The sequence below is a fragment of the Solanum stenotomum genome, chromosome 8, assembly GCF_019186545.1.
Source record: "Solanum stenotomum isolate F172 chromosome 8, ASM1918654v1, whole genome shotgun sequence".
In the NCBI taxonomy this organism is placed as follows: Eukaryota; Viridiplantae; Streptophyta; class Magnoliopsida; order Solanales; family Solanaceae; genus Solanum; species Solanum stenotomum.
Window position 1 is genome coordinate 6,271,066 of NC_064289.1, and position 69,149 is coordinate 6,340,214.

General features: G+C 34.1%; 6 protein-coding genes, 1 non-coding gene and 1 pseudogene across 8 annotated transcripts; 2 read left to right on the forward strand and 6 right to left on the reverse strand.

Annotated features, from left to right (window-relative positions):
• Nucleotides 1–6,071: 6,071 nt before the first annotated feature.
• LOC125873113 (uncharacterized) lies at nucleotides 6,072–6,565 on the reverse strand. The gene has a single exon (XM_049553990.1). The coding sequence runs from the start codon at nucleotides 6,473–6,475 to the stop codon at nucleotides 6,266–6,268; it is 210 nt and encodes a 69-aa protein (XP_049409947.1). The 5' UTR covers nucleotides 6,476–6,565; the 3' UTR covers nucleotides 6,072–6,265.
• Nucleotides 6,566–12,390: 5,825 nt separating this feature from the next.
• LOC125873145 (CBS domain-containing protein CBSCBSPB1-like) lies at nucleotides 12,391–18,572 on the forward strand. 2 transcript variants are annotated; one of them, XM_049554027.1, is made up of 14 exons: nucleotides 12,391–12,805; nucleotides 13,843–14,011; nucleotides 14,170–14,302; nucleotides 14,381–14,551; nucleotides 14,700–14,781; nucleotides 14,872–14,985; nucleotides 15,097–15,163; nucleotides 15,382–15,487; nucleotides 15,581–15,639; nucleotides 16,540–16,646; nucleotides 16,723–16,856; nucleotides 17,654–17,762; nucleotides 17,846–17,935; nucleotides 18,089–18,572. In XM_049554027.1, the coding sequence occupies exons 1-14, from the start codon at nucleotides 12,654–12,656 to the stop codon at nucleotides 18,093–18,095; spliced, it is 1,500 nt and encodes a 499-aa protein (XP_049409984.1). In that variant the 5' UTR covers nucleotides 12,391–12,653; the 3' UTR covers nucleotides 18,096–18,572. The 2 variants fall into 2 exon arrangements, with proteins under 2 accessions (XP_049409984.1, XP_049409983.1); XM_049554026.1 differs by having other exon boundaries at nucleotides 12,393–12,805; nucleotides 17,654–17,739.
• Nucleotides 18,573–18,940: 368 nt separating this feature from the next.
• Nucleotides 18,941–19,022, reverse strand: TRNAS-UGA (transfer RNA serine (anticodon UGA)). Its single transcript has one exon. It is a non-coding gene; the product is annotated as a tRNA-Ser (tRNA).
• Nucleotides 19,023–21,621: 2,599 nt separating this feature from the next.
• Nucleotides 21,622–21,963, reverse strand: LOC125872508 (uncharacterized mitochondrial protein AtMg00810-like). Its single transcript, XM_049553246.1, has one exon. The coding sequence runs from the start codon at nucleotides 21,961–21,963 to the stop codon at nucleotides 21,622–21,624; it is 342 nt and encodes a 113-aa protein (XP_049409203.1).
• A 5,156-nt stretch (nucleotides 21,964–27,119) lies between these two features.
• LOC125873242 (nuclear transcription factor Y subunit C-1-like) lies at nucleotides 27,120–31,542 on the forward strand. Its single transcript, XM_049554142.1, has 2 exons — nucleotides 27,120–27,894; nucleotides 31,321–31,542. Exons 1-2 carry the CDS (start codon nucleotides 27,200–27,202, stop codon nucleotides 31,322–31,324), a joined length of 699 nt encoding a protein of 232 aa, XP_049410099.1. The 5' UTR covers nucleotides 27,120–27,199; the 3' UTR covers nucleotides 31,325–31,542.
• A 978-nt stretch (nucleotides 31,543–32,520) lies between these two features.
• Nucleotides 32,521–35,039, reverse strand: LOC125874992 (protein transport protein Sec61 subunit gamma-1-like). The gene is made up of 3 exons (XM_049556041.1): nucleotides 34,848–35,039; nucleotides 34,621–34,739; nucleotides 32,521–32,774 (listed from the first exon to the last, which is right to left on the reverse strand). Exons 1-2 carry the CDS (start codon nucleotides 34,939–34,941, stop codon nucleotides 34,624–34,626), a joined length of 210 nt encoding a protein of 69 aa, XP_049411998.1. The 5' UTR covers nucleotides 34,942–35,039; the 3' UTR covers nucleotides 32,521–32,774; nucleotides 34,621–34,623.
• A 5,117-nt stretch (nucleotides 35,040–40,156) lies between these two features.
• On the reverse strand, nucleotides 40,157–43,683 carry LOC125874264 (uncharacterized; annotated as a pseudogene).
• A 6,742-nt stretch (nucleotides 43,684–50,425) lies between these two features.
• LOC125874263 (peroxisome biosynthesis protein PAS1-like) lies at nucleotides 50,426–67,262 on the reverse strand. The gene is made up of 24 exons (XM_049555114.1): nucleotides 67,094–67,262; nucleotides 66,896–67,018; nucleotides 66,377–66,534; nucleotides 66,039–66,160; nucleotides 65,822–65,913; nucleotides 65,371–65,461; nucleotides 65,224–65,281; nucleotides 64,664–64,812; nucleotides 64,512–64,591; nucleotides 64,236–64,409; nucleotides 55,653–55,724; nucleotides 54,862–54,963; nucleotides 54,691–54,780; nucleotides 53,916–53,991; nucleotides 53,460–53,553; nucleotides 53,289–53,358; nucleotides 52,992–53,171; nucleotides 52,554–52,676; nucleotides 52,361–52,444; nucleotides 52,069–52,253; nucleotides 51,839–51,977; nucleotides 51,676–51,735; nucleotides 50,851–50,955; nucleotides 50,426–50,758 (listed from the first exon to the last, which is right to left on the reverse strand). The coding sequence occupies exons 3-24, from the start codon at nucleotides 66,532–66,534 to the stop codon at nucleotides 50,645–50,647; spliced, it is 2,418 nt and encodes an 805-aa protein (XP_049411071.1). The 5' UTR covers nucleotides 66,896–67,018; nucleotides 67,094–67,262; the 3' UTR covers nucleotides 50,426–50,644.
• Between the last annotated feature and the right edge of the window lie 1,887 nt (nucleotides 67,263–69,149).

Consider the following 69,149-nt stretch of genomic DNA (forward strand, 5'->3'; position numbering starts at 1 on the left):
AAAAAAAAAAACTCTAAGGATAAAATTAATATATTTATTAAAATGTGACTTCTTCTTGAGATAGATTTATCAAAAAGTTCAAAGATATGAGGCAATTTTTTAATTATCTAGCTACAACCTACACCATCAAAAAAGAAAATTAAAAAAAAAAAGAGAAGGAATTGCATCCTAGCTATTAGATGTTTATTTATTTATACTCTTTAAAGGATAGCAGAATCTGTTTTATTTATTTATTTAAAAAAAAAGGAAATCCATTCGAATATTAGCATCTGAAATGCTTTTTTTTTTTTTAAATAAAATATTTTTACAAAGTTCATATAGCTTAAATATTTTTCTCAAATTCTCATTTCAGTCTTCTTCCAATTATTAATCATGTCATTCTGTCTGGAATAAAAATATTCGATTCTATACATATGAATATACATAAAAAATTATTTATTCACCAAACTACTGACTTGGTACCATGAGAGATATGACATATTTGACAGTTTGATAGATACCTAATTAGGAATATAATCAATGACATTGAAGAAAAAACAAAAAAATATACCATCTTTATATATGATCCAAGAAGAACAAGTTGGCAAATTTGGCCAAAATCAAGACCCTAAAAAAAGGGAAAAAAAGATTCTTCCTTTCAAATATCTCATAAGCAGAAGTCTAGGAGGGATATACCTTGTTCCAAGCAGTGTCATGATGTTATATAGACAATGAAAAAAATGGAAATATTGAGTATAATGAGAAAAATGAAAATATTGGTATAAATATGAAAAATGGAATTGCTCATCATTATACTCCTAATACTTTATTCATTTGTTCACCTTTTCAAATATTAATATACGATTACAATACAAATTATGTAAACGCCACTAACAAAGAATTGGAAAAAAAATTGAAAGACATTAAGGGTGTGTTTGGTATTGAGAAAAATAATTTCTGATTTTCTCATGTTGTTTGGTCAAAATTTTGAAAAATGTTTTTTCTAGGAAAACAGGATCCTTAAAAATGAGGGTAACGTAAACATATTCTACAAGTAGCATTCCACCTTGATTATGTTCTCCCGTCAGCATGCCTTATCTTCACCCTACCCCCTACAGCCCTATGCCCCTATTCCCACCACCCCCACATCCCCCACCTTTCATATTGTTTGTCTAAATTATTTACAAATACTTTTAGAATAATATTTTTTTACGGAAAACACACACAAAAAAAAAAGTTAACTCACTTATTTTCCGAAAAATATTTTTTAAGAAAACATTTTCTGAACACACACTAAACTTTTGGAATATGAGTAAATCTGCAATCAAACTTTAACCTACAAGAATATTTCAAAACTTGGGCACTTTTTAAAAAGCATACATCAAGACTCTTGTACAAAGAAAATATGATATTGGCACGGCTCAATCAAATTAAAATAACCAAAAATGTTTGGAAACTTTTATTAGATTGAGCCATTCCAACATCACAATTCCATAACATCGCACCGAATTCTTCATAATTGTGAAGTCAAACATGAACAAGAATATAGGAGTTCACCTGATATATATTAGCAGCTTTATCGGAGAATTTCCTATCTTAATAGAAGCTTTTCAAAGAAATAACATACTAAGGTGGATGATCCCATGAGGAAGTACTCGTGTTGCATCCCTCTTTCGAATAAACGAAGAGACCAAGAATATACTATTGGCTGCCATGACCATGGTAGTTGTATAATGAGGAAACCCTAGTTTTGGAGGGAGAAAAAGATGGAGTAATATATATATGAAAGAAAAGTAGTTAAGTTGGTGGGATTATAGATAATAATTTAGGACATTTTGATATAAATTAGGTTTTGGGCTTTTGGCTAATGGTGTTCCACGACATATATAGGTAGTGGTTGATGATAAACATCTAAATAACACAAAAACAGCTAATTAAGGTCCCTTTCACTCAATTATGTTTCTTTCAGATTGCATTTTCTAAAGATTTCTTTTCAATCATTTGTTAACCTAATTTCCATTTTTATAAAAAAAAATGTGTTTTTCTTTAATAATCCTTGCCATATTCATCATCATTATGTCATATATATATATTGCATATCAAGCAGAAATTCCCCTCCTATGATCAAAGTGGCGTACAAACCAAAATAAAAACATCATGCTAAAAAAACACAGTTTGGATACAATATTACGACTCTACTTCACAAATTTTTCATTTTTTGAAATATTCCTGGAATTGCTTAAATATATTAATATTACTATTATGGTTAAAATAATAATATATTATTATTACCATTTGTAGTCCAAAATAAAGTTTTAACCAACTGTGACTTACGGCGGGTGAAATGAGATCTATTGGCCTCTAAAAGAAAAGAAACAAAAAGAGATTTCTTAACCATTTATAAATTGAATAGAAGAAAAGTAATTCTTTTTTAGATCTCTTATATGAAAAATTAAAAATTTCTTACTAAAAAACATAAAACTAAAAAGATATATATAATTGACATACAAAAACCAACTCTCGTTTTGTACATCACAATTCACGACCCATTAAGTAGTGCCGTAAAACTTCACAATTATTAGCTCGTGCGGCCTATAATAATGGCAAGTATATTGCATGGCCTGTTTTGAACACAATTATTGAAATTCATTTTCTGGTTGGTAGTATTCCTTTTGAATTCCCCAGCGGCAAAAGCGGAATCAGAATTTTTAAATTTATTATGTTTAAATTTTAAATTTTAATTTTTAAGTTATTTTTCACAACAAATATAAAATTTAAACTAAAATTATTGAGTTTAATAGAATCCATAACCAACTCGCTTCCTCTGCCCCCCTTCTTATTGGTTGGTCGAATTGGGGGCAATAAAAAGGACAGAAGCTAATGATTCTCGAGTCCTTTTACACAAAAAAAAAAGAGGCATATACATACACCTAACTCCATCAACGCTTTGGTGCACTCATATCCATGATCCAACTGAAAGAAAATTGGAAAATCTCACGAAAAGGATGGCATTTGAGACCATATTGAGTCTAATTCATTTTTGTATCGTATCATACACCTCATAGGCTCATAAACAAAAAAAAAATATTATCAATAGTGTTCAGATAAACTTTCACGTATCATGACTAATTTCACGAAATATTTATCACCTCACACCACCAACAAGTATAAGATAACTCTATCCACTAAGGTTGGGACAAAAGAAAAGAAATCGCCTAATATTTTTTGTCTCTACTGGAATTTGAGCATGAGATCTCATGATTCTCTTCCAAACGAAAATTGTACTACATCTTTTCGATTTTAAATCTTCTCTATTGAGTTTTATATGATGATATTTGAGTAGACACAAAATTTAAAATGATAATGGACCAATGCATTATATAGTGGTAGCGGAAAACAATGTTAAAGTAATGATAATTTTACAATGGAGAAAAATATGAGAAACAAATTTGAATTTGCAGTAGTTTTATTATATATCGAGAGGTTAAGGATCATTTTACTATACTTCCTTCTCGACATTTTCTGTACACATAATTGATAAACCAGCAGAACAAGGAACCTCATTAACTTGTTCCATTTCATAACAAGGGCAGAAGCTAGGTGGAAGCAAAGGGGTTCATCCGAACCCTACTTTTTCATATTTGAATCTCTTAGTAAAAATTCTGACTCCGCCACTATTTCATAATCCCGACACATCTGTATTGGAATTCCGAGTTGAACTCCAGAAGAAATCGAACGAATCAAAGATTAGGAGTTTCTTTTTTTTTCTTTGATAAGTGAGTGAATTTTAGTCGCCTCAAAATCAGCATCAACAAAAGGTTATGAAGACTTCCTTTGTCATTCAAGAACAAGAAGGCATGAGTTGTTTATGCCCAAATTATACTGCGATAAAGAACTAGCCAAGAGAACAACATTTGATCAGCAAAGATACATAAAACAGAGTAGACGCAGCACAATAAGCTCATTTCTGACACTACTCTTTTACTGGTTAATAGAAATATAGCTAACACTCCGATCACACCGGTCAAAACACCAAATAAAAAAGGTATGATTTTCCGTGTTAGCCAAATGCGTGAAGAGCTAACAGGAGTATGCCTGAAACGACGAACACTGAGTATGAGAAGAAAGTTTCAAAGGTCAAACCAGTTGGCTGGTAAAGCTTGTGTTCAAGGTCAATAATAAAGTCTACAAACTAGTATTGCTAACATGAAAGACTACATTTGGCACCACACAAGCTTTGATGCCACCTTTGGGGCCCACTGATCAAGAGCAGTGATCTACTTTGCTCTCTATCGTCCCACTTCACTCGATCCATAGATTTCCTTATTGCCTGAGCAATTATTTCCAGCAGCCCACAGATGAGCAACTGTTCCAGCAGCCCACAGAGGAGGTTCTGCTGATGATGGTGGTGGGTCTGAGAGGAGAGTGTAGTTTCTAAGGATCTTTTAGAAATTCGAGCGAGTATCACCATTTCAATTTTTAGAGTTGTCTGTGTGAGAGAGAAGGAAGGAGGGAGAGTGACGGAATTAGAAATGCTTTGCAATTAACTTATGTTTAAATTATAGGTAGTCAAAAATGCTATTGCAAGTGACTTATCATAACCTGATTCTGTATATTTGACCTCCTGGTCATTTGTAATATTTTGAGCAATTCAAATACTTCAATGTGAAAATAAAAGGCTTTGCATTTATCTATTATATTGAGGTTGGTGACCATACATAAAATTAACTCGAGAAGTGAGAGTAGTTCAACTTAAAAGGACATGATATATTAGTGAATGGTGCTAAAGGTACTGAGGCATATAGAATATTAGCATGCAGGTATCACACGGCAATCCCCATGAGAACGGACTCATGGGAGGCCTGCTGCTAGTATTCAGACAAACATGTTGTATGAGGAAGTAAAAGGGGAGTTAGTAGCTATTGCGGGTTTCATTACTTTTCTTCAACCTGTCCTCAGCTTTTCTTCATTTCACCTCGAAGAAAGAATGCAACATCAGGAAATGTCCCTGTTTTCTAGTACGACATGTGAACTTGAAACTACAAGCAGAGTCAGATGCGACTGATCCAACCTAACCTAAATATAGAACTCAAAATAGCCTGTCCGTTGGACGATAGAACATGGAAGGGTCATGCCCATTCTCTATTAGGCAAGAGTAGAATTCCAGATGTATATGATAAGATTGAAGATTCAAACAAGGGAGAAAAGGAAAAGTGAATAACAAGACGAGTCGAGATACCCAAATGGAATGGCTTGACCATTGAACAATGAAGTGTCAGTTAAAGGCAAACAATATTCAGCAGTGACAATCGATCAACTACTCTTCAATCTCAAATTAGTTGGACCAGCTATGTCAATCCTTTATTTCCAGTTGAGAAGATTTATCATAGCTATGCTTTGCATATCTCATATTGGCAGAGGTAACATCAAGCAGTGGCAAAATGAAAACAAATCTATAATTGACCACAAGTCATTCTCCTTCATGTATAGTCTAATGTTTCAAACTCAGGAACTATACAATATTCAGCAAAGCATACAATTCTTAAATACTTATGGATGAATGAGATTTAATACTTTCCACAATTCGGATTGTTGGATGGATACTAGAGGGGTGGATCTAGCCTAAGTATGGGTTCCTGGCAACCCAGTAACTTTATTTCATACTTATATTTGTATTACAAAATTCACAAAATATTTATAAATAATTGATTGTGAATCCAGTTATTACTTTACATTAACTTGAGCGCATTGTAAGAACTCATAAACTTCAAATCCTAGATCCGTTTCTAATACTAGTTCAATTTTTTTAAATCTTAGTACTTGAAGCAGGACCATTATTCCATACGAAGTCTTAAAAAAAATATATGCCAATTGTTTATTGTGTTTCAATGTTGCTATGTTTTCTATGATATTTTCTTCTTCTTTGTACTTGAATTTGTTGTACTTGAGACAGTGTCTTTTAAAATCAGCCTCTCTACCTCCCAAGAGGTAGTAGTAAGGTGTGTGTACAATCTACTCCACTTGTGGGATTTCACTGTGTCTCTTGTTGTAGTTGGAGAATCTAATAATCGTGTACAATGATGCACCAAGTTAAGGTAAATTTAGAGAAGCAGTGCATAATGCTTTTAAGTATTAACAGTTCACCCAATTGATACAATCTGGTAGTAGCAAATTAAGAAATCGAAAATGGAAGATCAATTGCTACTATTCTATAAGCAAGAGAGAGATTAATAAAGATCTGAGAGAGATTGTTACAAACTTACAAATAGTGAAGGTAAAAACTACATTAGCCGACATAGATATGGACGCCAATGGCAAGGAGTAAGATAGTGATGAGGCCAAAGTAAATTACGGCATGGACCAAAATGGAAACGCCGCTGGTTTGCATGTTCCCGAATTCAACCGTTTTTCCACGGCCGGGAAGCTGGAATAGTAGACCCGGAGTTAACAGCACGAACAGCACCACTGCTATCAAAACTGGGCCCCAGTCCTCCATTGTTAATCGGAAAATTAGCTCGTTGATTTGAACAGAGTAAAGAAATGGGGAAAGTGTGAGGATAAAAGCGAAAGATCCAGAAAAAGAAAAAAAAGTGGACTAAAAAGTCTAAAAGAAAAGAAAGGGACGGATCTGACTATACAAGAGTAGTTTAGCAGTCAATTCAAGTGGTATGTGAAAATCTAAGGCTGGGCACCGGAGCGGAATGGGACCACCGGACCGGAATGAACCGATACCGGACCGGAATGGGACGGTTTGACCGGGTTGTTGATCGGTACCGGGATGAACCGGATTGGAACTACCGGGATGGAGGCTCAGTTTCGTCCCATCCCACTATATACCGAGATAGAACCGGGACGGACCGAAATGGACCGGAACGGAATGGGATGGGATAAACGGGACGACACATGTAGCTATTTCAAAAAATAATTATTTTTTTTTGAGTTATTTTGAATTACGAAAATACGAATGTTTTTTTTATTTTTCTAAGTTATATTATATTATAGTATTTGAGTTTTAAAATTTATAATAATTTTACTTAAGTTTATTTTAAAGATATTTTTTTAAATTTTTACGTATATAAGTTTGTAAGTTAAGTTTAATAAAGTTTTTTTTTTAATGTTTTTGAGCTTATGTAGTTATGTTATAAGTTTTAAAGATTTGAATATTTTGAAGTTTATAAGTTATTAAGTTATACTTATAACTTGTAAGTTAAATAACTTAAGTTTGTAGTTTTAAAAAATTAAATAAACAAAAAAGAAATGCTAATAAAAGTAAATAATGACAAAAATATTATTTTTTATTTTAAGTAAAAATGATTTACCGGGACCGGAATGAACCGGGATGAATCGGTACCGATATACCGGTACCAAATCATGATACCGTTCCGTTCCGTGTACCGATTCAGTGTATCCCATCCCGTCCCGAATACTACCGGACCAAAACGAACCGGAACGGTACCGATACAACCCGTTTCGGTGCCCAGCCTTAATGTGAATCATAATTGTACAAGATTAGGGATGAGTGGTATTAGGAAACTCATTATCTTATATTTATGGAAAATGGTCAAAAATGCTCTTAAAATTTGCTAAATTGAACAAAAATATTTTCAGTTAATAGTTTGATTTTAAAATATTTGGTCCAAAAATTGTTCAAATTATTACTTAATAAGTTAATCAATACTTAAAGGTAAGTTTTATCGAATTGTGGTTAGATTGAATTTATTGAAGAAGTGGGAGTGTTGGCCAATCAAGAGCTCTCATGTCCAGAAAATGCAAGTGGCGGAAATGAAGATGTTGAAATGGATGGACTAGCATATTTGGAGCAATAAAGTTAGAAACAAGGGATATTTGGAACAAAGTAGGAGTGGCTTCGTGGTGGACAAATGAGGGAGGGAGACTGAGATGGCTTGTGCATGTGAAGAGTGAAGTGCGGATGCACTAGTGAGAAGTGTGGGAGGCAGGGCCGACTCAACAACATTGGGGGCCTAAAGCGAAACTCAACAACATTAAGGGCCCTAATATTATTTTTTTCATCATATATACTTTTAATTAAAATCTACTTTTCTAGCTAATTTAGATGCAAAGTCGGTAAATACTGTTAATAATTCCTTTTCAAATGATAATATAGCTAATTCATTTGGTCTCTCTTGAGACATTGTTGATTGTAAAGAGGATTTAATCAATTTTAATTTGAAAAAAAAATTATTTCGACCGAGGCATCAGTTACAACAATATGTGTATTTGGAAAAAAATTAAGTCTTTTTATTTGATTGAGTATTTTCATTAGATCATTATCGTCTACTTGCATTATTTCTCTCAACACTTTTAATTCAAAAAATAAATCAAAACCATCAATATCAGAATAACTATTATGTGTTAAAGAAAGTTCAAGGTTAAGACAATATTTATTTAAATTCTCATCATCTAGTGATCTCAATATTTTACCACTAAATAAGAAATCAAAAATATTTTCACATGCTTCAATTGGTTCAAAACTATTTGAAGTAATATTTAAAGTAATCAACTCTAAATGATTCTTCAAGGGACTTTCTGATTTCGTTATCCATATTTTCATCAAATTGTTTCTTACGAAATCCAGGTTTATATTCATCTCATATGCAATTTCCTTAGCAGAAATCATAACACTCATAGTACATATAATATTTTTTTAAAAAAATAACATACATAAGTAATTATATTTTTTTAAAATGGGCTCCCAAAAAATATGTGGCCCTAAGCAATGACTTTAATGGCCTAGGGGTTAAGACGGTCCTGATGGAAGGTTGAATATAGTGGATCGAGGAGAGGTAAAGGTAGGTCGAAAAATATTAGGGTGAAGTGATCAGACAAGAAATGACACATATTCAACTTACCACGGACCTTCAAAAAATGCTTTTAAAATCTATGATTACATTGTTTGAGATATGGTAAGTGTGGTGTACCTTCTATTTTTAATAGAAATTTTATGTATGACCTCTAAAATAAAGTAATTTTTGGAAGGAAATATTTTATTATATCGATTATAAAATTGAACCATTGATATCGTACTCCCATATTCAAACGAGCAATAAAGTACAGAGTATTTGATTTGCATTGTCCATTACTATAAGATATTACAATAAATCAACTTACTCCACACATCTATGGAAAATTAAACCAATAAAAAAAAAAAGTGTACCAGTACCACCTTAGATGCCCAAAACGTACCTCTTTTAGTAGACACCATTAATTAAAAAGTCACATTGATTAGAATGTCCATTGCATTTACAAAACATGAATAGATGGAAAAACAGAACTATAACATTACAAAAAGGTAAAAACCCAATAAATCCAAGAATAACTTTTATTCATCTTTTTTTTTTTAGAAAAAAAAAAACCTACGAAGAAGTCAAGATTTTTCACTGAAAATTTCAACTTCATATGTATAGTACTGTGCTTTTTGGTGAAAAGATGTTCGGATGAACCTTCCGCCCCTGGCTGCTAGCCAAAGCGAATACGAATGCGAAAGGCCAAAATGAGGATGGTAAAAAAGACGAAAAAGAGTAGTGTGTGAAGGAGAATGGCTTTGCCATTAGTATTGAAGCTGCCGAATTCAACGTGACGCTGACTCCCCGGCAGCTGAAATATGAGCCCAGGCGAAAGAAGCACGAATAGAAGGTAACCTATAATAATTGGTGCCCAATCTAACATTTTTTCTGAGTTGCAGGGAAATATGTATTGACGATTGCACAGTAGTATTTTTTTTCAATTTAACATTTGTTGCCAGAATTTATTATGGTCTTGAAAATTGATTCCATGCTTGTTCTTCAAGAGAAGTAGCTAGAAACATGCTAAAGCCTTAAGATGGAAGGCAAAGCATCTTCTTTTGTGTAACCCATCCGGGAGCGGCTCAGCATAGGCGAAGCCAAGATTAAGAGTTTGGGATTTTAAATTTCGATAATAACTGTCAATCAACTTTATTATGGGTTCATATATTAATATACATAAATATTTAATTAATTTTCTAATACAAATATAGGGTCTACAGAAAAACTACTGGGTTCGTTCGAACCCATGAACCCCACCTAGCTCCGCCTCTGAGCAGATGTACAAAAAGTCACAAATTCAACTGAATTCAGTAACTTGACTAAAATCCAATACATGTGTTAAGAAACCTATTAAATCTCGAATCCAATAACTCAAATGATCAATGAGTTCAGTAATATCACGAACCTATAAAACTCAAATCCTGAATCTAAGTTACCTTAGATTATATATGGCAGTATGATGATCTGGTCTATAATTATATATACTAGTTGTTAAAATTTCATTATACCTAGAGTTATTTCATCTAGAACAAGGTACTCGAACTTATACTCATAAAACGAGTTAATATCTCAAAAGGTCACTTAACTTTGAGAATTTATCTAGAAAAGTCATTGAATTTTGTTTTGTATCAATAAAATCACTCAACTTAGACTTTTGTATCAAAAAAATGATTCAACTAAATTTATCATTAACTAAATTTTAACATGATAAAATAAATTATTTAATCCTCAAATTAAATGTTCTTTTAAGATATTAACTTTTAAATAAATAAATAAATTTAATAGTTACTTCTCCTTGGCAGCTGTTGACTCTCTCTTTCCTTTCTCACTCCAAAATAAAGTATAGTACTCATTAATTAGGTTTATTAGCACACCTGTAACTAAAATATCTATACTAAATAACATAACATCTAGAAAACCTCAAGATAAGTTATCCTCATTTTTTAACAGGATTAAAATCGCCCAGTAGTTGGCAAAGGATTTATGTGAATCTTACCGCTATACAAATATTCAAAAGATATGAAGCTTTTAATTTGCGAAATTCAAATAAAATAGATTTTGAAATATTAGAGACAACTGAAAAATGAGAATAATTTCATATATGAACATTTAACTTAATCCGCAAAATAGATATTATTTTATTTATTTTAGGAGTTAATATTATTCAATTTTAGGAATAAAAAATAATTTATTTTGTCATGACAAATTTTATTTAATGAGAAATTCAGTTGAATGATTTTATGGATACAAGGATTTAAGTTGAGTGATTTTATTGATACAAAGACTTAAGTTGAGTGACTTTATTGATACAAAACAAAGTTTAATGACTTTTCTAAATAAATTTCCAAAATTGAGTGACCATTTGAGATATTAACTCCTCATAAAACTATTTAGATTGATGGTTTGAATTATTATCTTTAGCCTTTTGTTTTAATTAAATATCGTCATACAAAATAAAATAGAAAGTGTATAATACACTAGAATATACTTCATCCCACTAATGTGTTTAGTACTTTCTTCTCTTGTCCATTAATCCAAGAAATTTTTTTTTTTTTTTGAAACTTCTGTTTTTCAGAATTTATGCGATGGTGTCATCACGTTGTTTGTTTTGTCCTCTCTTTTTTTTTTCTTTTTCCAGCGCCCCTCTAACTTCTTATAACTGCATATTCTTCCTCTAACTTCAAAAATCACACTTGCCGCCCCCCATGCTTTGTCATATTGTACATGAACAATACCTTGACATCTCGAATTCTTGATTATATGAGAACTTTTATGAATGTCTTTGTTGGTTTCTCTTCGATGGAAGTCTAATTTTTTTTAAAATGTATTTTAATTAAATCTGTTTGAAATAAAAAGTCTTGATATTTTTTCATTAGTAAATAAATAAGTGATTGAGCCATTAAATTCGATTTATGGAGATATATTTGGACAGGTAACTAAGAATATTTATCTTGGAAGGAAAAACAAAATTGCCCTTCATAGGAAGAATAAGTTGAAAGGGGGTAATTACCATTGATGGATGTGGGAGAAGGAATTGATTCTAAACTAGCTTCTTACTAGTGGTGTAGTACTCTTACTTTATTTTCTATTTTTCGAAAAGTCATTTATGTAAATTTAATTTCTTTGCCTAATTAATCCGAAATAATGAAGATTTTATTGGATGATAATTGATATTTTTTTTTGTTTGAAAAGAATGAAAGGGTTTAGGATACGAATATCAAATCTTCTAATTTTTGCCTCATTTTAAAAATATATTTAACTTGATATTATAAGGCACATAAAAAGTTCTGAATTAGTATACTTTATTATTAAAAATAAGTAATTGAATTAATGAAAAAAATCATTTGGCTCTATAAGAATAATAATAGTTTTCACAAAATGAAATTGGGAGGATGTGAATTAAATTAAATACGAATGAAAAAGAAAAAAAAGAAAGAAAGAAAGTTGAGGACTCAAAATTGAATTTCACTTTCTTAATTCAACTCCTCATTTGCTCCAGTGAAATTGGAATCCTCGTCATTGGTTTACGTGGAAGGATCTTACTGGTTAAGGCCCCACAAGATCACGGCGTTTTCCCACAGATTATTCTATTCAATTCAATTCTCAGCTCAAACGCTAATCCTCTCCTTTCCTCTTCCATCCGTAGGGTTTCCTTCCATCTCCTTCCACTCCTCGCCGGAAAATCTTCTTCCGGCAGTTGACACTTGAATCCACAGCGTCATCAATATTGTTCATATTTTGCTCCTATTTTTTCTGCTGAGAGCCGTCTTTTCCATTATTCGACCGTTGACAATTTTATCCATTACGTGGTTCCGTTGAAATCTCAAGTTCAAGTTTTTTATTGAATAATTTGATTGCTGTAGAGTTCAGATGCCGACGAGTCAAGGAGGAGGATCATCATCGAGGAGAAGCATATCGTTGACGAACTCTTCTTCACTCGCTAAGAAGAAAGCAGCCGCGGAAAATGGTGGAGTACAACCGGATTCTGCTCACCGGAAGTCGATTTCTGTATCTCGTTCCATGTATGTTTAATTCCTTTATTGAAGTAACATTAATTTGGATATTGTATAAGTTTGTTTCCAGAAACTCTAAAGCAAAGATTTCTATAGTGTCCGGAATATACTTAGCTCTGTTTTATCAGGTAGGATTGAACTCAAAATAATCTTTTTAGTTGTGAAATATATTGGTTCCAATACTCAAGTTCGTAGAGATATGGATGTTTTCTCATTTAGGTACATCGTTGGACTTTGTGCTAGTAAATTTGGGGAAGTTGGTGGTGCCATACCATTGTGGCCATCATATATTATTAATAGTGTTGGATTTAGTTTTGCCACCCGCTTGAAATGTTTGTCATGTGAAATTAAGCTTTACTTGATTCTTCCCATGCGCTTCTTCCCCCAACTTGAACATTGGAGATGAATATGAGCTCTTAGTCAGGGATATCAATGATTTATTTGCTGCTTACTTATAGCTATATGAGGGAAAAGAAAAGAGTTTATACTCTATACTTAGAATGTTTGGCAGTATGGAAAAATATTTTATAGTTGGAACCTCAGCTCAGTGATTGTTATTCTCACAGCGAAGTCTTATCCGATGTTGAAAAACTGCATGATGGAAGTGCTTAATTGTATGCTGCAATCGTCTATGGATGACTTGTTCGCTTTACACCCATGTCCAATACTCAAATGCTCCCACCATTCATTTTGAGTGGTTCAATTGGCTATACTAAGCAGGTTCCTTGAGGTTCTTGTTTGATCAGATTTTTGGTTTGAATTCAGTCCCCTTTTAGGTGGTTGATTTTTTTTTTCTCTAATGCAACTTTTGGAGATTGCTTAGCAATTTAAGTATATGGTCCTTTGTTATGTACTTGCCACATGCAATGAAATTTTATTCAGGAACAAAGCATAGCTACGAGATTCTTTTGCTAGCGAGGATAACTAATATTTAAAAAACTTGTTTTGCTTTTGAGTTGGGATCAATAATAGTCACTTTGAGTTGTAATCATCATTTTGTGTGCTTATTTGAATTTTGATATTTGTTTCTCACAAATTTGGAACAGGGGACTGACTGGAGAACGCACAGTTAAAAGATTGAGGCTGTCAAAAGCCCTTACAATACCTGATACTACAAGTATTTATGAAGCCTGCCGCAAGATGGCTGCTCGCAGAGTTGATGCTTTGTTGTTGACTGATTCAAATGCATTACTATGTGGTATCCTGACAGATAAGGTTTGACTTTGATCATGCAAAAAGGCTGTAAAATTTTAGTAAATAGACCTCTGTAGAGCTGCCTATATTGCTGATGCTTTTTCTTTACCCATTAAGGTGATATCTTTAACTAATTCTTCATGCATCCTTTTCTTTTATTTCCTTTGGACAAATTGAAGGATATAGCAACAAGGGTTATTGCTCCAGAAGTTAATATACAGGAAACACCAGTTTCAAAGATAATGACGAAAAATCCAGTTTTTGTGCTTTCTGACACACTTGCCGTGGAAGCTTTGCAGAAAATGGTGCTAGGTTGGTGTATTTGAAATAACTCAAGCTGTTAACTTTCTTGAACACCTTTCCAACATCGTATGTTTGTTCTGACAACAGGAAAATTTAGACATTTGCCAGTTGTAGATAATGGAGAGGTCGTTGCTTTGCTTGATATTGCAAAGTGCCTTTATGATGCGATTGCTCGCCTCGAAAGGGCAGCTGAGAAAGGAAAGGCCATTGCAGCTGCCGTTGAGGGAGTTGAAAAACACTGGGGGGCAACTGGCTGTGGTTAGTTTAGTTTTGTGTTACTATTCTTCATTGGCATAGTGTAGGAGTGTCCATATACTGACTGTGTTTGTCAAGTTTATGTGATTGAATGATGATTTTGATTGGTCTTGAAATGCATTTATTAACTTTCCATATTTTTTGTTTTTAGCAAGTTCAAATACATTTATAGAAGCACTTCGGGAGAGAATGTTCAGGCCTTCACTGTCTACCATCATTTCTGAAAATTCAAAGTATGTACTACCTTCATTTTTAGATTAGTTTAACCTTTTAAGTAATCCGCAGGCGAGTCACTGTCTGTTGTTGATTTGTGGTGTTTTTAGGATTGTTACAGTTGAACCAAATGATACTGTTCTAGCCACAGCCAAAAAGATGCTCGAATGTCGAACAAGCTCTGCAATCATAACAGTTGACAACAAACCACGAGGGATTTTAACGTTAGTAGTGTTCCCCTTGTATTCACTCGTTTACATTTATCAATTCTGAGCTATAGTGTAATGGCATATATTAATCATCTAATGAGAAGATTTGCCTCATGTACTCTGCAGTTCAAAGGACTTATTGATGCGAGTCATAGCACAAGATCTTTCCCCTGAATCCACTCTCGTCGAAAGGGTAATCTCTCTCTCTCTCTCTCTCTCTCTCTCTCGATAATTGAGGGGGTATCTTTTTCGGGACAGCTTGCTGGTCATTATCGAAGTAAAAGGTTTAAACAATACTAGTTCTTTGAATTATTGTAACTTAGATTTTTTCAATCTTTTTTGTTTTCCTTCCGTTCTTGAGATTTAAGAGAAGTTCTAATAACTTCCATTTTGTTTGCATCTAACATCCAGGTAATGACCCCCAATCCAGAATGTGCTTCAATAGATATGCCTATTGTTGATGCTTTACATACAATGCATGACGGGAAATTTTTACACCTTCCTGTTGTTGATAAAGGTATTATTAGCCTCCAGTTACACTTTGAGTTAGAGTATCTTTTTTTTTTTTTCATATTTCTTTAAATAAATTTGTACTTCTTCTTTGTGGCAGAGGGAACTGTTGTTTCTGTTCTTGATGTGCTTCATATCACTCATGCAGCTGTAGCCACGGTAAGGCAGTACACATGAACATGTCAATTTTTCCCTTCTCAACTTGTCATTAGCAACTGTTATCATTTGGGCTATCATGTTGGTGGTCAATTCACTTTCTGAATACGGCCTTGTACAGTTGTATGTAATTACCTTATTCAAGTCTTGACTACTTTGATGAGTTTGCCATGTATCCATACATATTCAAAGACATAAACTCTTGTTTGGGATCTTTTAAGTTGAAATCCTGCTGACCACTTTGTTAAGACTGACTTTTATGGAAAGTAAACTAGGTTGTCAGTTTACCTAAGTAAAAGAAATTCTAACTTTGTTGAATGTGTGAACAGAATACCCAGGAGGTTTATTTTATATTTCGCTGCACTTCAAAATTAATTTAGGTTACAATCTGCAAAAGCAATCTGCTCGATGATGTTTCAAAGATTCTTGCATTTGATTATGAGCTCCACTGCTAGTATTAATATCTTTATGACCTCTACTGCTAGTATTGATATTTATTTTTTTTCTTTATTTTGGATCAGTGAATATTTCAACCAATCCTTTAGCCATTGTGGCTGCTGTTTGTGCTTTCTGTACAAATGTGTTTAATTGGTCGAGTTGTCCTATTCGCTTTTAGATGGAAGGTGCTCATTTTATTTACATATATGATTTTTTAAAACTCTTCTTGTTTCATTATTTGATTAAAAACTTAACATGAGGGTTAAATTTTGTGAGGCACCTTTTCAACTATTAATATCATGTCAAAATCAAGGTAATATAGGATGTCATTAAGTTAAAAGTAGCAAACAATCTGGTGGAATGTTGAATTTTTTTTATTTAATCTTAGGTTCTATATTTCATTTGTTAAGTTCGCTTTTTTCCCAAAGATTCTGGAAATTTATTTCAAGAACTGATACTAATCAGGTGGGAAATGCTGCTGGAGTAAATAATGAAGCTGCAAACTCTATGATGCAAAGATTTTGGGATTCAGCTATGGCATTGACTCCTGATGATGATGATGAGACGCGGAGGTTAATGCCTCTTATCTGTGAACTCATTTTCTTTTCCTTTTGTATTATCTCTCACATTTTTTATTTGACATTTCAGTGAGAATTCCTTGAAATTGGCTTCTGAAGGGACAGAAACAGGAAGATCTATTCCCTATCCTTCATCTAGCCAGCCAACTAGTTTTTCATTCAAGATTAAAGACAAAAAAGGGAGGATGCACAGATTCAACTGTGGTATGTTTAAATACTATGCTTTTAGTTAACCAAAAAAATTAGGCACTTGTGAATGTTATCATATGACCTTGTGTATCTTTTTATGTACACCTAATGAATAGCCTTTTATTCCTTATTTTCTTTTGGTGCATCCATGAGGTTTCGCTGTGGGTGTCGTTCATAGAAAATCATATCTTATTGTAAGATTCTACTTTTTGGTATACTTCTTGTATGCTGGTGTTTTATGCTCTTTGTTTATAAAATCTTATTGCTTGATTTAACAATCAGATATGACCTTGTGTATCTTGTACCTGGAAATTCTTGTTGCCATTGGCCCATTTGTTTATATATGCATTCATGATGCCGAATCATGCTGTACCGTTGACATGTGTGAACAAACCAAAAAATGTGTACCTCTATTTTCTCTCTTTTAGGCATCTTGAGACCTGCCTTCCAAACTGTCGTAATTTTCCCAGGGCTCTAGACTCCTATCAAATTTATGGAAGTTCTGTCCTTTCAATTGTTTCCATGTCACTTGTGTTTCTCGATTGTTCTTTGTGTTGGTGCTCTTGAATTTCACCATCAGGCATTTATATATTCAGCAGTGTCTGTTGCTTGCTCTTTTTTATTATTATTAGAGAGACCTTAAACTCTGTGGTTTACCCCTTATTGGGAAAAATTGGAACTTGTTTGTTATTGTCTCTTGAAACTAACTCTAGGAAATTGATATGATGTTTGTGCTTTGTTGTCTTTCATAATTGAACAATTATGATAATCTTGACTCCCATGATGACCCTATTATTTTTATGGTATTTCAGATATTCAGAACATGACAGATCTAATAGCTGCAATAATTCAGAGAGTGGGGGATGACATTGACCGGACCAATCTTCCTCAGATTCTGGTTGAATGCATTAATTTTTCCTCGTACATTTGAATGATTCTCCTCCTCTTGGTTTTCCCTGTTTGAGCAAGTTGATTATTATATTCAAGAAATTACTCTCTTGCAGTATGAAGATGAAGATCATGACAAGGTTGTACTGGCATCAGATGGTGATCTTACAGCAGCTATTGACCATGCAAGATCTTCAGGTTGGAAGGTATGATTGACTTTCCTCTGGCCTTAGTTAATGTGTATGAACATAAACCCTAGTAACAGGAAGGAAGATTGACTTATCATTAGATATTAAATTTGTTCAGTCTCTTTTCTTGATTACGAAATAAGGACTGATGACAAAAATCAACCTGAACAGGGGCTAAAATTGCACTTAGACTATTCAGGAACAACGGGTGGTAGTTTGGATTATGCTCATACTGAATCTGCATGGGCCTCAGCCTACAGCACCGTAGCAGCTGGTGCTGCATTAGTTGCGGGTTTAGGCGTATTAGCATTCTTAAAGAGATCCGGTAACTAATTACTTGAAAGAAGTTCAACTCTTGATAAACGAGGAATGGGAGTAGCATATTGATTCATATGAGCTCGATGGGCCAATCATATTTGACTGAATGTTGGTGTTATTAAATTGGACAGTTACACTGTATTGGAATCATTTTACCTTTTCCTCGTCTGCAATCCAGATTTGCAGGTTTTGATTTTGAGTGATGTAAATTGCACCATATAAATATAACCCTTACGTTGAAGGTTGTCTTCAATAATGAACTGGCAACGCCATGCAAATTTTAGTGCCAAGAGTTGTCAGGAATTTAAATGTGAAATACTATATTTATTACGTAAAACATATGTATTGCACTTCTACTTCCTGCTTGGTCTCTCTCTGAAATACCTTCTTTCATACTAACCGTAAGGCAAGGACTGATAGCAACTATGTGTTTTATCCTTTGCAAGCGATGGTAGACAAGGTCCCTTCACATCATTTGTACAACTGCACAACTATTGCTATCCTTAAACTCAAGGACAATTTCATAAGCTAAAGAGTATTCCATTGATTTCAACTCAAAGCAAAAATCACAATGATTGTCGATGGAAATGAAGTATGAAAATTCAGATCACGACAGATATGAATTGACATATAATTCAATGTTAGGAAGACAAATGCAACTTCCTGAATTCTGCCATGAAGCTCAAAATAAGAATTTGCAAAAAACGTCGACAGCAGGGTTCGAACCTGCGCGGGCGAAGCCCAACAGATTTCAAGTCTGTCTCCTTAACCACTCGGACATATCGACTTCACGTTAATGATGCTGCTAATCAGGATTAAACTACGATAATTCAATATTTCACTTTTAATGGCTATGTAATGTTGCTAAGAAAAGAAAACAACAAATAATAAATATAATAAGTAATCTAATTATTAGGACAAGCAATCTAATGTTGCCAATATTTTAAAATTATTTTGATCATTTGGATGCGAAGAGAGTTTCAAATGGTTGTGACATGGGCTGCAGTGACTATGAAATGTATGATATTTCATTTTAATTAAATATTTCAAATTTTAATCTTTGTGAATGAAAAAAGATTTTTTAATAGAAGCGCCAAGCAATCAATCATAGAGATGAGCCATGTTATATACTGAGTATAAATTAATTAAATTTTAATACATATATAAGACATCAAATAAAAAATTGGTGAAAAAAATTAAGCAAAAATATCTAACAAACTGAAATGACATGACTAGTTAGAGTACTTTTTTCATTCAAAAGTCATGAGGCTGTTGTCAGTGATGTGTATTTCATTTCCAAAATTTAAAAGTTTTATCTGCGTGTCACCTTATGAGTGGTCAGTGACACTTCTACGCAGCACGTGGACCCCAGCGTACCTTTTCCCTTCTAAAAGTTTGCTAAGTAGGAGTACTAAAATTGGGCAAATTATCATGTAGGCCCAAAAAAATACTCCATCCGTCAAAATTTATCACATTCTTTTATTTTAGTCAATTTTAAAAAATACTCCGTAATATATTTTTATATTGATATTTTCTTTCTTTGATTTATGTGATATGATTTAATTGAACATGAAGTTTAAAAAATATAAAAAGACTTTACAATATTGCATAACTATCCTTGATATAAATGATTTTTTAAATAGAAGAATACAACTTTATGAACCTTTTGCGAAATAAATGAAACCCAAACCAAGTAAAATGTTAATTATGTCATATGTTTGTCAATTAAAGAAATGTGTCACTCTTTTTGGAACGGACTAAAATAAGATTGTGTCATGTAAATTGTAAATTGGGATGGAGGGAGTTATAATTTAATTTTAAACTTTTTGATAATTTTAGGGATCGTTTGGTAGAATGTATGAGAAGAAATAATATATGTACTGGCTTTGTGTAATAGTAGTTCCTTGTTAGGTACACCTTTTCAACCTGTGTGTAACTAATGCAATATTAGTTATACACTCTATTTTGTATCGAGGAATGTATTATACATGAATATTTATTATTAGTAATGCAAGAAAATTTAATTGATGGATTGACATGGTTAAAAACTCAATTGCCTCTCAAATCCCTTTTTACAGTTTTTTTCACCATATTTGTGGAGGATGTCTTTGTATCTAACTATTTAAAAAAAAAATAAAAATCATGCAATCCATACTATTTTTAATACATCAAATTAAACAACGCATGAGAAATAATATAAACATAATTAATGCAAGCATTAATAATACACTTTATTTAACATTATTCTTATACATCATACCAAATGATCCCTTAATTAAATGATTATAATGTAGATAAATTTATCTTAAATCACAATTTCTAATTCTTTATATTTTTATTTTTTAATCAAACACTTTCACCTAAATTAAAATCAACAAGAAGAAACAATAATCAGGAACTAAGCACTCATTGTTATAGAGCAATCTCCTCTTTTTGTAAATACTCTTGTTGCGAAAATAGTCCATCACAACATCAAAGACGTGCAGTGAATATGCAATTCATTTCTTAATTAGAAATTTCGAATTTAAGTCATGAATATTATAATTTTTTTCTTCACAGGAAGCATTTCTCTTCAAATAAGGCCCTACACATTATAGATTCAAAATAATCAAGCTTCAAAATGAATATCAATCACTCGATAAAAATTCAAGAAAAGAAAATAGACTATCACTACTAGGCCCAAGGCATATCAAATGCTCCAATGCTTCTCGAAATATCTCATATTGTAACGACTCACTTATGAATTTCCTCACGTTAGACTTTGAAGTGCCACTATATATATTTTTCATCTGTTCTAATTGGTTTGATCTATTTTAAGTTGATTTGTAATTCAAGAAAATAAAGGATAAAATTTTATGATTTTTGAAGGTTTACAGAGTTGTTTGTAGAAAAACAGAAGATTAATCTTTCATAGATTTGAGAAGAAAAAGTTATCTTCAATAAAGTTGCATCACAACTATTTATACATGTACTTCTCATTCTATTCTTAGATCTAGAATGTAACTAACAACTTTATAACAAATTAACTAACTCCTAATTTTAAACTTGAAGAGTAGTTATAGACTTTTATTTCTGTCAACACTCCCCCTCAAGCTTGGAGGAGCAAATATGTTTAGAACTCCTAGCTTGGACAATAAGAGCTCATGTTGTACTCTATTTAGTCCTTTGGTTAGAACATCAGCTGGCTGACTTTGAGTTGGAATATAATTGATGTTGATTAACCCTTGTTGCAACTTCTCTCTAATGAAATGACAATCGATTTCAATATGTTTGGTACGTTCATGATAGACTGGATTGGCTGCTAACTGAATTGCAGATTTGTTATCAATGTATATGTTTATTGGAAGAGTTATTTCAGCATCCAAACTCCTTAGCAGCCCTACTAACTATACTAACTCAGCTACAGTAGATGCCAAACTTCTGTACTCAGCTTCAGCTGAACTCCTTGATGTTGTTGTTTGCTTCTTAGCCTTCCAAGACACCATAGACTCTCCTAGCTTGATCACAAATCCAGTCACAGACCTCCTTGTAGTAGGACATGCTGCCCAATCTGCATCACAGTAGGCTGTGATTTCAGTGCCTGAACTGCTGGATAACAACACACCCTGGCCTGTTTGTTTCTTGATGTACTTGACTACTCGTAGTGCAATATCCATGTGGGATTTTTTAGGTTGTTGTAAGAACTGACTTAATGTTTGCACACTAAATGAAATATCAGGTCTAGTCATGTTCAAATATAGAAGCTTTCCAATCAACTTTTAATAGGCACTTGGATCTATAAACTTGTCTCTTTGATTTTCCTTTGTTTGATCATCATATTGTTTTGATGTTTGCTTGACATTCACATCCATAGGAGTGCCTGATGGCTTAGCACCAGATAATCCAACTTCAGCAATCAGTTGGAGTGCATATTTCCTTTGATGCATAACCATTCTAGCCTCACACCTTACAAACTCTATTCCAAGAAAAAATCTTAATTGTCCCAAATCCTTCATCTTGAACACTTGTTGTAAGGCTTCTTTTGTTTCCTTAATCAGCTCAAGACTACTTCATGTAACCAAGATATCATCAACATATACTAAAATTATTGTAGTTCCTTCAGAGGTTTTTCTTGTAAACAGAGAATGATCATGCTGACTTTGATTGAAACTGAGTTTTTGTAATGCCTCTTTAAGCTTTTGATTCCATTGTCTAGGTGCTTGTTTAAGACCATATAGAGACTTTACCAGTCTACATACTTTTTTCTCCCCCTGACTGGTAAATCCTTGTGGCAAGGTCATGTATATTTCATCATGTAGATCACCATTTAGAAAGGCATTGTACACATCCATTTGATGAATGTGTCATTTCCTTGCCACAACTAAAGCTAGGATAGTTCTTACAGTCACCATCTTTACCACAGGTGAAAAAGTTTCTTTGTAATCTATCCCCTCTTTCTGACTGTATCCTTTTTGCCACTAACCTTGCCTTATACCTCTCTACTTCACCAGTAGACTTGTATTTTATTTTGTAGATCCACCTACAACCAATTACAGTCTTTTCTTTAGGCAATTCAGACAATTCCCAAGTATTGTTACTTTGCAAAGCATGTATTTCAGCCTTCATTGCTTTTATCCACTTTGGATCTTTACTAGTTTCTGCATATGTTGTTGGTTCTTGCAGCATAAATGTTGAAGCTATAAAGGTTTGATAAGGCTTAAACAAATGAGTGTAAGCCACACAATCAGAAATGGGAAACTGTACTTTCTTGTTAATGTTTAATGATACAAAATCCTCATCCATATAGGTGGATGAACTCCTCTTGTAGACCTTCTTGTAACCACTGGCTCTACATTTTCTTGACTCTCATTATCCTCAGGATCAGATCCTTCTATAATCTAATCTAGCACTGGATCATGCTTAGATTCTTCTGGCATATCTCTTTCTTCTTCATACACTTACCTTATGTTGACATCTCTTGTGACACTGTCACTCCAGTCTAAGTTCAACATTTTCAGACTCATATCATTTACAAAAGGACCAGCATCATCTGTTGACAATCTGGATATAAATGGAAACACAGACTCTTGAAACCTTACATCTCTACTTACAAAGAAACTCTTGGAAACCAAATCAAACAATATATACCCTTTTTGAGTCTCTGAATAACCCATAAGAACTGAGGCTTTGGACCTAGATGCTAATTTGCCACTTTCTGATAAGACCTTAGCATAGCACAAACATGCTAGTACCCTTAGATGTGTAAGCATTGGCTTATTTCCATAGAGCTTCTCATATGGAGATTGTCCTCCTAGTACCTTACTAGGCATCCTATTTGTCAAATATGTTGCTGCAAGCACACACTGCCCCCAATATATTAAAGGAATGTTGCCTTGAAACCTTACTGCCCTAGTAACCTCTAACACATGTCTATGTTTCCTTTCTGCCGCTCCATTATATTGTGAAGTGTAAGGACAAAACCTTTGATGTATTATTCCTCTATCTTTAAACATCTTTGTACACACAAAATTTACAAACTCTGACCCATTACTAGATCTTACCTTCTTTACTACTTTACCAAATTGAGTTCTAACAAACTGCAGAAAATATGACAAAGTAACACATATATCTGACTTATTTTTCAACAGAAACAACCAAGTCATTCTTGAGTAATCATCAATCACTGTAAGAAAGAATCTATTACCATCAAAAGTAGATTGTTTGTATGGACCCCATATGTCCAAATGAATCAAGTCAAAACAGTCAGTACTCTTAATACTACTACTTAGAAATACAGCTCTTGTTTGTTTTGCACAGTGACACACATTACATTTATTCAAAGCTTTGTTCACAACCTCTGGACTAACAGAAAATAACCTGCTCAATGCATGAGATGACATGTGTCCTAATCTTTTGTGTCATACATTCACTTCTTCTTCTGATAACTGCTTTGCTTCTTTTCCTTTTCCTTTTCCTTCTGCCAAACAGGACTGAAATTGCACCTGACACTGTGTAAGATTCTTCAACAGCAAATACAACCCAGCCTCTTCCTTACCAATCTCCCTCACTTTGCCAGTGTAGAGTTCCTGAAACACACAGAAATGTGGAAAGAAAGTGACTGAGCATCCTAACTCCTTTGTCATCTGACTAACTGACAACAAATTGTATTTGAACTCTGGAATGTGAAATACATTTGTGATTACACTTCTCGGGGAAATTGAGTAGGATCCAGTGTGAGTTACATAGGCTACTTCACCATTAGGCAAGTTTACAAGTTTTGGATCCTTGACATTCACTATAGACTCCTTATTTAACATACCAATATTAGAGCTCATATGGTTGGTGGCACCTGTGTTTATTATCCATATCTCACTATGTTCAAAAACTAATAGAGCTTTACCTACTGAATTAGCCTGAACTCCATGAGCTGCACTCTCTGATATGTTTCCACAATCTTGATTTTGGTTAAGCATCTTCAGAATTTGACTGTATTGGTCTTTGGTGAAAGTACAGCCTTGCAGATGATTCTCAATTTCACCCATTATACTAGTGTTTGCTTGTGATCTTTGACCCTTCTCATGAGTGGCATTCCCATAGTTGAATAAAGGATCATTTGACATCCCATCATATGCATCTTTTCTTGTAGTATTAAATTCATTTCCAGTCATGTAAGCATTATGACCTGCTCCATTATTCACTTTTCTCTTCAACTTAAAATCAGGAGGGTATCCTATCAACTTGTAGCATTGTTCTTTAGAATGCCTTTTGTATCTTCAGAATTCACATATCAACCCCAAGTTCTTCTTAAACCTGTTATATCCTTGGTTGTTAGACTGACCTCTAGTTCTTGAATACATTGCTAAGGGATCAACCCTAGTAGAACAGATGGAGTTCAGTCCTATATTAACACCACTGGAAGTCAATTTCTGACACTCATCATTCACCACCATATCATAGGCCTGATTGACTCCAGGAACTGGATTCATCAACAAAATTTGACTTCTTGCCTGTCCAAATGACTCATTCAATCCCATCAGGAATTGATAGAGCTTTTGTCTATTTAAATGTTCAATAAAACCTCTCGACCTCTCACAGTCACATCCAGGAGATGGCATCAAAGTTTCATATTCATCCCACAATCCTTTAAGCTTTGTAAAATAGACAGACACAAAATCTGTACCTTGCTGAAGTGTAGCAATTTCTTTATGCAAACTGAAAGTTCTTGACCCATCCAGCCGATCGAATCTTTCTTTCAAGTCACTCCAAACCTCTTGGGCAGATGTTGCAAATGCCACTCCTGTTAGTAGACTTTTGGACACAAAATTTAGAATCCAAGAGAGAACTATCGCATTTACTCTTTACCACTGACCTCCTAACTCTGCACTCACATCATTCTTCCTACAGGTTCCATCCCAAGCAATGCCAAACGAATAGATCGACTCTACACATCATAGTTTTCGATCCCAAGGAGTTGAAAAGAGATGAGATTAACCCCACTAACATCAGCAGGACTTAAGTACAGAGGATGATTATCATCCACTACTTGATTTGCAGGAATCATTGATGTGGTATTTCCATGACCAGGAACTCCACCATTACTGATCTCAGTATCTTGGCCACCATTGTTTGCCATTGATCTTGCCATTTTTCTTGATTTGTATCGCGGAAGCTTGATGATTCGTTTAGACTCTGATCTTCAGAAATCTGATCTTATGCACCTGATCTACTCAGACTTTGATCAAGGCTCTGATACCATGAAGGTTTACAGAGTTGTTTGTAGAAAAACAAAAGATTAATCTTTCATAGATTTGAGAAGAAAAAGTTATCTTCAATAAAGTTGTATCACAACTATTTATACATGTACTTCTCATTCTATTCTTAGATCTAGAATGTAACTAACTAACAACTTTATAACAAATTAACTAACTCCTAATTTTAAACTTGAAGAGTAGTTACAGACTTTTATTTCTGTCAACAATTTTAACTTAAAAGTATATAAAATATATTAAAAAATATTTTTTAATTATGTGATTTAAATATATTATATGAAAAATTAAAATTTAAAAGTTGCTAATAAGAAAAAAATCTTCTTTCAAAAATGGATAAATCAAATAAATTAAAATGAAGAGAGTAATAAAATACTCCTTCCATCTCATTTTATATGTCACCTTTTTACTTTACACTTGCATTAAGAAATGATGTAACTTTACATTCTACTCTTATTTAATTTTTTTTTGGAACTCAAGTTTTCAATCAATGAATATCAATTAATTTATTTTGATTAATTAATTTAACCAATGAACATGAATCATTTACTAAGCTTTTCTAACTTGATCAATATATATTTTCAAGGCTAATAACTCACAAGGGTAAAAAAGGAATAATATGGTAATTTATGCATTGATTTTATGAAATAATATATATTACATAATAACTATTTATAGAAAAGAATGACATAAAATGAGGCGGAGGGAGTAATACTGATTTAGGAATACTTCCATAATAGTACCACTAAAAATATCCTTTGCACTAAAGAGAAAAATGCTTATTTTAGAACCTTTCAAAAAGAAATTGTTAATGAGAATTCAATTTTCCACCACCTCGTAATCTGCTCCCATATTTCTCCTTTCCCATTCCCATTTTGAAAAAAAAAAAGAAAGAAGAACACTTCAGAAAACAAAAAAGTGGTCATACATAAAACATGATTAGAAAATGCAGTTGGTAGTAAAAATAAAATATATTAAAGTAATGTTTGGATTCTAGTTTGATATAAAACAAATACGGTTTTAGAATTAAATATTATAAGTCCATTTTTTATAATAGAAAATAAAAGCTGTTTAAAAAAATAACAAAAATAGAAGCTGTTTAAAAAAAAAAAAGAAAAAAAATGAAACTGTATAAATTAGTACAAAGCTAGAGCAGAGCACCATTACACCTTCACATTTTCTCTACACAGATAGTAGCTTCCATTTTCCGCAAACCGCCATGGACAACAACCCTCACCAATCTCCGACTGAGGCCGCGGCGGCGGCAGCAGCAGCGGCAGCGGCGGCTCAGTCAGCCACATATCCACCGCAGACTCCATACCACCATCTCCTTCAACAACAACAGCAGCAGCTTCAGATGTTTTGGACTTACCAGCGTCAAGAAATCGAGCAAGTCAATGATTTCAAAAACCACCAACTTCCCCTTGCTCGTATCAAAAAGATCATGAAAGCTGATGAAGATGTTCGTATGATCTCTGCTGAAGCTCCGGTTCTGTTCGCGAAAGCCTGTGAACTTTTCATTCTGGAGCTCACCATCCGTTCTTGGCTTCACGCTGAGGAAAACAAGCGCAGGACTCTACAGAAGAATGACATCGCTGCGGCGATTACTCGTACTGATATTTTTGATTTTCTGGTTGACATCGTTCCTAGGGATGAGATTAAGGATGAGGGTGTTGTGCTTGGACCCGGAATTGTGGGTTCTACTGCTAGTGGTGTGCCGTACTATTACCCTCCGATGGGCCAGCCGGCTCCGGGTGGGGTGATGCTTGGTAGGCCTGCTGTTCCTGGGGTTGATCCGTCAATGTATGTGCACCCTCCGCCGTCACAGGCGTGGCAATCTGTGTGGCAGACTGGAGACGATAATTCCTATGCTAGTGGAGGTAGCAGTGGACAGGGTAACCTTGATGGCCAAATGTAAGTTTGTCGTTTCTGTCTATGTTGTCTTGTTACCTTCCGATCTGGATAAGCTAGGGTTTGAAAATTAAGATTGGGAAATGAAAAATGTTTTATTCTTATCCTGAAAGTGGTGAATTTCTTCCTTTTCTTGCTTAATTTCGAGGATTGAATTCAGGTATAATAGTTTTTCTTGTTACAACTTGAAGTACTAAATATTGGTATGAAATTGGCCCAAATTGAACGAAATGGATATTGGTTAAGCTAGATGTTTGAGAAATACGACTGGGAAGTAAAGATGCTTTATTCTTTGTTCTTCTTTGTTCCTTTTGGTGATAATTTTCTTCCTTTTGATCTTCCTTTTGAGGATTTAAGGTCAAGAGTTTTTGCATTTTTGTGAAAGCTGGAGTCATGGAGTATTGGAATGAAATTGGCGCTTAAATGGAGCAGAATGTATATAGAGCTGACTCCAACTAGTTGTTTTGTTTAAAATGCTGAGCCCAATTAGTTTGGGATTGACTGGAGTAGTTGTTGTCTTCGTTTATTTTCAAAAAGAATAAATTTAGGCAATCAGTACCAAATTCAAGCAACTGCATGATTGATGTCATGCAATCTCTAGTTGATTGTGCTTGTGATGTGGTGCTAGATACATCAACAACATACCCTATGTAATCCCACTAGTGGGTTCTGGGGATGGTGGTGTGTACGCAACCTTAGCCCTACCTTGAGAAGGTTGAGAGGTTGTTTCCTATGATATGGTGGTAGATGTTTAAATTGAATGGTTACTTGCTTCCTTAGCATGTGTTTTTTTCTTATAGCTTCCTTAATCCTGTCTTGTTTCTTTTGCATATTGGGGGAAGTGATTTTCCATATTAATTGCATATAACTTACTAAAAAAAGACATTAATTGTAGTACTCTTACTTATATCAACAGATACTCTCTCACACATATCCTTTGATACTATTGGTCTTGGCTATGTAAAATGGTCATGATTGATTGTCATGATGTAGGCATGTGGTTTGCGGTAAATGTTAAGGGATATGTAGGTTAATTGTATTCTGCAACCAAATTGCATATGTCACAGACAGTTCTGGTTATTTTTTCTAAAGCCTCCTTAGATAATGCACATCTTGAAGCAATGCAGCTTCCCCTTCTCTGTAGTGCTTCATGAGTTGGACAAGCTCTTCTGACTACTAGCCAGGTGAAGCATTTCACCTCAGTTGGTGATTTGGTGCCACACTCTTCGGTACAGACTTGCAGCATCCTGTTGACCTCCCAATTACTTCAGTCAGCATCATATTGTACACCCTATTTACTGACAACAAACCATCCTGATGGTGTTTCCATACCATGTTATCAGGTTCCATACTAGTTCCCTAAAAACCACCAATTATTCTCAGCAGTTCTGCTACCTTTGCTATTCCCAATCATTTCACAACTTTCTGAAAGCTAAATTCCAGTCCTGAGGGAACCAGAGCTCCTCTACTTTGACTTCAGGATTGGTGCATTATGAGAATAGTCCAGGAAACAAAGCCAGCAATGCCCCCTGTTCACTCCCAGTTCGCCTTCCAAAATCCAGTTCTGATTTATGATTAAATCATTTATCCCTTGTTTACACAAAGAAAAGAGATTTTGTGTGCTCTAGTAAGTAATTAGGAAGTAAAGATGTGTGCCAAACACTTAACAGTGACTGAGTAGGGAAAAAAGTAATGACATGTAAGGTGTTAAGATTTGTAAGTAACTATCTAGTTTTTGTTATTGAGATATTTATTCTCTTTTAAAAAGATTCACCAGTGTATAAGCAAAAAAGATCACCATGGAGACTTGGGTATCTAGAGCTGGCGTTTCTTGTATATCCTCTTGTTTCAAGACAGTTGGGCCAGTGACTTGTAAGTTTTTACTTGCGACTCAATCAGTTTTCATTCCATGGATTTGACAGGTTCAGACACTTCCATTGGTTGGTAGAAAGTGTAGATTTCCTAAAATCTATTGTTGATTAAAATTAGATTTGATGAACTGGGGATCCAAGTTGTGTTTGTTTTTAGGCTTCTTTTCAGTTTACGACTGCAAGTATAGATTCTCATCCATCTTTTTTGACAGAAGAACCAAGTATTACCATGTTACCTTTCTAAATAAAAAGAATTAAATATTACTTCAGTGTAATTTTTCACTTGTAACTGATCTGTGTAGGAGTAATAAAAGAATAATGGAACATCTCGTATTGGAGCAAATAATCAGCCAGTAGTTTATCACGTTCTTGGGAATGCTTGTTTATAAATCATAGCACTAGTATGATTTCTTTTCTAGCCTTTTCCTCTCTTGGCCCATCCTTCTTTTGGGGTTTTAGTGATTTTAATGAAGAGGAGGGTGGAAACAGAAAGGAAAGTAAGAGTAAATGGGACTGGGGATAAAAAACTGTAATACCATGTGCAAGAAAAATAGGATAGTTTTCAAGGGAGCTGCTAACGGTTGCAAGTTTTGGCACGAGGAAGAGCACTCAATGGGCTAAGGAAACTCCATTTCATTTACCAACAAAAGGGATACTTCGTTGGAGGCCTTCATTATTTGCACATATTTTCTCTTTTTCATGTGTACTTCTTTTCTATTCCCGGAGCATTAGCACTATTCCTGTATTTTCTTAGTCTTTTTATTACTACATGTTGTTTCTGTTTGTTGTTACCACTTCTTTTTTCGCCTATCCTTGAGCCGAGGGTCTTCGGAAACAGGACCTTCACAAGGTAGGGGCAAGGTCTGTGTACATACTACACACTACCCTCCCATAACTTCACTTGTGGGATTGCACTTGGATTATTGTTGTTGTTTTGTTGTTATTTTCTCTTGATTCCTATCAGCCCAATCACACTAGTCTTCAATTAAAATACCTCCTCCTTCTTGATATATGATAGTTTTTATTCTTCTGTCTTTGGTAATCCCTGGTTGAATACAATTGTTTTTTACGAGGCATGTTATTTTCCATGTATTTATCCACACCTAGCCTCCAGTTTGATTAATGTATTTTTTGAAGTTTTTTTTGTGTAACTCTAATACATGAACCAGATATCATTGATGATGATGACTTCTCCTCTTTCCTTGCATGTCTTAAGGTATTTTTTTTCATATAAAAGGAAAAGTCATTTGTTTCATATCACAGTGGTATCTTGGTTTGAGAGTTGATATGTTGCCTACACTTTAGGCGTACCTGCAATGACATCAAGGTTGATGTGGTCACAGAATTGGCTTTTGGTTCTCACAATTTTATCTGTTTGTTGATTGTACTTTCTCAATTTATCTTATTTAATTGGCATTGGCAACAAATATAACGCTTTTTGTGTCTTCATGATTTATGGTTTTTTCGTATGATTATTCTTCAGGATCTAAAAATCCTATCCATTTTGTCCAACCGTTAAACCTTGGTACTAAATTTTCTCCCTTTTCCTTTGCTGCAGTTAAAAGATCTCGCTGCTGCCGGTTTGGAGGCTTAACAGCACATGTGAAACTAATGGTTATGATAGTGAAATGTAATTTCTTCTCTCAAATGTGAATCCACCTTTTATGGCTTCTGTCCATGGATACTGTTTAACTGTAACCGACTTGAATCTTTGTCTGTATAAAACTTGACTTTTGTGTATTCCTGGATTTTACTCTTTAAAATCCTTTTGGGGTTGCTAGCTGCCAGTGCTATATGCTGATATGGCTGTGTTCACATGTAGCTGTATTGGTTCCTCATTACTTTCTCTCTTTTGTTTTAAGTTCTTGGATAGTGTTTATAGTTTTCTTATTTTCGTGCAATCTTCGTGAAGATAACAAAAGCTGGTAATATGCCTGCAGATGTCGAATTTTTTGTTCTTTCTAATCAGTTGGTTTATATGACTTATTTGCCACAATGATGGGCACTCAAAATAACTGCACCAGACAAGTGCACTGATATTTTGGAAGAACACGGAATATAGAGGTATATGCATACCAATTTATATAGCTACTACAGTGATGGAACAAAATTGAGAATCCTTTAACACCTTTTATCTGTCAACTTTACTACTTAGCTGATGTTCTAAAGTCCAAAAATTGTTGCTTAAAGGAAACTATCTACAATAAAATTGAGGTGTAAAACACACTTCTTTTCTTTCATTGGGTAAATCGTTGAATTTGGATGCTCCAATATGATTATCTCAAGGAGTTCGTTATGAACTCCACATCCATGAAGGAATTTGGTTTCTGTTACAAAGTTGACCATGTCCCTAAAGGAAAGAGATAATCCGCAAAACCCATTTAACTAGAATCTTTATTTCAATCTTTTTCATCACCATTTTCCACTTGAAATTCAAGAGTTGTTATTGACAAAGTATTTTGCCACCTCGTTCCACACCTCACCATCTTTTTTTGAAAGTCTAATTAAGACCAAGACGGATAAGTTTGAAGAATTGAAATATATCATGCTTCAAATAAAGCGTTTCATTGACTATTAAACATAATTTTTCTTAGTTGTGCCACTCCACAAGAGCAGGATTTAGGAGACGGGAGGATCAATTTCTGATATACTAAAGGATATGCCCCTTCCTCAGCATCCATTTCAAACTCATTTAATAATTCCTTCCACCATCAGTGAAATCTCTATCAAGGAACGTTCAAAACTGTACCCACCAAGGTGAAAAAAGTATAATTAAAAAAAGGATGTCTTGACATCAACAGCAAAGTTTACAAAATCTGAAAACGGATTGGGTGAGGGGGGAATGCGAGCTGAGGGGGACAACTCAGATGACAAAGTCCACATTAACTAGGCGGTTCAGAAATAAGACTACATGGTATACCAACTGCTACGGATTACAATATGAAACTAAGAATTTGCACCACTTTTTATCTCTTGCTCTACATCTCCAGTTGTACTTCTACTTCATGATGCCTGCAGTTACACATATAGAGAGTTCAGTGTCTCATTGCGGAGGATCATTACATAAATCAACAAATATTAGTTGGTAGTCCCAGGTATTACCAGCAAGTGAATTGATAAAGCACTCTAGAAGAAACCAAGTATTGGAAATTCAACAAATTTCATACACCATTCGCGGTCAAAAAGAAAAGGATGAAGGATCAATATCGAAGATAACTTAGCGGAGGTTAAAGATGAATATCACCAAAGCATACATATGGTTCAATCGACTAATAGCTTGTTTGGCCAAAAGCTTCCAGGGAAGCCAAGAGTGCTTTTTTCTTTCTTTCAAAAAGTACTTATTCTAAAAGGTTGAGGTGTTTGGTCAACTGTTTTGAAAAAAGAATGTAAGTGTAAGTGCTTTGGAGTAGCTGAAGTAGCTTTGCAAAAGCTACTAAAATAGCTTTTCCCTAATATGAACATAAGAGTTTTTCAAATTGATAAGCAAAACACAGTGCTTCTCTCCGAAAGTACTTTCTCTAAAAGCATTTCTCAAAATAGGCAAAATTTGAAAGCTCGGCTAAACATGCTATAAATCTTAACCCCAAATTAGTGGGATCGGCTTTATAAATACATTTAGACGTAATCAATTTGAAAAGCATGACAACAGAGAAACTACAAAGACACCATGCCATAATCATTAGTATATTCACTTTTGCTGGTATTACTACTCAAGTTTTCCTTTCATTTCGTTTTGTTTATGTGATTATATCTCTTCTTTTCTTGATAGCACTAATATGAATAGCAATTCCTCATGATATCTGGGCAGATATCATGAAGAAGAGAAAGAGGGTAAGAGTGTGTTTACTCTTTCATTTCTTTCAGGAGCTGGAGTGTGGTGGAATTGGCACCCATGAGAATTAAGTGAAAACAAGAATGCCACAAAACAGAAGATTAAAAAAGAGAGAATGTCTAGTCACATAATGGTGTTATTACCAACCTGAACCCACCAGACATAACTACATATTGAATCTTAAGCTTTTTTAATAGGTAAAAGACAAATTATTATTCAACAATCAACTTCGAGATAATCATGTTTCTTCTCTCCTCATGATTTTATATGAGCTAAAATGATGTCTGTTCTAGCTAATGAAAATTAAGGAAAGAACATAGCAATATGAAATGATATACTACTGTTTTTACATGAATCCCACATAGTAATTTCAGTATTTTGTTGGATGAACCCTTAATATGAAGAGGCCACTGACTATATGTTGCTTATGATAAACTAGCTTGACCATTTTGCCTTTTCTGAAGTAACTTATTGGAGCACCAAATTGAAAAAAAACTATTAACATTGAGGAACCAATGTTCCAATCTCTATAGCAGAATCCTTGTAACGTAACATTATCAACTTAGATCTATCACACAGAACCCAAGCTCCAATTATATGTAGAAACTCCAACATTTCCCGTGTACAGCTAAGGGTAACACATGGATCACCGCTTTTCTAAAGGCAAAAAGTGCTCAATTTTAATCCCTTGACTCAACTAGTGCAACGACTTGAATATTAGTACATGCAAGCCTACTGTACGACATATCCTACCATAATTAAACCTGAGAGCAATTTGTAAATATGTTTCAATTTACCTGCACGTATATCGTATACCTAATAAGAGCCTTCTACATGCTAACAGTGTAAGATTATCCAGGCTATAATACAACATAGAACCAGCAACTAACTAAGCAAGTCTCGAGATCCCACAAAAAACGATATCTAACAACCAATCATCATATATAAACAACTAGAAATCAACGAACTTTCATCATGATTTAAAATACCGAGTCCCACTAGCAAGAGGTTAAGCAGAAAAATTACCACTTATGAAGCACCAACGATGATGTTGTTGATTGGAATGAATATCAACTTGACGAAAAATCCAACAAATCCCATCACAACAAAACCGATCGCCGTACGGGTTGCAACCTTGGTAAATTCTGTACCACAAACAATCAAATTTAAATGATACATAAACCATAGATCTCCATATAGATAAATACGAAAACTACATCCACAAAAACAACAAGAGTATATAGATGATGTACCTTTGCGATCAGGCTTGTGGCACCTTTTGACGAGCCTAACGCTGTCTTTGGCGAAATCTCTAAGAGGATCGAAAACAGTATCGAGAGCGTCCATTTTGGATCTGAAAACAAAATTAGGGTTTTTTCCTCTGGATCTCGATCTGAATTGGGGTGAAATTGAAATGAGCTCTTTGGATCGGTACAAATGAAATATCGCTGAGGGAAGTTGTTTCTTAACACGTAGAAAAGGGTAGCGATTGGTCCGTCAAAGCCGAGTGACGCTAGATGAAATGCCTAAACTACCCCTCACACTTGTCATGACCCTTTGACTTTACGATCTTTTATTTTTTCTTCGGAAAAGGGGCTAAAATACCCTCAAATTATTGGTAATGGTACAAAATTACCCTCCTTCCACCTATTGGGTCTCAAATACCCTTCATATCTACCTTTGGGCTCCATATTACCCTTATTTTTAACATTTCTCAATTTAAATGCAATTACTAAATTCATTAATGGCATGTCAATCATCTATTGGTCATTCTATAATTAACCTAAACTAATTTAAGAATCCACTAATTCCCAAATCAAATCGACCCGCCCCAATCTATTTGACTCATCATCCCCAAATTAACTGCTAACTTACGCCTTTTCCATATCTTTCTCCAAGTGCGGCTGACTGTGTTATCACTGCCTTTTTCTTCGGCGAAAATTCAACTATTGGTTCCATTCTTTATTTCTTTTGCTTTATCATTTCATCTCTTTCTATTTTCTATTCTCCAAAACCCTAGTTTCGTCTTCTTCTTTTTTCTTGTTTGTAATTTCATACTTTGAATATTGTAATTCTCTGTGCTTTTTGCTCACTGAGGAAAAAAAATTTCAGTTGGTTTTTTTGATTTCTTATTGCTTTTAATTATAGCTCAGAATTTTCAGATTGTGTACTTGACCAACTTTTAAGTATGAAATAGGAATGCATAAAGTCCACAAAGATGAGATTTTTATCATGGAATTTTGTGACTTTTCGGTTGTGAATCAAAGTTCTCGAGTTTACCATATCTGTCGATTATTCAAACAACTTATTTATATTTTATTCCAAAAACGACATATCTAAAATTCAATTTCTTATGAGAAAATTATGTTTCTTCCATCAATTTCTTGCAAATTTACGGATACTAATATAGTCAATAAGTCAAATTTTTTTTACTCAAAATGCATCGTACATTTATTCAGCATGTCTTCAATATCAGTTGAAGAATTCTTGAGTCACTTGCTGAAAAATAAAAATGTGTCTTGGTATGGAGAGAACTGATGCTTGATGTTTTGATGAAGTCTTAGAGAAATGTGATGTTGATGATCTCCAAATGGGTCTGAAATTCTTCATTTGAGTTGGTCTTCGGGGCGGGTTTATATTTGATTTGGGCAGGTTGATTGACTTGAATGGGTGGAGTATTTTTAAATTAGTTTAGGTTAATTATAGGGTGACCAATAGATGATTGACACGTCATTAATGAATTTAGTAATTAAATTTAAATTGAGGACTGTTAAAATAAGGGCAATATGGAGCCCAAAGGTAGATGTGAGGGGTATTTGAGGGCTAATAGGTGGAAGGAGGGTAATTTTAGACCATTTCTAATAGTTTGAGGGTACTTTAGGTCCTTTTCCATTTTTTCTTAATAGAGAAAGAGAAAGGAAAGTTCAATATACAATCATTTTTTAAAAAAAATATATTTTTGAATCTCCATATTGAAGTTTCGACTAAATTCGATAAATGCATAGTAGGTTCATTTGTAGGTGACACTTCCAACAAGATTTTGTCCATATCTAGAACTCATGGCGCTCCTAACAAGATTTTCTCTATATCCAGAGTTCGGACAAAAAAATCCTTAGTTCAGGGTAAAACAATCCCACCAATGTACCACAATCTATGTTGGTAAAATGAGGTTCAAAAAGTGTCGAAGAGTTTATTTCCAAAACACTCTCAGCTTAAACAAATAAATGATTATTTATCGACAGAAGAAATGATCTTTTAAATATTTTTTATAGTAAAAAAATGAAAGATAAAGTAAAAAATAATTTTGTAAAAAATTGCAAAATCAAATCGGTTATTTTTAACTGTGAATGAATGCAAGAAATATCTGAACCACCATTTTCAATGTTTAGACTTACCACTAAAACGCCATTCGAACCTTATCCATCACTCTACAATTAGTATAAGTTAAATGCCATGATTCCTAATTAATTATCTGTTCTTTTAATGATACTGAGAAATTCATCCAAAACTTATCTTTTAGGCCAACTATAGACAAAGCTAGAGAATGATGGATTTGCTACTCTGCCCTTCTCCACGTAAATAGCAGAATTAACTCATGAATTTGTGATTTAACTATCAAATCATATTGATGGAATCAAGATTTTTACTGATGGAGTTCAACATTTATTATATATACTAGATAGGTGATGCCCATGCCAGCACGGGCCCAACGATAATAGCTGATGTAATGATTATAGATACATGAAATGAATGTAAAGGAGCAAAGATGGAGGAAAATGAAGCTATATTGAAAGAATTTTAGTATACAACTAATGAAAAATACACGCACGTAAAAGTGAGATTAGGCTATTTGAGAGAAAAGAGCTCTGTGTTAAGTGTTAACTCCCATCTTCCTTTGTGTCTTTCTTCCTGTGTATTTATTTCTCTGCTTAGATGATAAGCCTTCGTGTCCAAAATATTGAATGAAAAGAGAAGAGATCACCAGCAGCATTTTCCTGTAGATTTAACTAAGTGTCATTCAAAAATAACAAAGAAAAAGCAAATATCATAGAGAGAACAATAATGCAGTGGAAGGGCAGCTTGTACAGGGAAGGGTTGGACCATAAGAGTCTATTGTATGCAACTTTATCCTGTTTCTACGGCTCAAACTTTTGACCTTCTAATCACATAGCAATAACTTTACATGTTATGCCAAGGCTTCCGTAATGTAGTAGAAAATATAATCTACATATGGCATTGGAAAGTTCTTGCACATGGCCTTTAGAAGCCAGGAATTTAAATCAAATTTCATGGTAGCAAGTCTTTGTTTTCTACCTTATGTTCAGAAAGTTAACCAAATAAAGCAACTAAGTAAGTTAATTGTGATGAAAATACCTGTTTGAACTCTACAACCAGCCAAATAACCTGCTATAATTTTCTTGACCTTTAAAACACACAGGAAAATAAAAATTCATAAGATAATCTCATAATACTGTTAACTAAGCACACAAATCAAAGATCAAGAGGCTATGTAAATCTATTAAAATAAAAAGTAGCTTCAGTTTTCCACAATCCCAAATTGATAATTCTTCCATCCATAGCCAAATTAGCAGGAATATGATGCTGCCAAAACAAACCCAAATAGATCACTGCTACTACTACCACTACAACATATATAGAAGAAAGAAAAAGCAAGCAAGAACTTGTAGATTCTTAAAATGTAACTATAACTACAACCAAATAAGACGATAATCGAAGTATAGGAAACATCAAATAGTAACAGAAAATCAAGTAATAAGAAATTACAAAGTAGTATTATGATTACAGGTTTGGAAGAATTAGGTGAAACAACATTCAACTACCTAACTAACCTTTTATCCTAATTCGAGTCCTCCATAACCTGTTATCTAAGTCCATATGCTTAGTTAGCTGAAAGTATGTCATGTCCTATTTAACCTGTCAAAAGCCAAAAAGAATACCCGCACTAGGCAAGCCTAGTGCGACGAGCTCGACCCAGAAGGAAAACTTCTTGCTTTCACTAGCAAGGGATTTCGAACTTGAGAACTCCAACATGGAAGTTCCAAGCCCAAACCCTTGGTCCACCCCGGTGGGTTCCATAACCAAATACTCTTTTTGCTTGATTATTCGAAAATGATTAACCAAATACTCTTTTTGCTTGCTACGTATTGTCGGTCCATATTTATATGGTTGGGTTAACTATTATGGGCACAATTACCATAAGCAACCAGAACAATCAAATATTATTTGATCATTCAATATGGTATTCAAGATAGAGTACTAATTATTTACCATATAAATCACAGTTACATGATCTTTTCCCTATCTTTTGTTGCATTTGGGCATTTTAAGAAACATAGTACTTGAATCTATTTATAGAAAAATTATTATGCCTCCTTTCAATTTATTCATCTCATTTTCCTTTTTAGTCCGTTTCAAGATAATGCATCTTTTCCTTTTTGACAACTTTTTAATTCTTACTTTTCACATGCATGTTTAAGAATACAAGATTAAAGGCATTTTGTTAAATTCTACATATCTTTAATTCAAAAGTTTTTTTTTTACTTCCTTAAACTCCGTATCAAAACAAAACCAGACAAACAAATTGAAACAGAGTGAGTATTATATATATATAAAAGATGTAGGACTCCACTCCCAGCCCCCATGACTGTGCATCTCGAGCATGGACAATATAAATGGGGACCTAACATTGATAAATAATGATTGGAATATGCCCGACTTTGATACCATGTTACATCATCTTAGGCCTAACTCAACCACAAAACTTAACTAATGAGGGAAGGATTGTCGAAAAAGAGACCTCATTTATGATTATGAAAGAATGTTGCACAAATGTTTGATTTCATAAATTATTTTCGCAGTTTTTTTCCTTTCTACTGTCGTTAATACCGAGTTTGACTTCAATTCAACATTAGAAATTTAGTACGCGTTTGGACATGCAACTTGGGATGTCTTTGACATGCGATTTGAGATCATGATTTCAAATCCTAAATTTTCCAAAAAGTAGGATTTGTGATTGACTATGATGTTATGATGGGATATGTTTGGATGGTTTGGCACTTCTTAGACAATGTCAAACACTATAAGAGAGTTGATGTTCAATTGGAAGGGCATGAGAAGGAGAAGACGAAGGGATTGGAATATGATTCCACTAGCGCTAATGTGGGTCGTTTGGAGAGATCGAGAGAAAGAAGAGAGCTTTTGAAGGTGTAGTAGGGTTTGTTCTCTTACTTTCTTTTGGTGCACTCAAAAAGTTTCTTGTTGTATATATGATTGGATGGGAGAATCATATTGTTTTGTAAATTCTCTACTTTTAGGTAGATCTCTTGTATACGGCCATTGTGGCCATGCTTATGAATGAAACTATATGTATATACAAAAGAAAGAGAGTGTGCTGTGTGTGTATGCCGCATCTGCGCACATGAATTTATATATATAGCAAGACTAATATCTCTTTTGTGCTTCGAAGATGATCTTTTAAACTTTTTGTTGTACTAGGAGTCACCTCTCATTCTCTTGATCAAGCCTCAGTCTAACAATGTTTTGGCACCAATAACTACTATAGCCAAGAAATTTAATCCATAATAAATTTTCATAACATGCCTCTTAATACACTGTATACACATTATAAAACAGGAAAAGATATAATCGCATGCATCTATTCGTGGGCAATATGATCTCAAATAGTACCTTCTCCTTATGATTATCTGTATGAGCGTGTGAACCAATAGTAATTACATTATCAGGAAGCTTCTCAAGCCGACTTTTAAATGTTGAATATAATTCTGAGTTTCCTGCCATTACTTTGTCAGCATCTTTCACGAACAAAATGAATGGCGACTTTCGGCTCTCATTGAAAACAACCTGAAAAAGTAGAATGAAATGTAAAGAGAAAAGTTTAACCCAAACAAGGAAGGAACAGAAATTCCACATAGCACTGTTCATATTCATAGATAGAATTCACACCTCAAACAATGTGTTCGCAAGTAATTTGTCCGGAGCATCCACAGCCGGGGCGTCTAAGCACAGGTCACTGACTGAGAGGAAGAAATAATAACAGGAATTGAAAGTAAAACTAAGACTGCGTACTTAAGAATGTATTTAACTTAATAAAGGAAAATAGTTAAATGACATTCCAAAAGTACCTTTGCAGTAGTATCCATGAGAATCTTTACAGAGACCACCTAAGCCAACGCCATATGGGAAGGATACATAAGCATATTTTCCCAATTGAGAAGGCCACTAGTATTCCACCCAAGGGCATTTCCATTGAACCGCACGGGTTCTCTGCTTCCTTTCCTCTCAATCAAAGCCACCGAGTTTTGGTACTGATCATTTCCACAAACAATGATTAATCATACTGTATATACAATGTCAAACAATCAAACAAATGCCAACTAATGTGGTCCTTCCATGTGCTACATGTTCATATTCAAATTGCTATGGTAACCTCTAAGGAAGAGCGCCAAAAGGTAGTTTGCTCATAATGCCTGAAGAGGTTCCAGGGAATATTTCAATGCCCAAAGAGAAATTTTGAGGATCCTACAGATATATCGGACCAAGAAAAGATCTGTGCTGATTAATTGGAAACAATACATTGTCCAAAAGAATCTTCAAACTAAAATATTCACTAGTAGATGGTGATGTCTATGAATTATGGCAGAGAGACTTTAGGGTCTATTTGGAAAGCCACATAATAGTTAGAAATGGTGTTATCACCAGGTAGTAATTATACACCCTACTAATTACAACATGTTTGTTTGTCAATGTAATTACAAGTATACTATTTGGTTGCACAGATTAAATTTTTAAAATAAAAAATAATATTAAACAAACATGTCTTTATAAATGATATTAAATTAGGTGTTTAAGGTATAATATTTCTAGAAAATATATTAATTAATAAACATATATCTATAACTAATATTGTAAAAAATAATTGACATATATTTCCATAATCAATAATTGTTTAATTTAATTAATTATAAAAGCTAAAAGTACACATTTTATAAGAACATCATGGACTCCATATATAGTTGACAAAAAATTAATATTATAAATATAATGCAATAAAATTATTCAAATGTTCAACAAAAGGAAAATCTATTAATTCTAACTAAAAGATGAATGGCATGCAATATGAGATAACAAGTCAATACTACTAGAGCAAATAAATTGGAATCGAAAATGTAACATACAAAAATTATGAGATAATAACGCAATTATGCAATATAAAATTCTACTTTAATTAAAAACTTAGAATAATAATGTAATTATGTTAAATGAGGAAAATGAAAAGAAAAAAATACAACAATTACATTAAATCCCAAGAAGTAAATGTTTGGAAATGAAAGATAAATAATATAAAATGAAAATATATATTTTTAAAAATTTAAAAACAATCTAAAAAAATTAAAAATAGAAATAAAAAAGAAATTAAAATTAAATAAAAAAGTTAAAAAGTGACCTTGAAATTACGTAATTATCCCTTCCAATTACACTCAATTTCCTACTATCAAACAAACACATCAAACTGTGTAATTACACCCAATTTGACTTCCTCCTATTAAACAAACATGTCAAACAATGTAATTACACCAAACTCGATTCTCGGGTGGTTTTCCAAATCGTTAAAGCAACATTAAATAGTGAGGAAAGTCAAGTTAATCCAAATTAGAGCACTACCTCTTCACGATTTATCACACAAATCATTGCATGTTCGGGAAGGTCTTTGCCCGCACCAGCCATGAAATGTTGCCCAGAAATCTCCACTGTTGGATTCTGCAATGTATTCACATTCTATTAGATATCAAACAAAAGTTCTGCAGTGTATTCACATTATATCAAAAAAATTCTACAGCAAAAATAGATAAAGACCAGTGTTGCAGTGGATGACATTGTTTCTGTTTTAACCAGAGATCTCGAGTTTGTGTTTGAGTCTTGAGTATGAAAAAATCTTTGATATACTTTCCGCTTAATAGGGCCCTAAACAGTGCGAATCTGAATTAATAAGGATCTAATCCAAAAACGGACACCCGGACAGAAACAAAAAGAAATAGTTTTAAAAAATAAATACAACTAATAGAAAACCTGCGGAAACTCAGATAAAAGTTGGCACCAAGGCTTCTTCGTTTCAGCACCTGGATGACACGTGCATTCAATATCATCAAAGATAGAGAAACAGTGAACTCCTCAAGAAAATGAAAAAAGATAAATAAACTACACGTATTCTCTACATTTTTTTCTTATTTCACTCTAATTTATCACTTATTTCCTAATTTTTTCCTATTATATTAAAAATAGACTTAAAAACATATTGAAAATAGATTTTAAGAACTTTTGAAGTGTTTGAATAAATTCAAAAAATAGTTATAAGCACTTCATTTTAAACTAAAATGATAAAAACAAGTCAAAAATCCTTATAAATTTTACTTATGATGTTTTGGCTTATAAGTTAGAGCATGTTTGAATTTGGATCATTTTAAGTACTTTTAAGTTAAAATATTGTTTAAAAATATTTGAAAAAATTTAAAATCATAAACACTTAATTTTATGTTTTAAGTCACAAAAATCAATCAAAAGGCACTAAAATACAATCAAAATCCAAAGAGACACTTATATACGGGAACGGGATACGTTAAAATGGATTGAGCTAGTAATGAAAAAAAACGCTTGCCTTCTGTGACAGCTTTTCTAACAGCTACGTCGTCAACTTTTTCATCAGCCGAGCAGTTGCCACAGAGTTTCGATTGATCAGTCGAGCATAACTCATTCGGTTGCTCAAAGATCGGCACCGATTTTCCAGATGAACCCACATTGTTATCATTTACCTAAAAAAATTATTTGATATCAATCCACAAGAAAAAAAAAAAAACAAAAATCAACTGACTCAGCAAACACTAAGAAAAAATAAAATAAAAAACTAATCTGTGTGAACCTTTAGACATCGCGAAAGAGGTTTATCATCGGACGATGATGATGACTTCTTTTTCCTTTTTTTTCTGGTGGGCGGTCTAAACCCAGTACATTTTTTTGGCGATACCATTTTTTTCTCTTAGAGAGGAAAAGAGTGAGAGAAGAATAGCTTGGGTGTTTGGTTTTGCTAAGTTTTGGTTAGCAGTATTTATTGGTTTTTTGAAAGGGGTAGTAGACAGGTAGGGGCTGATAGTTGTGAGGGAAATAAAGTTGGAAAAAAAAAACAAATTAGGACTTTCTAGAAAAATTAATCCATTTTATGGAGTTTTATTTTTTAAGAAAAAATTATTTAAAGTATTTAGGTAAATTAAAAAAAAATTATTTATAAGTACTTGATTTTAAATTAAAATGATAAAAAATAAGTCAAAAAGTAAATCATTTCAAACAAGCTTTTAATCTGGTTATTGTAAAAAAACGTTCATTTTAAAGAGTAGCACATTTGAAATTTTAAAAGTCAAACAAAGTTTTTTTGAGTAGAATTTCCTTATATGTTTCTTAAAGATTTAAGTTATTAATTATTGTAATTTATAGTACTTTTGCGTAATTTTTAAATATATAAATTGTATTTTCAAAATTTTGAAACTTTTATGTGTGGATTGACGATCAAAGTATAATTGAATAAATGTGTCAGCAATTGTTAATACATTTTTCCTAATATTGTACCGGAAAAACTGGTTTAAAACAACACAACCTAATCCAAATAGTTGTATAAGTAGTCCATAGAACAGAAAAAAATGCTAAGAATACACGGTACACGTGGAATATCATCCAATTACTAGTTGTCTCATGTGTAACTGCTTCCATCTACTTTTTTTGAAAGAAAAAAGAAATAAAACACTAATTGAGTTGAGTTTCTTTGTGTGGTTACTCCATTCAGATAAACTAATGAAGGTCTATTATTCATATTTCGAAAATGGAGTAGAATCATTTCTTCATAGATAGAAAAGAATCCCTTGAGATTAAAGAAGTTGTTTAGAAATAATATAATTAATTAGTCAATTAAGTTCCTGAAGCTTAGTTCAAGCAAATTAAAAGATTTCTGAATTAATAGATTTTGCTAGTGCCCCTAGTAAATAAAGTATAAATTACTATATTTAGGCGTTTGATACCTTAATATTTTATCTAAATATTGCTTTATCCTAAATTTATCGACTCTAGATAATTAAAATGCAATTTCCCTGCATAACAAGAATTTGATTTACAACTATTAGTTTCTTCATCCTTAATTGAAACTATCCAGTATAGCAAATGACTCTCTATTTTTTAAAATTCAAATCAGACTCAAATATTCACTAAATAAATATGTGTAAGCCTTTGGACTCCTAAGAAGGAGGTTTATCATCGAACGATGATGATGACCTCTTCTTTTCTGTGGGCAGTCAAGAGCCAGAACGTTTTTTTCGCAATACCATTTTCTTGTCCAAAGGAAAAAAGTGATAGAGAGGAATAGTTTGGGTTTTTGGTTCTTTGTTTTGTTTAGTTTCTTTCCTGTGGGTGACCGCCCAGAACATTTTTTTGGCTATACTATTTTCTTGTCCATTAGAGGAAAAAAGTGATAGAGAAGAATAGTTTGAGCTTGGTTCTTTGTTTTGTTTAGTTTCTTTTTTGTGGACGGTCAAGAGCAAGAACGTTTTTTTGGCGATACCATTTTCTTGTCCTTTAGAGGAAAAAAAGTGATAGAGACGAATAGTTTGGGTCTTTGGTTCTTTGTTTTGTTTAATTATTTTTCTGTGGACGGTCAAGAGCCAAAACATTTTTTTGGTGATACCATTTTCTTGTCCTTGAGAGGAAAAAAGTGATAGAGAGAAATGTCATCCAAAGTACTAGTTGTCTCATGTGTAACTGCTTCCACTATACAAGTGGAATATCATCCAAATACTAGTTGTCTCATGTGTAACTGCTTCCACTTATTGTTTACCAAAAAGAAAAAAATTGAGTTGCTTTGTTAGGTTACTCCATTCCAAATATGAATTAACTAAGTAATGTGAACTTATTTATGGTGAAGAGAAAAATAATCAAGGTTTATTATTCACATTTCAAAAATAGAGAAGATTACTTTCTTAATAGATAGAAAAAAACCATTTGAGATTAAAGAAATTGTTGAGACATAATATAATTAATTGGGACAAGGCGCAAGTATTCCTCTAGATTATGATCGAATTTTCAGAGACACACCTTAACTAACTAAGGTTCTATTATCCTCAAACTCATTCTTTTTGTAATTTTATACACCTTTTAGCTTAAGTGGCACACTTCGTGATTCCACGTAATTGAGGCGTGTGGGAGGTGTTTGGATGTCACGTAAGTCAAAAAGGTTAAGAAAATTAAAAAAAAAATGAGTTAGGGTAATAGAACCTTAGTTTAGTTTAGGTGTGTCTCTGAAATTTTGATCATGATCTAAAGGTACTTGTGCATTATCCCTAATTAATTAGTCAATTAAGTTTCTGCAGCTTAGTTAAAGTGGCAAATTAAAGGTTGAGGGACTTCTGACTTAGGTCATATATTTGAGTCTCATGCCATGCAAATTGAGCCTTGTATTGGTATTTAAATGAAGAAGGATATAGAGGTGAATCCACTATTCTCAATTTTCGAAGGTTGCGGTCGGTTCAATTCAATCATTTTCACTTACACTCTGTTTGGATCATTGTTATCCATTGTTTCATAATGTATTGTATTGTACTCTATTGTACTCTATTGTATGGTAGCTACAATGTTTGGCTAGACTGTATTGTTTGTTATTGTTTAATGACATTTTAATTGTTTGGTTTGATTGTATCGTATTGTATTGTAATTTAGAAATTTACTAAAATATCCTTAATTATTCTAGGGTAGGAGGTTTGACTAGAATTAAATAATATAAGGTAAAGGGTAAAATAGTATTTTGAAATATTATGTAAAGATATAATTGAAAAAAGAAATTAAGTAACAATGGGAACACACCGAATTGATTGTTCCATAAAATAGGGATTTTCATTGTTACGTAGCAACGAAATTTAACAATACAATACAATATATTTTAAGTAACAATCAAAACAAACATTGTAGGTATATTAGCGATACAATACAATACAATGGGTAACAATGATCCAAACAGAGTGTTAGTGTGAACACTTGTGAAAGACTAAATAACCATTGAATTCAAAAACTCTAACATAATAATATCCATCATTTTTAAAACTTAAATACTTTTTAAATTTTTTTTACTATTTAAATATATTCTTATTGACATTTAAATTTTTTATTACTAATTATTATAGAATACGCACACAACACGTGTATCAAAAAATTAATACTTAGTGAAAATGAAATTTAAAAAATTAAAAAAAAATCAATTTAAATTAGAGATAAGTGTCAAAAACACGCCTAAACTATCCCAATTTTTTTTAGTTTCATACCTAAACTATTAAAAGTGAATTTCATACCTAAACTATCACTTATTAGTTTAAGAAACACACGTCTCTCTTTTATTACGCTCTCTTCATGGTGTGTGTACTACACTCTCTCTTTTATTTAAAAAAATTATCACATCACACTCCACATAGACAAACCAATTCACCTTGACAAAATTAAATAAATTATTAATATTAGTTAAAATTAAGGATTAAAGAATTATTATCCCAAAAAAATAATATTTTTTAAAATAAAATGTAAAATAATTTTCTTACCCCACTCCATCATTTCCTCTTCACCGTACCCCCCCCCCCCCCCCCCCCCCCCCCCCCCCCCCCCCCCCCCCCCCCCCCCCCCCCCCCCCCCCCCCCCCCCCCCCCCCCCCCCCCCCCCCCCCCCCCCCCCCCCCCCCCCCCCCCCCCCCCCCCCCCCCCCCCCCCCCCCCCCCCCCCCCCCCCCCCCCCCCCCCCCCCCCCCCCCCCCCCCCCCCCCCCCCCCCCCCCCCCCCCCCCCTCTCCTTCAAATGATAATTTAGATATTATTTTATTTTCTTAAAAAAAATTATTTTACCCCACTCCACCTATCCCTCCGTTTTAATTTTTTTTCTCGTTTTGTATTAGATATATACATGTCTTTTTAGGAAAGTACTTTTTTATTTGCCACAAGACTTTTTAAATAAGTTTTTTTATTTATGTTAGGTTATATTTGGTACACAAGTAGAAAAAAAATCTTTAAAATATATGTACATATCTAACACAAAACGAAAAAAATATTTTAAAAAAAAATAGGAGCAAAGGATTAGATAAGGTGGGGTAGAATTTTTATTTTTTTCGGAATGAGTGGGTGGTTTGGGGGGGGTGGGGTGAAGTATGAATTTTTTAAAAATATTTTATAAAAGAAATTAACAAAAATAAAGGACGGGGATTGTCCGGGGGAGGTGATGGAGTGGGGTAAGAAAAAGAATTTATTTTAAAAATAATAATAGTGTTTTTGGAGATAATAATACTTTAATATTTAATTTTTCATTAATACTAATAGTTTATTATTTAATTTTTGTAAGGTGGAATATTTTATCTATGTGGAATGTCATGTGTCAAGGTTTTTTCAAATAATAGAGAGCGTATTACACACACCATTGAGGTGTGTTTCTCAAACTAAAAAGTGATAGTTTAGGTATGAAATCACACTCTCTAATAGTTTAGGTATGAAACTCAAAAAAATGAGATAGTTTAGATGTATTTTTGATATTTATTTCTTTAAACTAATAAAGAACAAACGTAAAGAATAATTGATGAAAAGGAAAAAAAAAAAAAAAAAGAGTTGAAGCTCTTCCCATCAAGTAAAAGATCAAGCCGGAAACAATTATGCTGCAATCGATTTCGAACCATTATTAAATGGGTGGATCGTCTCGCCAATTGCTACTGGCATCCTTCGCCATTTTATTATTTTGGGTGCCAAAATTAATATATATTCTAATTCTTCTACACATATATATATACATACACATACAAAATTTTAATGGAGGTGTTCGAATGTCGTGGCACCCCCAACCTCATATATGGATCCACCTATGTGAACTATAGGCGCCTTCAAATATGTTCTCTCGTGCGTCTTGAATAAGTGTACTATTGGCGCCTTCTAATAAAACAACTTTTTTGATATCAAATACAGACTTATTTTTTAAAAATATAACAAAATGTAAATTTAGTCAAAACTTCTCATAAACTCTCCATTATTAACTTATCCCACATGTCATTTCTTTTCAAGGAAATTTCAAAAAACAACTATGCTAGAAACATAATCAAGCTTCTTAGCTAATGTTTTTCTAATTACGATTTGGAGCTACATATTAAAAAGAGAAAAGCGAGTGAGATTGGGAAAAGGGGAGAGAGGCCAGAGAGATACAATTGATTTCTATAAAAAAAAATTGGCCACTAGAAGGAGGAGAGCGAAGCGAGTGGATTTGACAGAGAGAGGAGAAGAGATACAATTGATTTGTATATTTGATCGATAATTGTATATATGACTTATAATTGTATCACGAATACAATTGATTTGTATCAAAGACTATTGTGTTCAATTCGTTGTTGCAAAGATCAATTGGATCAAGTATATTAATGAATAAAAATTTTATCCACATGTAATTTGTATCAATGAATATCAACAAATACAATTGTATCGTTGTTAACTTGTTATAAATCGTAACAAATTGTATTTATATATTGCTTTGTGTATTGATTGATTGATTTGTATTAATGAATACATACTATTGTACTCAATTCGTTGATGCAAATCATTTGTATCAAATATATTAACTAATAAATTTTGTATTCAAATACAATCATATCGTTATTGTAATTCGTAACAAATTGTATTTGTATTTAAGTGCATCTGTTGCTTGTATTTATGTTGTACCATGTGTGTTTGTATTACTATTTGTAACATTGACGGTTACCATATGTATTTGTATTGCAAAGAAAGAGGGGGAGAGGACATAGAGAGGCGAGAGAGAGGACAAAGGCGAGGGAGGGAGAGAATAAAGAAATTTCCTAATTAGAGAGAGGCGAGGGAAGGAGAGAGGGAGAAATAATTAAAAGAACTTACTATAAAATCCTAATTATAGCTACGAATCATAATTTGCATATAGTAAATACATATCATATGTTGCATAAGTAGACTTACAGGTAATTCTGGAGAGATGGAAGGTCTTACGATAGGAGGAGCAACTCCTTGTGTTTCTTCTTCACTCCGTAGAATTTCTTCCAGAACAGCCTACCGCATCGCAACCACCATTTCATCTTCTTCTTTTTTTCACCAAATTAAGGCACATTAGAACTCGGATAATCCTACCCATTTGGTTGCAGAAATTTGATTTCAAAAAATAATGGACTAATTTTCGCCACCCACCTTTTCTTTTTTCTTCTTCTTATGAATGCTGCCCTACTAGAAATGTTGCGGTAAATTGACTGTAAAAAAAAGGGTTTAATTTTTTTAATTCTCCAAATGGGTATAGAGGATTTTGCATTGCAGGCCCACAACTGATTTGGGTGATTGCGGGCTTGTGGATTGATTGATGTTTTTTTTTTTTTGTTTTATTTGTGGATTTTGTGTTCAGGAAGAAGTGGAGCAGACTTGTATCATGATTAAGCCTGATGGTATTCAAAGAGGCCATGTCAGTACTTGCATCATGATTGATGGTATTCAAAGAGGCCATGTCAGTGTTTGTGAGCATTCTTTTGAAGGTAAGTGAACAACGAAACATAGGCATCAACTTGACAGTTGGAGATTTATACAAAACATTTTGGTTTTTCATAATTGATGAATTCATCATATGCTTGGATATTATTTTTGAATACAATAACCCCCAATGAATAATGGCAACAATTGCAATCAAACAATAAACCTAGACATCTAGTTGAATTTTTTGGTAAGGTAGACCATTTAAGCTAACCTTTATGACAGGAACTGAACACCCTCTGCAAGTTGTGAGCAAAACGAAGGCAGATAAACTAACTATTTTTATAAGTCTACTCCACCATTGTAACATGTCAAAACTCATTGTACAAAGGGCCAAGGTTCACAGGAACCCAAAAGGGCAGGCAACTGACCTGGCCCCAGAGGTAATCAAAATCGGAGGAAGATAAACATCTACACACACAGACAGTCTTTACATGATGTAACTAAAGGACTGCTTCTTTCGAGATCCCCCTTCTCCATACAGATCATTCCACTCAAGAAGCTTAGTCATATTATCGGATTCAGATGAAACACTTGTGCAAACCTATAGGAACAGTCAATCGCACTCCAAATCAGCATGCTAATGCAGTTAAATAATTTAGAAAGTTTAAAGACTGCCAGAAATTTTCAACTCACCTGCTGATGAGAATATCTCAAGTCGTCCATATTCAGTGGTCGTATGTCTGCACTGCTGTATGGTGCTGGAGGTGGTCGACCATCTGCACTAGCGGCAGCATGTTCCTATAATCAACTATAAGCATTAGATACCAGTTTTAGCAAGTTTATTAAGGAGGCACACACACACATATATACACACAAGGGCCTCCTAAATTTCCTTCTACATCATACTCGCAACTTGTAAGAATAACTCAAATCAGATGAACAGAATAGCAAAATTAACCAGTTTTGAAATCTATATTTTTCTCTTCCTTCTAGTCTGCCAGATAATTTTTAAACATTTTCTCAAGACATTAGGAGAGGGGGAAAGGAGAAATGGATGATATGCTACTTATGGGGTTTGAATGCTCCACCTCAACAGTGGAAGGCAGGGAGCTCACTTGACGCAAGGTGGCTACATGCCCTTCTCTGCACCCTGTGTGAAGGTGGATTTTTCGTGCACCAGACTGCCTTTTTTCTTTTAACAAATCCAAGTTGTTAAGAGTATTAACTCCAAGATTTTTGGAAGAAAGCAGGATAACCAAAAGCACCAAAGATTTAAACTTCAAAAAAAATCCCCCCCCACCCCCCCGGACCCTTATTCACAGAACCACATCAGATCTGTGATGATTGAATTAAGTTGCTTCAAAAGGATCCTCTAAAGACCATGAAAAATTATCAAAAGAAAGTGGAACAGACATCCATAAGAAAACCACGGAGATAATCTATTGGAAGAGCCAACATGTTATTTTCAGCCTCAGTTAAGTAATCAATGAACAAACATCAAACAACGGAAAGCTGTACCTTCTTTTCCTTTTCTACGATCTCTCTGATGGGTCGATATGCAGCTGTTACACAGAGATTCTACATAACAAAGGAGTTAAATTAGAAACTAAGTGACTTCAAACTTCAGAATGATGAAACAGGACTAGTCGTTTATTTAAGCAAACATGATTAGCAAAGACACCTTAAGGTCACTTCCTGAATATCCATTTGTCATACTTGCAACTGAATCCAGATCAACATCCTGAGCCAAGTCTTCTTTTGCGAGTATCACTTTGAGAATTTTTGCTCTGTTTGAAGCATCTGGTAAATTGACCATCAACCTGTACAGAAAAGACATGAAAAGGGCATTAACGAAATGATATATGAAACTCAACTTAAAAAATAACTGCAAATTAGTCGTTCCTCTTTTACCTACGGGGCAGTCGCCTTATCACAGCCTCATCAAGGTCAAATGGCCTGTTTGTTGCTGCAAGTATCATAACTCGTTCAGAATCCTTTGTGCGCAACCCATCCCAATTCACCATGAATTCATTTTTTATTTTGCGCATCGCCTCATGTTCTCCTGAATTTTCCCTTCGTCCCAGCAAACTATCAACCTTGGGAAGGCAGCATAAACAAACAGGAGACAAAAGGGATCAGCAAAAGTATAGAATTTTAACGCAGGAAAGAAGAAAGGAATATGCTAATGTTTAAGGAAGCATACTTCATCAACAAAAACAACACAGGGAGCAATTTTACTAGCCAGCGAGAAGACAGCTTTTACATATTTCTCACCCTCACCAAACAACTGTAGCATGGGAAAGAAGGCGATTAAGACTGTTATAATGCGAAGAAGCTACTATTAACAACATGATCTATACTCGATAGAGCACAAATAAGTTTCAAGTGAAACAAACCTTTGAAGTGATACTTGACATTGAAATATTGATAAAATTTGCACCCGCTTCGGTGGCAACAGCTTTTGCCAGCATGGTTTTCCCAGTTCCAGGAGGACCAAACAAAAGTATTCCCTTGCATGGCTGCAAATGAATAGAGTGACAATTTTCTTAAGTAACCACAAATCTCTACATGATGCTTGAAAATTCAAGTCCAAAAAAGAGAAACAAAAGTTGAAGTAAATTTCTCATCAAGCACAAACTTCTTGTCAAACCGCCCAAATGACGTTGAGAAGAAACTTAAAAGCACAAGAGGAGACACATTAAAAGGAAATTTAGACATCAAGAGATAAAGTTTTAATGAATCTTTTTTTTGGGGACTTCAGAAAATCAGCAATAAACATTTAACAAGCTAATACAATTAGATAAGCAAAATATGGACAAAATGTAGATGTAAACCTTGGTTAGTTGACTCTTGCAGAAAAGTTCAGGTCTTTGTAAGGGAAGCATGACCAGCTCTTTTAATGTATCCTTGACATTTTCAAGTGCACCAATATCATCAAATGTCACCCCAATATCACTGGGCAGGATAACATCATCCAGAATCCTGTTCTCAAATTCATTTTCTGTCGCAACATCCTGGGGTTGGACACAAATTTGTTCATGAGTTCATAAGTAAATATCTGCCATATCATTAAGTAGCTTCTAATGACAAACAAATTTAGCAAAGCATCATATAAGGGATATTATAATCACCTTAAGTGACTTTTTCAAGCTCTTGGTGTCATTTTGCTTAGCTTGTAAAACTTCCAACCCATACTGAATGCTGTTAAATAGCAAAAGATTCCCACAGTTGTTCAATTCAACAAGTATTACAGTCAAACAAACCATGGATATGAGAATATCAGCTGCTGCTATATCCATTACCTCTCAGGAGATAAAACAAGTGTCATGTCAGGATCCACTTGAGTGTTCTGCATCAAGTGATGGCTCAACGCCCATCCAACAACCTTCTCTGCACCTTCAAGCACCAGAAAACAGTGATAAGAATACTTCATTATTTTGCTAAAACTTAATACTTTTTTTTCAAGATATTTCCAATAATAGCAAAGTATTCTGGTTCTTATACATGAATCCCAAAATTAAACCAAATATCTGATCAACCTATAGTTCTTAGTCATTGTTATAGTCAAATAACCCAGGTTAGGTTGACCAAATCCTGTGTAGATCCTACACCCACACCCGTGCCAACACAGATGTGGTAGGAATTATGAAGGATTTAAACGACACATTGAGAATCTAATGTAGCTCACACACCCCTCTCTACCCCCAATCCCAAAACTACGGGAAGAGAAAGGAAAAACAGTGAAAGAAACAGCTTACTTTCAACAGAGAAATTCCGGTCTTTGATGCACAATGTCTCAAGTCCATTACATTCCAATCCATTCCGACTCAGAACCTATAAAAGAGCGACCATCATATAGAAAGTAGTTAAAGATAGAAGTCATATGATTAATCTATTTACTTCAGAAATAAAGCTTTCAACTTGTTCACACAATTAAAAAAAAAAAGAATATCAGAGAGCACCAACTCTAGCTTTAGAATGTTGGAAATACATTGATTGATGGGGAAATCAGGACAATATAGCAGATGTATTGAGTCAACAGGGGTGGAATTTCAGTTTCAGGAGGCTACTAAATGACTGAGAAATTGACAGAGTTGCTCAACTTCTGCAGCAGATGGAGGTGTTCCAGAGACAACAGGCCGTGAAGATAAATTAACATGGAAAGGCTACAGTAAGAAGATTTTACTTTAAAGTCAGCTTATTGTTTATACACAGGGATCCACTGGCGTTGGAAACATATTTGGAAAGTCCAGGCTCCATTTGAAGTTTGGTTTGCCTGGCTGGTAGCAAGGCAACCTTGCTTAACCCAGGAGAACTAAATGAGAAGGGGATTGCAACCGAGTTCTAGGTGCTACTTGTATAATGAAGCAACATAGAGTAAAAGAAATATTCATTTCAAATCTTCTATCTCCATTAATTGTACACTTCCATAAGAATGCAAGAGAAGTCAAATAAACATCTGAGGGGAGTCACAAATGTAAGGTTAAAACTATATCCAAGGCACTCATAACTTTAAAGGTCAGAAAGCCTTACTGTTTGTAAGCTATTAAAATTTTCTTTCATTTTGAGGATATTGGCGTCTTTATCCAATTGTTGTTTCCAAATAGATAAAAGTGCTTCATCCTGCAATACTCAAAACCACTCAGTAATTTGCTGAATCAAGAATAAGTTCATATAAAATTCTATAGAATTTAAACAACAGACCTGCGGCATGTGAATAGCCACTATATTTGGGAAAAATTCTGTCAGAAATTTCGAATTCTTTGCAACCTCTTTCCCCTTGTCATGTGTCTTCTCAGGACTATCCTGAACTCATCAAAATTCAGTACGATAAGCAGCTGAGAGTTCAAAAAGACTATTAAGTTACCATATAGCAGTGTTTATTCAAGGGTAATACAGCAGAAGGGCAAATTCAGCAGGAGGAAAGGGAACTGTGCAGGATCAGAGTCGACAGAACCAGGGTTTTCCAATGTAATTGCCACGTTTTCGATAGGATAATTTTTTTTAACAAATGTATACAATACTAAAGTTGGTGAAGCAGAAAACGCACATCAAATGAAGACGACAAAGAATTAGAAAGCTTTCTTAGAAAAATGAGGACACATAAAGGCCTAATTCACGACCATAAGCACAAGGATAGAGTAGCATTAGGATAATTTGTGGTTTGGCTAATAAAACAATGGTTGCAACATTTACCAGAGAAGTGGCTGTTTTTGGATAACAAGATCATGTTGATGGTTTCTGAAAATTCTTTTAGATTATTTTTAAAAAATAAGTCTAGTTTTCAAATCAAACAAGGTAGTTATTCGTATTAAATGCTTTAATTTAATATAAAAGACATGTTGTGCTTCCCAAATTAATAAAAAAACACATGCCTTACGTAAAGAAGGGTTCTTTTCCCGTTGATTATAATTCGACATCCTCATTTGCAAGATAATTTCACAACTAATTGAAAACTGTTAAAAGAATTGATTAAAACATTGAAGAGTTTATACCAGGAATGCCAGATCAAGCAAACCAGCTGTACTGCTGTCGAATTTGCTCAAAAGCAATCCTCCAGGATGCGACTGCAAAGAGTAAATCAGAAAAGCATGGTCAAGTGGTTAAGCCTTATGTTGTCAAGCAATTGAAAGGATGACTTCAACTTGAGCGAAGAGTTAAAGCACACTCTTCCTCTCCTCCACTCTTTTTGAGTCGAGAAAGAGATATATGTGTAAAGACATGACACTTGGGCCCAACTCGTGATCAAGTACAGACCACCACTCCAATCCTCAACAAATGTGCGACTCTAACTCAATCTAACAATATGATTTTGAACACTTTATAACACCACTTAAATTACAGTTTGGTATTCTTGCTCCTTATTGGGGAATTTTTACAATTTGTTATTAGAAGAAAGATTTCTAAACTAGATTGAGGATGATTCTGCTACATTTTCAAGCAGCATGTGTTTGCATATTAACTTAGCAAACAACAGGAGAGGAGGTACTAAACCTACAATTACTAATTAATACTCTTGGTTATAAGATTGGTTTTTTCTCCGACGACTGACCTCGGGTACCCTCTTGAAACAAGTCACAAGATGATCTTGCTGTAGGGGCCTTTTTTCTTCTTTTTTCTTTGTGGAGAATGGCAATTATTTCGATCAAACTATGGGGACATGATTGATAGAAGAGGCAGTATTTACATCCAGCAACAACGAAATGGGAGTAAGGGACTTGAGACTACACAATAACAGTCAAGTGGAAAATGACTATGGAGGTTCAACTCATGAGGAAGGGAGATTATGAAAACTCATTACTGCAGGCATGGAGAAAAAGGAAGGAGCATGGTTTTCAGGAGCCATAACTACACTTAATATGTAAGAACGGTCAGAAAACTCTCCAAACATATCAACACCACAGTAGAGGATGAAGGAAAAATTACAAAATCATGGTTTAATATGTAGTCAGTTTGAACAAACTTAGAGTAGTCAAAAGCAAAAGGCGCAAGAAAAACCCTAGTACTGTTGCTTTAACTGCATGATGCAATTAAAGAGTAGACTTTAGTGAAGAACAGCACTAATGATGAAAATATGAAAAATAGAAATGTATTGATAAACATAAACAATAATTATTTATAATTTGATAAGGATGGAAAAACTATGACTAAGCCTAAATATGAAGCAAAAATGAAGCTAATCAAATTCAAAATTCATTTCAAATTTCTGATTTGAATGGAAAGATGTAACTTAAAGTTTTCCGTGGCAAATATCTTATACTAAATTTCTAATTTCTTATTCCTATCTCTAGAAGTTCAGTTATAGCGTTTTCTCAACAATTAATGCATGACTTCGTCTAGTCGCCAACTATATTTATGGTTTAGTATTGTTGTTGTTACGTGTCTCAGGATCTGCTTTGAATGGGTCAGAGACTTCAGCTGATTATTAGGAGATTAGTTTTCTTTTAGTCATTATCCTATTAACTAGTTATAGTTGTTCCTATTTTATAGGCATGTTAGCAGTCTTTTAGCAGTCCATGTTCTGTGTTAGTTGTACTGCCCCTCCACTTATTTAATCAGCTTAAGTTCAATAAAATTTATTCTTCAGATTTCAATTCATCTTGCTGTTTCAGTTAAATTAATAACATTTGGTATCAGAGCCCTACTTCTTAAGGGACTTGTGTGAGACTTGCGAGGTTCTTTTCTCTGAGTGTTTATCCATAAAATATTCTCTGCAAAACACCATTAAAATAATGGAGAATGCAGGCTCTTTTTCTGCTATGGCTCCACTAGTTTTTGATGGAGAAAACTATCAAGCCTGGGCAGTAAAAATGCAAGTTTATTTGGAGGCTAGTGATTTGTGGGAGGCTGTCGAGGAAGACTACGAAGTGCATCCTCTGCCAGGGAATCCAACTATGGCTCAGATTAGAACCCACAAGGAAAAGAAGACAGGAAAATCCAAAGCTAAATCTTGTCTCTTTGCTGCAGTTTCTGCCACCATTTTCAGCAGAATAATGACATGTAACTTAGCCAAAGCAATTTGGGATTTCCACAAGAAAGAGTACGGGGGAGATGAAAGAATTAGAGGAATGAAAGTACTGAACTTGGTTAGAGAATTCGAGATGCAGCGTATGAAGGAATCAGAAACCATTAAGGATTATTCTAATAGGTTGCTTGGGATTGCCAATAAGGTAAGGATACTTGGAAATGAACTTACTGATAATAGAATAGTTCAAAAAATACTTGTAACTTTACCTGAGAGATATGAGGCAACTATTGCTTCATTGGAAAATACTAAAGATCTGTCTAAGCTTAGCTTGGCAGAGTTATTGAGTGCACTGCAGGCACAAGAACAATGAAGTATGATGAGGCATGAGGGATCCATTGAGGGAGCCTTGCAAGCCAAGTTGCAGTTCGATTCAAGTGCTAGGGGAAACAAAGGAAAAGGAAAGAAAGGGAATCGTGAAAACTACGAAGCAACAACAGCGAGAAATGGTGTTACTGCAACTAGCAACAACAGAGAAGGCAAATATCCTCCCTGCCAACATTGTGGGAGGAAAAATCATCCACACTTCAAGTGTTGGAGAAAACTTGATATGAAATGCAGAAAGTGTCACAAGCTCAGTCATGCTGAGATTATCTGCAAAGAGAAGGGATTACAACAACCAAATGATGCACAGATTGCAGACCAACAAGAAGATGAGCAACTATTTGTGGCCACCTGTTTCGCAAGCATAAATTCAAGTGAAAGTTGGCTTGTTGATAGTGGTTGTACGAACCACATGACCAGTGATGAAAAACTTTTCACAGAACTTGATAGATCAGTTAAATCAAGAGTCAGGATCGGAAATGGAGAATACCTCCCAGCGAAAGGAAAGGGGACTGTAGCAATTGAAAGTTACAAAGGTACAAAACTTATTTATGAAGTTTTATTTGTTCCTGAAATTGATCAGAATTTATTAAGTGTTGGGCAACTCCTAGAAAATGGATTCAAATTATTATTTGAAGATAAAGCGTGCTTGATCAGTGATCCTAGTGGTCAGGAAGTATTCAGAATTAAAATGCAGGAAGAAAGTTTTTCCTTGAATCCATTGAACGAGGAACACATAGCTTTTCCAAGCCAGCTCACTGTAGCGGAAACGTGGCACAAAAGGTTGGGTCACTTTCATCACAAAGCTTTATTGTTTATGCAAAGGAGCAAAACAGTAAATGGTTTACCAAACTTGGAGGAGAACCCCCTCAAGTTGTAAGGCTTGCGTGCTTGGCAAGCATACTAGACTTCCATTTAAAAGTTCCACTTGGAGAACTACAGAAAAGTTGCAACTCATTCACACCGATCTTTGTGGTCCACAAAGAACTCCATCACTCAATGGCAGCAGGTATTATATTATTTTCATTGATGATCTAACAAGAATGTGTTGGATTTACTTTATGAAGTTTAAGTCCGAAGCTGCTGGAATTTTCATGAAGTTCAAAAGATGGATAGAAAATCAGAGTGGCAGCAAGATTCAGGTCATTAGGTCAGATAATGGAACTGAATATACCTCGGATATGTTCAATTCTTTTTGTGAAGAAGCTGGAATTAAGCACCAGCTTACTGTCCCTTATTCTCCACAACAAAATGGAGTGAGTGAGAGAAAAAATAGAACAATCATGGAGATGTCGAGATGCTTGTTGCATGAGAAGAATCTACCAAAGAAGTTTTGGGCTGAAGCAGCAAACACTGTTGTTTTCTTGTTGAATAGACTGCCTACGCGAGCAGTGGAAGGAAAGACTCCATTTGAAGCATGGTATGGTGTCAAACCTGTTTTGAAAAACCTCAAGATATTTGGATGTCTATGTTTTTCTTATGTTCCACAGGTTAAGAGAGACGAGCTAGATAAGAAGGCATATTTGGGAATCTTCATTGGCTATAGCTTATTTTCTAAAGCTTATAGGATCTTTCAACCTCAAACAGACAAGATTATGGTAAGTAGAGACGTTCAATTCCTTGAAGATGAGCAATGGGAATGGAATGAGGAGTCTCGAGTTAAAAACCATAATTAACAACTTGATTATGATGACTTGGTGGATGATCAACCTATTAGGGGAACAAGGTCACTCTCTGATATTTATACAACAACAACATACCCAGTGGAATCCCACTACGTGGGGTCTGGGGAGGGTAGATTGTACGCAGACCTTACCACTACCTCGTGGAGGTAGAGAGGCTATTTCCGGAGGACACTCTCTAATATTTATGAAAGATGCAATGTTGCTGTTTTTGAACCTGCAGGATATGAGGAAGCAAAAATGTATCAAAATTGGACAAATGCAATGAAGGAGGAGCTGACCATGATAGAAAAGAACCAAACTTGGAAGCTCGTGGAAAGACCCCAAGATAGAAAAGTGATTGGAGTTAAATGGATTTTTCGAACAAAGTTAAATCCAGATGGTTCGGTAAACAAGCACAAAGCTAGATTGGTGGTGAAAGGCTATGCCCAAGTTTGGGGAGTAGATTTTTCTGATACTTTTGCCCCAATTGGATACAATTTGGATGATTTTGGCTATTGCGGCACAGAAAAATTGGAAGATTTTTCAAATGGACGTGAAGTCTGCTTTCTTGAATGGTCTACTACAGGAAGAAATATATGTTGAGCAGCCAGAAGGGTTCAGCGACCAGGACATGAAGATATGGTTTATCTGTTAAAGAAAGCTCTATACAAACTAAAGCAAGCTCCTAGAGCTTGGTACAGCCGAATAGATAATCATTTGCTAGGCTTAGGCTTTGAAAAAAGCTTAAGTGAATCGACTCTTTATGTCAAGAAAGTTGCCTCTAATATCATTATTATTTCTCTGTATGTCGACGATTTACTTGTGACAGGAAATAATACAGGGCTGATTGAAGAATTCAAGGAGGAAATGATGAAAGTCTTTGAGATGACTTATTTTCTGAGAATGGAGATCAAGCAAACTCAGAATGAAGTTTTTGTTTGTCAAAAGAAATATATGAAGGAGATTCTAAAAAGATTTAGAATGGAAGAATGCAAGAGTGTGAGTACTCCAATGAATCAAAAAGAAAGGCTGAAAAAGGATGATGGAGCTGAACTAGTTGATGAAGGAGTATATCAAACTTTAATTGGATGCTTGATGTATCTCACAACAACAAGCCCTGACATCTTGTTTCCTGTGAGTGTTTTATCCAGGTTTTTAAATTGTGCAAGTGAGTTGCACATGATGGCCGCCAAAAGAGTAGTTAGGTATCTTAAGGGAACTCTAACCTATGGCATCAGATTTAGCAAAAGTCAGAATTTCAAACTCCATGGATATTCTGATAGTGATTGGGGCGGGTCAATTGGTGATATGAAAAGCATGTCTAGTTATTGTTTCACTTTTGGATCAGGGTGTTTCTCATAGTGCTCAAAGAAACAGGAAATAGTAGCACAATCAACAGCTGAAGCAGAATTCATCGCAGCAGCAGCCACTGTTAATCAAGCACTATGGCTTAGGAAAATTGTGATCGATTTGCAACTGGAGCAAGTAGAGAGCACTGAGATCCTTGTGGATAATGAAGCTGCTATAGCCATATCCAAAGATCCCGTGTTTCATGGAAGGACCAAGCACTTCAATATCAAGTTTTATTTCTTGAAGGAAGTGCAGAAAAACGGTGAAGTGGTTTTATTCTATTGCAAATCAGAGAATCAAGTGGCGGATATTTTTACAAAGTCATTTCATGTTAGCAGATCGAATTTCTTAGAGAAAAGTTGGGAGTTTGCAGCTCTTGATTCAGGAGGAGTGTTGTTACGTGTCTCAGGATCTGCTTAGAATGGGTCAGAGACTTCAGTTGATTATTAGGAGATTAGTTTTCTTTTAGTCATTATCCTATTAATTAGTTATAGTTGTTCCTATTTTATAGGCATGTTAGCAGTCTTTTAGCAGTCCATGTTCTGTGTTAGTTGTACTGCCCCTCTACTTATTTAATCAGCTTGAAGTTCAATAAAATTTATTCTTCAGATTTCAATTCATCTTGTTGTTTCAGTTAAATTAATAACAATTGTGAACAACAAGGGATGTGATGACTCCAAATGCAGCATAAGGTGATACCCTTGGGCCAAATATCAAAAGAAGAAACATATTTTACATATTAAGGCAAATGACAAACTTAATTGATCCAACTGTTTTCTAAATCATCCAAACTCCAAATTATCAACTGGGAGCAGCTTTTTGAGACACTGAGAAACTAATGAACTAGATCCGGCATAATGAGCTAAAATCAAGAGAACCATGAGGAAATTATTAGGTAAAATGAAGACATGATTATCTCTAATCTTCCAAGAAGGATTAGCAAACATGATTGGGTTCCAAGCAGGGGCGGATATAGGAGGTAGCAAGGGGTTCACCCGAATCCACTCGGCAAAAAATTACACGATATATATAAGGTATTTAAAAAAAAATTATGTATATATACAGATATTCAATCCGCTGAACATAAGATTAGAGGTTGACTCATTGGTTGAAAGGGGTCAAAATTTACCTTGAGGTTCCAAGTTGAAATCTCAGACATTATATCTTTATTTTTCGAACTCCCTTAATGAATCACATAAATATAGGATATACATGTTAAATTACTTAAATACCCTTTTAAATTAAATAAATGACCTACTTATAAAAAAAGTAAAATAAAAATACCAAATTAATTTGAAGGGACGCAACCCTTTGGTAAAGGATACACATGTGAAAGACTCGTCAACTCTATCTACGAATGGGCGCTACCAACCTGGTAGTTAATTGATTGCATGAGCTACATTTTAAAGGGAGTGAAAACCTACAACCTGATATGCATATAGTGACATTTTTTTCATGAAGGACAAGTAGGCTTCTAAATTTTAAAATTGATAAACCGAAAGTAACACATTTGCCTAGCTAAATCGGCAACATTCATCAAGGAAAAGAGTGATTATTCTAAATAATTAATGAAATACTCTTTTTGCTTGCTATGTATTGTCGGTCCATATTTATATGGTTGGGTTGACTATTATGGGCACAATTACCATAAGCAACCAGAACAATCAAACATCATTTGATCATTCAGTATGGCATTCAAGATAGAGTACTAATTATTTACCACATAAATCACAGTTACATGATTTACTATCTTTTGCTGCATTTGGGCATTTTAAAAAACATTGTGCTTGAATCTATTTATAGAAAAATTATCATGGCTGGCCTCCTTTCAATTTATTCATCTTACTTTCCTTTTTAGTCTGTTACAAGATAATGCATCTTTCCCTCTTTGACAATTTTTTTAATTCTAACTTTTCACATGCATGTTTAAGAATACAATATTAAAGGCATTTTGTTAAATTCTAATATCTTTGATTCAAAAGTTTATTTTACTTCCTTAAAACCCCCTATCAAAACAAAACCAGACAAACAAATTGAAACCGAGTGAGTATATATATATATATATATATATTAAGAGACATGCCATCCCTAAATGAGAAGATGTCGGACTCCACCCCCTGCGCCCAAGACTGGGCATCTCGAGCATGGACAATATAAATGGGGACCCAGCATCGATAAATAATGATTGGGATATCCCGACTTTGATACCAAGTTACATCATCTTGGGCCTAACTCAACCACAAAACTTAACTAATGAGGGAAGGATTGTTGAAGATCACATAAAGAGACCTCATTTATGATTATGAAAGAATGTAGTACAAATGTTCAATTTCCTAAATTATTTTCTCAGTTTTTTTCTTTCTACTGTCATTAATAACGGGTTTGGGCTTTAATTAAACACTAGAGATTTAGTAGGCGTTTGGACATGCAATTTGGGATGTTTTTGGACATGCGATTTGTATCCTGATTTCAAATCCTAAATTTTCCAAAAAGTAGGATTTGTGATTGACTATGATGTTACGGTGGGATATGCTTGGGTGGTTTCGCACTTCTTAGACAATGTCAAACACTGTGAGAGAGTTGATGTCCAGTTGGAAGAGCATGAGAAGGAGAAGATGAAGGGATTGGAGTATGATTCCACTAGCGCTAATGTGGATTGTTTGGAGAGGGAGAAACAGGAGAGCTTTTGAAGGTGTAGTAGTCTTTTTGAAACTGATGGTGTAGTAGTCTTTGTTCTCTTATTTTCTTTTGGTGCACTCAGAAAGTTTCTTGTTGAATAGATGATTGGGTGGAGTTTGTAGAGAATCATATCATTTTGTAAATTCTCTACTTTCAGGTACATCTATATACGGCCGTTGAGGCCATGTTTATGTGTGTGTATTATATATATATACAAAAGAGAGAGTGTACCGCACTGTGTAGTGTGTGTATGTTGCATGTGCATGCATGCACTTATATATATAGCAGGACTAATGTCTCTTTTGTGCTTCAAAGATGGTCTTTTAAACTTTTTGTTGTAATAGTAATCACCTCTCATTCTCTTGATCAAGCCTCAGTCTAACAAAATTTTGGCACCAATAACTACTATAGCCAAGAAATTTAATCCATGATAAATTTTCACAACAGGCCTCTTAATACACTGTAGACACATTATATAACAGGAATAAATATAATTACATGCATCTATTCGTGGGCAATATGATCTCAAATAGTACCTTCTCCTTATGATTATCTGTATGAGCGTGTGAACCAATAGTAATTACATTATCAGGAAGCTTCTCAAGCCGACTTTTAAATGTTGAATATAATTCTGAGTTTCCTGCCATTACTTTGTCAGCATCTTTCACGAACAAAATGAATGGCGACTTCCGGCTCTCATCGAATACAACCTGAAAAAGTATAATGAAATGTAAAGAGTAAAGTTTAACCCAAAAAAGGAAGGAACAGAAATTCCACATTGCACTGTTCATATTCATAGAAAGAATTCACACCTCAAACAATGTATTAGCGAGTAACTTGTCCGGAGCATCTACAGCAGTGGCGTCTAAGCACAGCTCAATTGGAAGTAAAACTAAGACTGCAAACTTAAGAATGTTTAACTTAATAAACTAAAGGAAAATAGTTAAATGTGTTCCAAAAGTACCTTTGCAGAAGTATCCATGAGAATCATCACAAAGACCACCTAAGTCGATGCCATATATGAAGGGGTTATCAAATCTTACACCAACTTTTGCGAATAGATTATCGTTGAAAGACAATACAACCCTCCCTGTAGACCCAACTTTTATGCCCCTGGAACAATGGAACAAGACAGAGAAGGTTAAAGCCTCAGATTGTACTAAAACATAGAATAGGCAGTTGCAGAACAAAATGTGGTACAGGAGATAAAGAACAATTCACTTTCTAGAAAATGCAGAAAAGCAAAAATTATGTCTCAACTTTATAAATAAAACAAATCAAAAAAGAAGTAAACAAATACTCCTCTCTCACTCTAATTATCCTTAAACCATATAGTTACTTTCATGTGCATCAAGAATGATTCTATTTTTTTGGATAAAATAGTTTCATTGATGGCATTGAGAACAGATGACAAACAGACCATCAAAAAATAACATCAGAAATTTGTTCAAATATAAGAAGATACAGATCATTTTGAATACAAAAGAGTTGGTATTGAGGTTTCTAGGAAAATTAGAATTTTACCAGATGGGACTCAAGTGCAGTGCACCAGAAGCAGAGCCAATATACTTGACTCTATCACCTAAACATCTTCAACATCAGTTATTAGTAAAAAAGAAAAATCTGAAGAAGAAAGATATAATTCCTTAATAACCAAAGGGCAGACAATACCTGTCCTAAATACATTTGATGCCCCGGATAAAGAGGATTTGTGTGCACTACATGCCTCTTTCATTGGCTCAGCTTCCTTCACAGATATCCCCTGAATGATATGGAAATATATTCATGATTTGCAGCTGACCAAGAGAATACCAAAGTCCAGAAACGGACATGAAGGATTTCAATAGTCCAACCGCAACCCCAACCCCACAACACACACACACACACACACACACACAAAACATGAAAAGAAGCTTTCACAAGCTGCATGTGACTACTCTCCTTACATCCCTCAATATGTCTATAGCCCCTTTATAGGTCTGAGAACTTTTACAGAAATATGCAGCAAGGTCTTAAACGCAAGGTGACTACTAGTAGTACTTCAAGGGGATCAAGAGCAAAAAAAAATTAAGGTGTAATTTTGCAATGTTCCTCAATAACATAATGAGTAATTTGTTCTTACACCCAAAAAAGCATCGCTATCAAAAATGAGCAATTTAGCTCCATAATAACGAGCAAGTGCCTTCACCAGCATCTCCTGATATATTTCAGACCCTGGAAAACAAAAGCAGAACTGGTCAGTACGCATAGATTAATATCTACCAAGCACTCGGTGAGAGAAATCAAAAATAATTACAAGAGACAAAATAAGTTAAATAATTACTGAGAAAGCAACAAACCTGCTGGACCAGAAAGCAAAATTCTTGAGTTGACTGCAGGAAGCTCAGAGACATATTTAAGTTGCTCTCTATGCTTAAGGTGTATATATGTATCAGCAATCAGCATAGCTTTTGTGGTCTCACTGCAAATTCACAGATATAGACATCTTCACCAAAACTAAAGGTTTATTTAAATCACATAGCTGCATACTATGGGATAGCTACAAGCATCAAGAACAAGACGAGGCATAGCTAACCCTGTGTAAACAGCAAGTGGCAAGCAGCAAATGCCCAAAAGATCAAATCACAAGCAAAAAGTAAAGGGTAATTGGATTATGCTATGTGGTCTTGAGGTATACCTTAAGTAATAAGGGAAGTCATCAAATGAAACTTCTATATCTTTTCCATCAATGATTTTAGCCTGAATTTGTTCCCTAAATACAGAAGGTATTGAAGACATCCCTGATGATGTTGAAGCATGTATTGATTCCTCAGTCAACCTTCTTTCCTCCAACATCTGTTAACAAATACTTTCTTTAGTTATATCATGGTGTTGATCAGTGTAGGTGGTTACAAGCTATATGGTATGAGTTAGTAAGGTCCACATTCCAATATTCAGTAAGCAAGTTAGCTAGGACTTATATTCAGTTCGGAAGTTTGTTAGAATCCCAATGTGTATATATAGGTGCTTAGTGAATGCAATACACATACAAGAGAATGCAATGTAACAGTAATTTCGATTGAGCTAAATGAGATGATTTCTTCCTCCCTTTCTACTTTCTCTTTTCTCTCTGTAGTACACTAAGCTCTCAATCTCCATTCATGGAGTTATCACATGGATCAGTCTTTGAACTCATAGGTCAAAAGAAATACTTTACCTTGCCTTCCTTTATGCCAGAGTCCAGGTTCCCATCAAGAGGGAGGATCTGGCTAGACGATCCAACATCAGCAGCATTGCTACTGCCAACATTTGGAGGTGAAAACAACAGTTGCTGAAAAATCTATATAGAACAACGTCAAGGATATTCAATCATAATGATGAGAAATAGTATAAGAATCACAATAGTAGAGGATACATAGGCATATTTTCCCCATTGACCGAAGATGATCTCATCGCCAGAATTGAGAAGGCCACTGGTATTCCTATCAAGTGTATGCCCATTGACTCGCAGTGGTTCTCTGCTTGCCTTCCTCTCAATAATAGCAACCCAATTGTTTTGGTACTGGTAATTTACACAAACAATGATCAATCATACTGCATATACAATATATAAATTTCATCTCATCTCACAAAACAATCAAACGCCAACTAATGCACTCCTTCCATGTGCTACATGTTCATAGTCAAATTGCTCCGGTAACCTCTCAGGAAGAAGTTTGTTCAATTTTCCGGTAGCTTTACAAATTACATCAAATTCAATTCTCCGATGGCTTTTCAAACCAGCCCTAACTGTTAAGCAAATCAACATTTGGGAGAGAGAAGCCGAAGGGGCGGCTCTGCGCATATATATAAAAAAAATAAGACTTCCCCAAATTTGAGAGGCTCATTTTGTTTTGTAGCAATAATAAAATATTTATAAAAAAATAAAATAAAAATTGTACTGAAAGTTTAGTTTGATGCTATAATTTCAAAATTCTTCTTTATGTTTTTATTAAATTTCAAATTCTGCATCAATAAAATCAAACAAACAAATTGAAACGGGAAAATTTCTATTTATAGTAAGAGTAAAAAAAACCATACAAAAACAAAGACATAATTTTGCATCTCAAAATACTTTTTTAACAAATATATCATCAACTTTGTATCTTAAAAAAAAAGTACTCTAAAAGAATATACTTTAAATAAAATTTGTATTATTAATTATTATTCAAAAATTTAAGTTTTTTAATATATTTTCATCTTAAGACCACCAAAATATTTGAACCGCCTAATAAGGAAGGGAATCCAAATTAGAGTTACTACCTCTTCCCGTCTTATTACACAAACCATTGCATTTTCAGGAAGGCCTTTGCCCGCACCAGCCATGAAACGTGGCTCGGAAATATCTACAGTTGGGTTCTGCAGTGTATTCACATTATATTAGATATCAAACAAAAGTTTTGCGGTGTATTCACATTGTATAAAACAAAATTCAACAAAAAAAAATAGTTAAAAGAATCATTAAAGGATGGAGTATAGTAGATAAAGTTGTTTCTTCTTTAATCAGAGATATCAATTTAAAGTATTGAGTACGAAAAAAATTGATATGCTTTTTCCCAAATGAGATTTCTAAATATATTAATTCAAATTAATCAAGATCTAAAATAAATACTACATACTCCATAAAAAATAATTAAATAAAAATAAATGCTACTAATAAAAAACCTGTGGAAACTCTGATATAAGTCGGCACCAAGGTTTCTTCGTTCCAGCACCTGAGCGAAACGTGCATTCAATATTAGTATCAAACTAGTAAAGAAAGCCCGGGCACCTAACATTAATAAAGTTATATTGTTACTCTCTCCGTCCCATATTAGATGAGAATCTTACTAAAAAAATGTTTTTCATATTATTTGAGCACTTATTAAATTAGGATAAAATTAATTAATTCTTTTCCATTTTACCCCTACAATTGATATGACCATTCCTATATTGTATGTGTATTTTTTATAACTCATTTCAATGTGCATTGATATAAACAAAGGGCAAAATGGTGAAGTCTTCCAATGTATTAATGATTTCTTAATCACCGTGTAAAGTTGGAAGTGCCCATCTAATATGGGACGGAGAGAGTATAGTTTATGTATTGTTATAAAATTAGTAAAGATTGTTATAATATATTTTGCTCATAAGTGAGCTAATATAAAAACTTATTTGCCATTTGTCTTTTTAATTTCAATTTCAAATAGCAAATAAATGTAGCGATAAGATTGAGGGTAGAAATGAAACATATCTTTCTAAATTTAAGTAAAAATAAACAGAGTAGAAGTAACATTAGGGTTATCGATAGGACGATTCATTCGGTTATTTTTAAAAAAATTATATCATTCAATTTTTCGGCTATTTTATAATGTATAACCAAAATTAAAATTTTAAAATCATCCCAATCCTAATTTATGTGACACAAGCAGTACAAAAATTAGTCTTTTTTT

Coding starts and splice junctions, on each gene's coding strand:
- LOC125873113 (XM_049553990.1), bottom strand. CDS start 6,475: ATGGAGGACTGGGGCCCAGTTTTGATAGCAGTGGTGCTGTTCGTGCTG.
- LOC125873145 (XM_049554026.1), top strand. CDS start 12,654: ATGCCGACGAGTCAAGGAGGAGGATCATCATCGAGGAGAAGCATATCG. Junction 16,647..16,722: donor GATGATGATGAGACGCGGAG/GTTAATGCCTCT, acceptor TTGACATTTCAG/TGAGAATTCCTTGAAATTGG. Junction 17,936..18,088: donor CAAGATCTTCAGGTTGGAAG/GTATGATTGACT, acceptor CAACCTGAACAG/GGGCTAAAATTGCACTTAGA.
- LOC125872508 (XM_049553246.1), bottom strand. CDS start 21,963: ATGACTAGACCTGATATTTCATTTAGTGTGCAAACATTAAGTCAGTTC.
- LOC125873242 (XM_049554142.1), top strand. CDS start 27,200: ATGGACAACAACCCTCACCAATCTCCGACTGAGGCCGCGGCGGCGGCA.
- LOC125874992 (XM_049556041.1), bottom strand. CDS start 34,941: ATGGACGCTCTCGATACTGTTTTCGATCCTCTTAGAGATTTCGCCAAA. Junction 34,740..34,847: donor CCACAAGCCTGATCGCAAAG/GTACATCATCTA, acceptor TTTGTGGTACAG/AATTTACCAAGGTTGCAACC.
- LOC125874263 (XM_049555114.1), bottom strand. CDS start 66,534: ATGTTGGAGGAAAGAAGGTTGACTGAGGAATCAATACATGCTTCAACA. Junction 53,359..53,459: donor CTTGTTTTATCTCCTGAGAG/GTAATGGATATA, acceptor GCTATTTAACAG/CATTCAGTATGGGTTGGAAG. Junction 53,172..53,288: donor GCTTGAAAAAGTCACTTAAG/GTGATTATAATA, acceptor GTCCAACCCCAG/GATGTTGCGACAGAAAATGA.